This window comes from Capra hircus, chromosome 4 (assembly GCF_001704415.2).
Source record: "Capra hircus breed San Clemente chromosome 4, ASM170441v1, whole genome shotgun sequence".
NCBI lineage: Eukaryota > Metazoa > Chordata > Mammalia > Artiodactyla > Bovidae > Capra > Capra hircus.
In genome coordinates, this window is record NC_030811.1 from 109387747 (window position 1) to 109459835 (window position 72089).

The 72089-nt window shown below is 39.3% G+C and overlaps 2 protein-coding genes across 2 annotated transcripts; one reads left to right on the forward strand and one right to left on the reverse strand.

Annotated features, from left to right (window-relative positions):
• On the reverse strand, positions 5340–30132 carry GNGT1 (G protein subunit gamma transducin 1). The gene is made up of 4 exons (XM_018047530.1): positions 30069–30132; positions 13539–13623; positions 10753–10858; positions 5340–5606 (listed from the first exon to the last, which is right to left on the reverse strand). Exons 2-4 carry the CDS (start codon positions 13544–13546, stop codon positions 5478–5480), a joined length of 243 nt encoding a protein of 80 aa, XP_017903019.1. The 5' UTR covers positions 13547–13623; positions 30069–30132; the 3' UTR covers positions 5340–5477.
• Positions 31659–36574, forward strand: TFPI2 (tissue factor pathway inhibitor 2). Its single transcript, XM_018047420.1, has 5 exons — positions 31659–32052; positions 32327–32509; positions 33726–33905; positions 35012–35182; positions 35550–36574. The coding sequence occupies exons 1-5, from the start codon at positions 31965–31967 to the stop codon at positions 35627–35629; spliced, it is 702 nt and encodes a 233-aa protein (XP_017902909.1). The 5' UTR covers positions 31659–31964; the 3' UTR covers positions 35630–36574.

The following is a 72089-nucleotide window of genomic DNA, read 5'->3' on the forward strand; positions in this document are numbered from 1 at the left end:
TTAATGTGGTTTGAATTAAATAAGCTCAGCACCCAAATTAAATAGGTTGGTTAAGTAAATTAATGTATGCCTGTTCCAAATCATAAAAGTAGGGTTATTTTGGCCTGGAAATTTCTTCCCTGTGAAATCATCTAGTTGCCTGCAGTGATAGTTATAAAACCATAATGGTTCTTTAACTTTTTCCACAGTATTATCAGACTTAAATTAGAGATGAAATGCATATTAGTATACTTAAAAATTCATAGTTTTAATCAAAATCACATGCTAATATCATATTAAGTAAATTGATTACAGTAAAATGAGTTGGGAAATGCTGAAATCTCATGATCACACAGCATTCTGAAAGCTGTTTTGTTGTTGTTTGATTTTAAATGGTAAAATGATGGGTACTTAAAAACAAAAATAAGAGCGGGTAGCTCCCCATTCCTAAGCATGACATTCATGTCCCAGAGAGCAACCATGGTAAGCAATTTCTCATAAATTCTCAAAAACATATTTTACCAAGCAAAGATTTTGAATAGACAAATGTTAAAATCCATTATTAGTTGTATCCAACTGTAGTGTTGATTTTTACTTGTATATATTACTTCTAATAGAAGTTGTTTTGCAAAATAGTATGTGTAGAAACCATTCTTCAGTGAAGATGACAGACATAATCAGAAACAAACCTGTATCAGCCCACTGGCTCCTGACAAATGTTTTAAAGAATCTGACCAAAAAAATTAAAAAAAAATTAACCATGTGGTTAGTTTCAGTTTTAAAGTATAAAAGGGCAAAGGCTATGACATATGTACCTTGACATACAAAGAAAAGAAAAAAGTTCTTTGACTGTTTTTCTAATGTATGCTGTTAAAAATCCATATAAAGAAAAGAAAATATTGAAGTTAGTTGTATTGAAGTTGATTTAATACTAAAGAAAGTGAAGTCACTCAGTCCTGTCCATATCTTTGTGACCCCATGGACTGTAGCCTACCAGGTTCCTTCATCCATGGAATTTTCCAGGCAAGAATACTGGAGTGGGGTGCCATTTCCTTCTCCACAGGATCTTTCCGACCCAGGGATTGAACCCAGATCTCCAGCATTGCAGGCACACGCTTTACCAGCTGAGCCACCAGAGAAGTGATTTAATACTAACTTGAACTCAAAAAAAGCAGGGTTGTTTTGTCTTGCTTTGTAATTTTTATAAGATGTGGATCCTCTCTGCATCTATTTTGTAGGTATAGATTAAACTAGGTTATCTCCCAAATTCTACCCTTCTAAAATTTATAAAGTAAATGGTGACTCTTTAGGTCATTAAAATGATTGTTTCTTTCAGGAAAATATTTACCCACATTTGATGCAGTCTGTTCATTTGATATTGGTTCAATTTATTATAAGAGTCCTCTTCTAAATGAAAAGAATAGGAAATCACAGGATGACCAGGTCTGATACTCCAGTTTTTATTAACAGTTGCTTATGATTCATGGTATCAAAATGATTTATCAGTCTTGTCCATAGAAGACTTTAACTTCCACTGCATTATTAATTTCTACTGCATTTCATTTTCATTACTCAGTTTACTGTTTTCCTTGTGGCAATATATTCTTTGAAGAATTTAGGAAGTTTGAAATTAGCCTTGTTTGGAAATCTGGCTAAAATCAAATCAATACAAATTAAAATAACATTGAGGTTTTTTCTTTTTCTTTTTTTTTTCTGGCTAAAGTTTAAACTCACTTATGTGTACAAAACATAAAAGTTCAAGTATCTCGAAAGACATAGTAAGAGGAAGTTCTGTTGAAGAGCCAAATACTAAGACTCTGGAGCATTTTTTTGTTCATTCCTGTTTAATTCCTTAGTTTTTGTTCATTGCATGGCCCTGAAATAATTTCTGAAAAAAACCCAGAGTCACTCACCACCAGATGTAGCTATGTAGGCTGAGAAACAGTCATGATCTTATTTCCCGCTTCCTGGACCATCTTTCTCTATATTTCCTTCCTATAATTTTTATCTTATTCAAATTTCTGCTGACAATCTGTATTTTAAAGCAACAGGAATTTTTAGTCTCTGGTTGGTTTCATCATTAGATAAGCCAACAGGAATTCTAAATTATCCAATATAAAAAGCACCACCCTTGCCTGCTTTTAGTTGAATTAAACACTTATTACATTAATTAACTGTACAGACAATTTATTAGTTGGTATGGTAGTTTCAAAGATGAACAGAGCTTCTGGCTTGAGAAATTTACAGTATAGCCTTAATACTAAGACAACCATATACATTATAGTAAGAGAAAGCAAGGTTATGTTAAATGACTTAGGAGATATACTCTGGGGATGGAGTGAGAGACAAAGAGTGCTTTTAGTGAGCATAGGAGTAGGATTTATTACCTTTTTCCTATATGTTTATCTCCCATCTAAATGATTTGAAATAGTCACATAAGGATCCATCTTAATCCATTTCACAAAGTTCAGATGTTGAAATTACTTACCTGAAGGTCTCAACTAGAAAGTGGATTAGTCAGGGTTTGGATTTAGAATCATCTGGCTCCCAAATCTATTTCCAGTTGAGAGATGGATGGTAAGGATATTGTTAAAACTATACATGTCAGTAAATGCCAAAGCCAAGACTTTGTTTTTTTTTTTAATCAGAAAAAAAAAGAAAGATATATGGAACATTTAACGAATATTAAATGGCACATGGTAAAAGACTCTAGAGATAGACCACAATTAAACAAATAGATAAAATATGTAGGATGCTAAAAGATAATGGGTGCTATGGAGGAAAATTAGAATAGGAAAGGGAGACGGGCAGTACTGGGTGCGGAGGGGTGTTGGAGAGGGTTTTTATTATTTTCCACAGCGGGGGAGAAAAGCCTCTGCAGAGGTAAAAAAGAGATGAGACTCCTGTAGTCTATCTTGGAATCCCTTAATGTAAAAAGCAAATCATATGACGGGGCTTCCCAGGTCAGTGGTAAAGACTCTGCCTGCCGATGTAGGAGACCCGAGTTCAGTCCCTGAATCAGGAAGATCCCTTGGAGAAGGAAATGGCAACTCACTTCAGTATTCTTGACTGAGAGATCCCATGGACAGAGGAACCTGGCAGGCTGCAGTCCATGGGGTCACAAAAGAGCTGAACACGACTTAAAAAATAAACAACAACGTTATGTAATAGGGAAGAACCTTTTGTATCCTATCAATACAAAAGAGTTAATCTCTAAAGGGATGTTACCTGTGAACTGAAATTATACAAAAAGGCCAGTCTCTGAGAACCCAGCCTCCCAGGTAATGAGCATTTAGGGAAAATACTTTTGTTTAGCTTACAGGAAGCATCCTGACCAGGCCCACCTGCGAACGGCTGCAGGAAGGAAGACATTAACACATCCTCTCCAGAGGCTGACAGGAACCAGGAAATGTTTGACTTTACTCTCTCCGCTTTAGTATAGAAGAAGCCTGAATTCTAACTCAGGCAAGACGCTTCTTTGGGGTACAAGTCCACCATCGTCTTGGTATGCTGGCTTTCTGAATAAAGTTGCTATTCCTTGCCCCAACAACTCATTTCTAGATCACTGGCCAGCTGTGCGGTGAGCAGTATGATACGTGTTAAGAAAAAGGGGCTGGACAAGAGGCAATAGATCTCTGTTGAGCATTTACTCTGGTCAGAGTAGGAGGTCACTGTAGGAGCCAAACCTGAAACAACCTTTGTGTGCGAGGATGCTCAGTCGTGTTCCGACTATTTGTGACCCCATGAACTATAGCCCCCCAGGTTCCTCTGTCTATGGGATTTGCCCGGCGAGAATACTGGAGTGGGTGGCCATTTCTTCCTCTCGGGGATCTTCTTAACCTGTGCCCCTTGTGTCTCCTGCATTGGCAGGTGAATTCTTTACCACTGAGCCACCTGGGAAAGCCCTGGAAACCACCTCTGGATTCCCTTGCAGACCCAAAGGTCTTTTACCTGGCTTTTAAAAGGATGACAATCAATTAGCATTTCTAAGTATTCTGATGTTGATGTATTCAAAAACAGCATTGTAAATGTGAGTTAGCAACAACAACAAAAAAAACCACTAACAACAAAAATAGTTTCCGAGTTGGAGTAAAAATAGTTTTCAGGTTACCATTCGTCATGTGTTACAGAAGCATGGGCAAGTTATCTCTTAGTCATCAGCACAAAGATGGTGAAATTTGTTTTATGAAAACTCAGTAAGATGCCAGGAAGAAACTGATTAGGAAGATAGTGCAGGTGATAGCTATTATTCTATCATCTTTACCCTGCCACAGAAAAAGAGGACTATGCTGGTGAGTCTTCGTGGGGAGGGCAGGGAATAGCATGTATCTGAAAGGATTCTGAATATTTTGTCTAGTTCTGTTTCCAGTAATAATACTGGTTAACACTTACTGAATCTTATTACACGCCAGGTATTATGTTAAATACTGTAGTTAAACTAGTATATTTTGTTGTGGTTGTTCAGTCCCCATGGAGTACAGCACACCAGCTTCTCTGTCCTCCACTATCTCCTGGAGTTTGCTCAAATTTATGTCCATTGAGTTGGTGATGCTATCTAACCGTCTCATCCTCTGCCGCTCCCTTCTCCTCTTGCCTTCAATCTTTCCCAGCACCAGGGTCTTTTCCAATGAGTTGGCTCTTTATATCGGGTGACCAAGGTATTGAAACTTCAGCTTCAGCAACAGTCCTTCTAATGAATATTCAGGGTTGATTTGCTTTAGGATTGACCATAAAGGAAATTCATTATCCCTATTCTACAGTAGAAGAAACTGAGATTTAGAAAGATTATTTATCCAAAGTCAAGTAGGCAGTAAAGTGCCAGAGCCAGACCTTTCCAGTTTCTCATAACCTTTATACATGTGCTGCTTAAATCCACCGTGCTCCACGACCACAGGCTGAACACTTAATCCAGCTGGGATTCTGGGGAAAAGTCATGTTATTGCTGACAAGAACAATTGGTAATAATGTAGAAAGAGGTTATGTTAAAACCATTGCTTCTGAGTAGGAGTTCAGAAAGGGACACAAAAACCATAGCAACAACAACAAACATCTTCATAGCACGCATTCTGTGAATATAGGTCTTCCACGACTCAAAAGAATAGACTTCCTAATCACCCAAGAAGAGAAGGGTTGAGGAAAAAATAGGTGTAACCAGGAAATTTCTAGGTGAAATATTAAGGAGGTTGAAAGGGTAAAGGAGAAACATAAAACATTTACTATATGCTGGCATCCAGAATAATATAAACTCATTATAAAACATATTATTGTTAACTAAAGGGATCAATCAATATTTGTTGCCAATTATGTGTTAAACCCTGTGGTAAGTACTTAAGAAAACCATAGACTCACACATTATCATGTTCCAAATTTTATTAACCACTTATATTTATAATTTTAAAATGTATGTATATGCTTAACCATATTATTACATATGACCAAACATTAGTACGTCATTAAAGCTCAAGATATTCCACGGGATTTAAAAAAAGAAAAAATTCTTATGAAATCACACAGCCTCCTTTGAGCTCCTTGAAGGGATTTTTGTCCTCTGGGATACCCTTTACTAATGGATCCTCCCCAGATCTTTCTTCAACATAATCCCTGAATTCTTCACAACATTTGGACACCTTAAAGGAAAAAAGAAAGAGATAATTCATTTGGTTTAATGGAGAATACTTCAGAATCCAAGAATGCATTTATAATAACCATTTGTGTGTGTGTGTTCTATCTTTTTAATGTGATTCTGCTTTCTGCCAACACACTCATACTTTGTATGAAAGAAGAAACATTGACATAGCGGCTCCCTCCTCTGTCCTTGTAGATATCTTGGAGCAAAGGCTAATCAGCTGGCCAAACTCCAGCTAAGGGTTCTCAGCAGATACTGCCTCCAGCCCTTTAAAGGAGACAGGATCCAGGGATCAGAACACAGCTGACAACGCAAGTCAAGAATGTTACCAGAGTAAGCATTGATTAAATGCTTTTCCTCATTCCAAACATGTGACCTGTGAAGGTGGAAGGGAATGAATAATTGTTGAATTCCAGGCTTATCACCACTCCTGGATTCTCAGAAGGATACACTTTGTAATTTTATTTTAAGCTTGTCTAATGATGGATCATGATTGTGAACTTGAAGGTAAGCTCCAAAGGGACCTCTGGCTGACTTGTTCACATGTATCACAGGCATCTAGAACAGAACCTATTTATTTGTGTGTGTGTATATGTGTGCTCAGTCATGGCTGACTCTTTGCAACCCCATGGACTGTAGCCTGCTGGGCTCCTCTGACCATAGAATTTTCCAGGCAAGAATACTGGAGTGGGTCGCCACTTCCTACTCCAGGGGATCTTCCTTCCCCGACGTCTCCTGCGTTGGCAGTCGGTTCACTATGCCACCTGGGAAGACCCTTACATTTTACTGGTGTTCAGTAAAAAAATAATGGCTGAACCAAATCATTTGTTTTGTTTATGAGCTTGCTCCTTGGTCATCTGCACCATTATAGTAATGACTTCGTGAAAAATCAGGCTTTAGTATTTTAATTAATGGACTCAGTCAAAGTCTGTTAACGTACCATATATCATACTGTTTAGAGAGGGGCAAAGTTATATACATGTGTAAATATAAGTGTGTGCATTGTGTATATGTATACATATGCATATACACACACGGGACCACGTTATTCATTCCTTTTAATTGTCACCTTGTTATGTTTTCACCTAATACATCATCATGACATTAACACAAGGCTGTTTTAGTTTTGGCAGTCCATGAAGTAACCATTCTGGAAGTTATCTAAGGAATTTATTGTTTTGTTTTAATAAAATCTTCATGCCATTTTTTTCATGGAAGTTCTAAGCAACATCGGACAGAAGACTTAAAACTACTGATAACTCTGCAAATTCATTATCTGCATATTAGAACAAATCATTTCTAACTGGGGGCGGGGCACTGGTCAGGTGGCTCCTTCCTAGGACGATACTTGGAGTTTATGCACACATTTGAACAATATCAATTTGAAATATGCAGTGATTTAGAATCACTTTTTTTTTCTCTTCAAAATTCAAACTTGAGATTTAGATTCACTTTTTCCCCTTCTTCCAAACACCAGCTCTTTGGGCCCCCACCAGATGTCAGCAGTAGGAATCAGTGAGGGTTAGTTCTGACAGTGTCTGGTTAGGATCTGAGGATGCTGAGGAGCAGTGATTACCTACAATCCTATGTGAGGGTATGCGGCTCAAAACTCTATTATAAGTATATACAGTTTAATACAAGTTTACACAGCACGGTGGAAAGAACAGGGACACTGGATTCAGGGGATTCCAGGTTTGATTTTGGCTCTGCTCATTTACCAGCTGTGTCCTTGTTTAAAACAGTTTATCTAAGGTTTAGCTACTTCATCTACGAAATAGAAGGAACACAGGTTGCATTAAATACCTGGCATAGATAGAGAAGCAAATGGTAGCTGTTAACTACAAAGACTGCCTTTTGTTTTTGCTTATTATATTCACTTAAAGTCATCCCAAATCTTTTTAGAAATTGGTTGCCAAGAGTTGTCTTAGTTTGACAATGCTGCTGTTTAGTCACTAGGTCCTGTCTGATTCCATGTGACCCCATGGACTATAAGCTGCCAGGCTCCCCTGTCCATGGGATTCCCCAGGCAGGAACACTGGAGTGGGTTGCCATTTCCTCCTCCAGGGAGTCTCACAATGCTACCACCTTGATAGCAAGGTTGAGGCATATTATGGATCAGTCTGGTTCATAGATATCAATAATAATTTTTAAAGTAATAATAATTACCTATTGCTACTATTCCCATTTTATAGAAGAAGAAACTGGCATAGGTAAGTTAGCTAACTTAAGTGAATGTTACACAGAAAAAGTCGTGGAGCCGGAATCTGAGTCAGATATGGTTCCGGAGGAGACCTGCTTAACTATACTATGACGGACACTATGCCATCCTATGTCAGAGTTCTGGGTTCAGGCCTGGAAAGTTCTGAGTGTGTGTGTGTGTGTGTGTGTGTGTGTGTGTGTGTGTGTGTGTGTAGTTTTGGCAGTCTGATACTAAATTAAATTGACTTCCAAGAGCAAAGACACATTATGCAATAGGAAAGGGAACCAGAAAGCCTGACGAAATGGGGATGTATGTGATGCCTATCCGAAACAATAATTCCCAGGTGAACATGCCAGAGTGAACAGTAAAATTGAAGATGACCAAACTACATATAAAATAATCCTGGCTATATAAATAACAAAATGGCTTTTGGATGTTTCAAATATAAAAGAAAAAATCATTAACTCCTTCATCTCAAAAGTTTATTTTCCATAAAGATAAGGATTTTAACTTTTTTGGTGTATGTTCCAAGCTTTTGTGCTGTTTAAAGATTTAATTTTTATCTTTACAACAAAGTATGTTTGGCTGGTATGGAAAGGGCAACTGGGAAGTTTGAGACAATTATAAACATAAAAGAAGCCAAAATTCCAACTTTTAGTGGGAGTGAGAGTTTTGAGCAAAGTTTGAAGATAACACTAACTCATTTTTCACTTTGGCCTGATAAAACAAGTTTTTTTTAAGAAACATGAAATATACTCCTATGACTTGTGGAGGAGTTTTTGTCCTACTGATGTTCCTAAAACAAAGAGATCTGAAATACATATCTACATTTTCCAAGCGCCAGTCACCGTTTGGTGGAAAGCTTTATTTTTTTGCCATTTCTGCTCCTTTTAATGGGAGAGGACTTCGGGTAACGGTTTTTAATGTCTGACAAATGTTTGTAGGAGAAACCAGCGAGTTCTTGTGCCTGACCTCATTTTTATTTTCAAAGAGGGAATAGAATGTACTCATTCATTACTGGCCATGACAATGCTGGAGGGGATGACGTCTTGGCTAACAGTATTTGAACAATATCAAATAAAGAGAAACATCAATTTAGCAAAGTGAAAACAAAATGCCTATATGCATTGCTTTACTTTATTGCTTAGCTAAAAAATATGATGTTTCATATTCTTCATTTTATTTTTCTCTCTCCACCCCCTTTAAAAAAATAATCTATAAAAATATTTTCAGTTTAGTGGCCATACAAAAACAAAAATAGGCCAAGGGCTAGATTTGGCTTATGGAACATAGTTTTCCAGGCTGTTAATTTTAACTCTAAATCAAAAGATAATCATGATTATTAATTTTCTTAATTTCTGATGAATTTTATCTGAAAAACTTATTTTCAACTGTACTGAGCTTCTCCAATTAGTGATGTGAAAGAGGAAAAATAATTTTCCCTCTACACTTCTAGGTTCTTAACTGAGATTACTCTGTAATAAGAAAGGCAGATTAACAGGAGAAAAACAAGTTTAAAAACATGTATACCCTCTGTATACAAGGGAGAAGCTCTGGAAAACTGAGGAGCTTCCTGAATTAGTTCAAGTCACCACCTTAAATACTACTACAATGAAAGACAAAAGAAGATGGTGGGTGTGGATGACAGGGGTGTGGACAGCCAGTTATGAGCTTAAGATAATGATCAGACCCTTACCCTAAAAAATCCCTGGAGGCTCATATGCTGAAGAATCTGCTTGCAATGCAGGAGACTTGCATTCAATCCCTGGGTTGGGAGGATCCCCTGGAGAAGGGAATGGCTACCCACCCCCTCCAGTATTCTCGCCTGGAAAGTCCCATGGACGGAGGAACCTGGCAGGCTATATAGTCCATGGGGTCTCATAGAGTTGGACACAACTAAGCAACTAACACTTTTCTTTACCTTAAAATAATTCGTGACAGCCTATCCCTGAAGGACAAATATTTCCCTTTCTTATGTCAGAATACAATCTCTTGGCTACGCCCTTATAAGCCCCTGACTTTCTCTTCCCTGGAACAGTCTTCAAGTTTTACCCAAATCTGTCTCCTGAACTGTAATATCTAAGAGCCCCAAATAAACATTTTTCATTAAAAAAAAAGGATAAAAGAAAAGCACAATGTCAAAAAAAAAAAAAAGGAATAAAAACAAACGACAGGCCCAAATGGAGTCACGTGTGCTAAGCCCCACATCAGAACAAACCAAAACTTAATATCTAATTTAACTGCAGTTTCAACGTTTCCCAAGAGGAAACCTAACACCCCGGAATTTCCCAGTCTGCATGAGAGACCTCCTGCTCTTCCCCCAAAGGAAGTTGCTCCTGCCTGAAATAATTCTTCCTTTGTCCATGACTTCCTTGTCCTGCCCCTCTGTCCCTATAAAAACCTCCCATTTTGCACAGCTCCTTGGTGAGCCTTTCTACTTGCTAGATGGGATGCTGCTCAATCCATGAATTATTTAGTAAGGCCAGTTATATCTTCAAATTTACTCAGTTACATTTTGTTTTTTAACAACAGTAAACAAGGGGATGGTGGTTAAGCAGATTTAAATCCTTGTGTTCCCCACTGATAAGAGTTTCTAGAGACTTAAGAGAATGACTCTTAAGTCCTCCTCCTGATACAGAGGAGGGAGTGCTTGTATGCATGCTAAGTCGCTTCAGTCATGTCCGACTCTTCTCAACCCTATGGACCAAAGTGCACCAGGCTCCCCTGTCCATGGGATTCTCCAGGCAAGAATCCTGGAGTGGGTTGCCATTTCCTTCTCCAGGGGATCTTCCTGACCCAGGGATTGAACTCACATCTCTTAGGTCTCCTGCATTGCAGGCAGGTTCTTTACCACTAGTGCCACCTGGGAAGCCCGATAGAGAAAGAGACAGCCTTACCAATGGAGATTTCCCTTACAAATAAAACTCAAAAGAGGACAGCAGTTTACCATCATTCTTTCCAGCGTCACTTCTTTCTTGAGCTGGTCGACTTCCATCTTCAATTTGTCCTTTTCTGTCAGGTCCTCAATGTTGATCACTGGCATCTTCTGCCTGCTGAAAAAGTAGAAAGTTTTATACACCTGAATTGTCAGACTCACTTCAAGTTAATGTAAACCAAACCTTCCTTCAGCTCTGAACTTACTAAGCGAACTGTTTAACTTCCTTTGATAACCAATTTCTCTTGAATGCTCTCCAAACAATACTAGCCTATGCACTAGCCCTGAGATTTTAAAGCTTTCTTATAATCTTCACTAATATGATTAAGTATTTAACTCTAAACACCTGCTACTAGGTTTGTGGAGAGAGGTCAGTTTACTCAGTATATTATCTTAAATATCCAGTGCTGCTCCTTTTCCCTATTTCTTGGCACAGTGTATAAACTTGAGGTTCCAACCCTCATCTCCAACTCCAAAACCCTCCATTATATGATTTATGCCATTTATGTTAGTTTGAGGTCACTGAGGACTGCCCATTAATTCTCTAAATCACTAGAGAATTTAATCTGATATTAACAGAGAGACATACAAAAAAGTATCATTATAAGTCCCTTATAAATAATGGATTGACATATAAACCAATAGAATGAAAATACACCAACAAATAATCTTGCTAATTAGGAACAAACTAGCATATTACTTAGATTATACCTAGAATTTTTTTTCTTTTTGTATATTACTGTCACAATGAATTAGACAGCAATGATGAGCAAATGCAGCAGGTTAAAGGGGACGTGGTGAGTCTGATCTCCCAATGTATATTATAAAAGAATTAGGGCAGTAGCAATACCTTCTTCTTCTTAATTAGATCAGTGGGCAGTGGGAAAGATGGCGTAGTATTTTAGTGATTCCCTTATGAAACTGCCTGGACAATATTTCATTGTATCCAAGTGGCATCATGCTTTGTGATCTGTCCTCTTCGGTCTTGTCTTTCCTTTCGTGTCTCTAATCCAACTTCTATGATGACATATTTTGATGAAAGTTAGATACGCTCGGGTCATATGCTCTTTTGGAAAAGAGCTTAAAGTCATACACATACATAAAAATATGCTGCTAATCATATGTTAGCAATTAATTTATATAGTATTTTCATTTCCAAAACATTTGAGGAAATATTATTTTCCTTCTTAGTTTTATAATACTCTGTTCTTCTCTGAGTAAAAAAGAGATAGTTTAGCCTGTTTTCAGGGATAAATGCCTACTGATGCCACCAGAGAGGTAGAACATGGACATGCGCGTGTGTGTGTTAATCACTCAGTCATTGTCTGACTTTTTGCAACCTCAGGTACTGTAGTCTGTTAGGCTCCTCTGTTCATGGAATTCTCCAGGCAAGAATAATGGAGTGGGTAGCCATTCCCTTCTCCAGGGGATCTTCCTGACCCAGGGATCCAACCTCAGTCTTCTGCACTGCAGGCAGATTCTTTAAAATCTGAGCCACCAGAGAAGCCCCTCCAATGGATACCCAAAGCCAGTATTTCCTACACTTTTAACTTTCATTTTGCATTTTTTTTTCTTTTCTACGAATCCCACTGTGCAATTGTGGTTTGGTATTTGAAAGCCCATTCTCAATTTTATTCTTACCTTCCTTCTCACCTCCTTTAGACTACCTGCAAAAATTCACAAGCACATCTGTTTCTCCTGATCGTTCTTATTTGTTGACATTGTCCTTTGCACAACTTTTCCCCATCTTGGAGAATGTTTTCCACTTGGCAACAGCTTTGAAGAATCACTTTAGGAACTTGTTGAAACAGAAGCCCAACTTAAGAGGTTTCGATTTAGGGCAGGGCTTTCTCTATTGCGGAGAAGGCTTACCATATATTGGCAATAAAATGATCATCCACCAGCACTTGCTAGCTGTGTGGTCCTGATCAAGTTCTATAATCTCTCTGTGACTCATTTTACTAGGAAATAGGAGCAGTGATAGTATCTACATTGCAAATTTCTTTGCTTGAGAAGAATAAAGATTGTATAACACTTGGGGCATGGAGCAAGCACTCAGTACATGATAGCTGATGTGACTCACTTACTCTGTACCTCTAGACTTTCACATTGTGCTGTTATACTGGTCACTTGCTGATACGTGGCTTTAAAAGTGCTCTTAATGGATATCACGAGGACACGATTTAGGTCCTGTAATACCACATGTAGTAAATGCTGTTGGTGCCCTTTCCAGACTCTTCTTTCTCTTTCCAGGGTGGGTTATTTATCCCTCTAGAAGCTGTGGGTATTGACAGACACCTTTGCTTATGTTTTCCCTTGGCTGATGAAAACCTTCAACTGATAATATCTGGCAGGTTATGACAACTGGCCCGTGAATGTTCTGTAGGAAACGGTTGCCTGAAGTGGGGTTCTGATAGTCCAGACCACTGTCTCTGGGCTGAAAAGCCTTGATATAACTGAGCTGAGAGCCTTCCTGAGCATCCCATGGGTTCAGGATGAAGCTAGACTTCTGAAACTACATCTTTTCCTACCTTCTCCTCCTTCATCCTGCTTTCCTCATCAGAGATCTCTCCTGAGAATTCACCCTCAATAAATCACCTGGAAAAGGGTCTCTGTCTTAGGATCTGCTTCTGAGACACACTGAGACACAATAGATTATAAGAACCTTTACAACAGCACCCATATCTTTTATAACATATGTCCTTACCACTGTGTATTGTTTTGTATATTGTTCAGATACAGAAGAGGATCACGAAGGACTGATAAAGCCACTTGCAGCCTACGTCAGAAATATTTACCTCGACATCGAGAAAAGTGCAAGATGTTGTAGAGGAGCAGAAATAATTTTCTCTCTACCCTTCTAGGTTCTCGGCTGAGACCATCCTGTAATAAAAGATTAATAGAAGAAAAATGAACAGAAGTTTAGTAACATATATACCTCCTGTATACATGGGAGAGACCCAGAAAAACTGAGTAACTTCCCCAAATGGCCCAAGCCACCACCTTAAACACTGCTTCCTGCTAAAGACAGAAGAAGATGCTATGGAGGGGGAGGAGGAGTCAGTTATGGGAGGTATTCAGGCAAAGCACAGTCAGCAAGGCCTATGAGATATAAGTTGCTGTCTTCTCCATTGATAAGAGTTTTTAGAGATCTAGACTCATCCTCTTCTTTCTGGTACAGAGAGGGAGACACCATTACAGAGAGTTCTCTTAGAAATATAAATGTCTCTTAGAAAAGAATAACTTCTGCTTGGTTTTCATGGCTTCTCCTATGTCTGCTGTTTCTTAAAAATAATCAGCTCAAAATACCCCGTATGCCAGAGAGACGTATTATGAGCTGGCATCTTATTCTCCCTTCCAGTACCTAACTTGACATTATTAACACATGATTTCTTAACTCTAAAGTGCTCTGATTCACCATATTTAATAACAATTTAAGCAAAACACACTTCATTTGATGTCAATCTTAGAAAGTGAATCTTCGACAATGTGAGAATGCTTGCCAAATTTGATACCACAGGTCTTGTATGGAAAAATTCAAAGAGTGAAGATCAAAACTCTGACCACCCTCAAGGACACCTAGATACACAGTGAAGCGCAGCCTATATTATCTGCATGGAGATATATATATATATATATATTTATATACACAGATATATATATATATAGATCTCTCTCTCTCTCTCTCTCTCTCTCTCTCTCTCTCCATGCTCACAGTTGTATTGAAGTCAAAGATTTAAAAGCATTTAGATATAATATCATAGAATTACTTTTTAAAAAGTTTTATTGGAGTACAGTTGATTTGCAATGTTAGTTTCAGGTGTACAGCAAAGTGAATCAGTTGTATACATATACATACTCACTCTTTTTTTTAATATTCCTTTCCCATATAGGTCATTACAGAGTACTGAGTAGAGTTCCATGTGCTATACAGCAAGGTTTCTATTATCTATTTTTTCATAGTAGTGTAATTTTCAACACCATCTCCCAATTTATTCCCCCCAGCTTATCCCCTGGTAACCACAAGTTCGTTTTCTATATCTATAAATCTACTTCTGTTTTGCAAATAAGTTCATTTGTACCTTTTTTTTAAATTCCATAAATAAGCAATGTCATATGATATTTGTCTTTCTGTGTCTGATTTACTTCACTCAGTATCACAATCTCTAGGTCCATCCATGTTACTGAAAAGGGGCATTATCTCATTCTTTTTTATGGCTGAGTAATATCCCTTACATATATGTACCACACATCTTTTTTATCCATTCCTGTTTTGATAGCCTTAGGGGGCTTCATGTGCGGCTATTGTAAATAGTGCTGCAGTGACCACTGGGCTGTATATCTTTTGGAATTCTGGTTTTCTCCAGGTATATGCCTGGGAATAGGACTGCTGGATCTTACGGAAGTTCTATTTTTAGTTTTTTTAGAAACCTGTTCTCCATAGAGGCTGTACGGATTTACATTCCCACCATCCGTGTAGGTGAGCTCCCTCTTCTCCATAGCCTCTCCAGCGTTGTAGATTTTTTTGATGATGGCCATTCTGAGCAGTGTGAAGTGATACCTCATTGTAGTTTCGATTTTCATTTCTCTAAAAACTAGTGATGTTGAGCATCTTTTCATGTGCTTTTGGCCATCTTATCATCTCATTACTATTTATTCCATTTGCAGATGAGGCAAAGGGGATCCAGAGAACAGACGTGCCCCAAATCACACTGTTGGTAAGAGCAGAGCTGGGGTTATAACACAAGTGTTTGTTTTCTGGTCTGGGATGATTTCCATTCTAGCAAACTACTCCCAGTTACGCTCTTCAAACCAGTTTAAAAGACTGGATTTGCTTTTCTTTCATGGACTCCATTCCTCTGGAACTGTTTAGAGAAAGAGAGCACAGAGTTGACAACCAGGGGCACTAGGCGCCTCCATGCCCAGTTTTCCATTGCCTAGGCCATATACTCTAAACTTTGAGGTTTGGGCCACCCTCCATGGAAAGTCCTAAGAGGTGCTAGATCAGACCGCTGGAACTGCTACCAAGTATCCCCACCCCAACCTTCACCAGAGTATAAAGAGAGGGCTGAAGACTCATAGAACAACAAGCCAGGGTGGCAGGTACAGCTAACTCAGGGAAGGCAGATACTCCCATCAGGTAGAAGATACATCGCCTTTTACCTCTTCCTCCACCCTGCGCTACCATCAGAGGAGTTAAGGTCCAAAAAAGCCAAGAGGAGTAGAGGCTGGGGAGAAAGAGCACTGGTTCTCAGGGGGAGCAAGAGTGCCCCCTAGGGGGCCTTTTAAACGGCCAGATTGTTTGCGTTTTCACTGGGTTTGTAGGTATGGGTGAAGGATGTTGAGGACAGAACTGTGTAGAGTAGCTTGTTGTTGTTTTAGCCGCTAAGCCATGTCTGACCCTTATGTGGCCCTATAGGCTGTAGCCCGCCAGCCTCCTCTGTCCGTGGGATTCCCCAGGGAGGAATACTGGAGTGGGTTTCCATGCCCTCTTCCAGGAGCTCTTCCCAACCCAGGGATCAATCTAGCATCTCCTGCATTGGAAGACGGATTTTTTTTTTTCACCACTGAGCCATTGGGCTTCCCAATAGAATAGAGTAGCTTCAGTTCAGTTCAGTTCAGTTGCTCAGTCGTGTCTGACTCTTTGCGACCCCATGGACTGCAGCTTGCCAGGCCTCCCTGTCCATCGCCAGCTCCCGGAGTTTATTCAAACTTACGTCCATTGAGTCAGTGATGCTATCTAACCATCTCATCCTCTGTCGCCCCCTTCTCCTCCCACCTCCCTGGTGCTTCTTTCCCAGCACCAGGGTCTTTTCAAATGAGTAAGTTCTTCACATCAGGTGGCCAAAATATCAGAGTTTCAGCTTCAGCATCAGTCTTTCCAATGAATATTCAGACTGATTTCCTTTAGGATGGACGGGTTGGATCTCCTTGCTGTCCAAGGGACTCTCAAGAGTCTTCTCCAACAACACAGTTCAAATGCATCAATTCTTTGGCACTCAGCTTTCTTTATAGTCCAACTCTCACATCCATACATGACCACTAGAAAAACCATAGCCTTGACTAGACAGACCTTTGTTGACAAAGTAATGTCTCTGCTTTTTATCTCTAGTTTGGTCATAACTTTCCTTCCATGGAGGAACTTTTAATCTCATGGTTGCAGTCACCATCTGCAGTGATTTGGGAGCCCCCGAAAATAAAGTCTTGGACTGGGCTGGCTCCTCCCGGCCACCGCCCCTGGCCTTGGGTGCGGGGTGGCTCCTCTCGGCCTTTCCTTCAGCCTGACACTCTCGGCTGCTGCCCCTGACCTCGGACATGGGATAACTCCTCTTGGCCACCACCATTCGGGCATGAGGTCCTCCCAGCTTCTGCCCCTGACCTCAGACATGGGGTAGCTCCTCTTGGCCGTGTTTAGTGAGCCGGTTGCAGCAAGAAATGCAAAAAAACCAAACTGGCTATCTGGGGAGGCCTTACAAATAGCTGTGAAAAGAAGAGAAGTGAAAAGCAAAGGAGAAAAGGAAAGATATAAGCATCTGAATGCAGAGTTCCAAAGAATAGCAAGAAGAGTTAAGAAAGCCTTCTTCAGTGATCAATGAAAAGAAATAGAGGAAAATAACAGAATGGGAAAGACTAGAGATCTCTTCAAGAAGATTAGAGATACCAAGGGAACATTTCATGCAAAGATGGGCTCGATAAAGGACAGAAATGGTAGGGACCTAACAGAAGCAGAAGATATTAAGAAGAGGTGGCAAGAATACACAGAAGAACTGTACAAAAAAGAGCTTCATGACCCAGATAATCACAATGGTGTGATCACTCATCTAGAGCCAGACATCCTGGAATGTGAAGTCAAATGGGCCTTAGAAAGCATCACTATGAACAAACCTAGTGGAGGTGACGGAATTCCAGTTGAGCTGTTTCAAATCCTGGAAGATGATGCTGTGAAAGTGCTGCACTCAGTAGGCCAGCAAATTTGGAAAACTCAGCAGTGGCCACAGGACTGGAAAAGGTCAGTTTTCATTCCAATCCAAAAGAAAGGCCATGCCAAAGAATGCTCAAACTACCACACAATTGCACTCATCTCACATGCTAGTAAAGTAATGCTCAACATTCTCCAAGAAACCAAAGAACTAAAGAGCCTCTTGATGCAAGTGAAAGAGGAGAGTGAAAAAGTTGGCTTAAAACTCAGCATTCAGAAAACTAAGATCATGGCATCCTGTTTCATCACTTCATAGCAAATGGATGGAGAAACAGTGGAAATAGTGACAGACTTTATTTTTCAGTTCAGTTCACTTCAGTCGCTCAGTCGTGTTGGACTCCTTGCAACCCCATGAACTGTAGCATGCCAGGCCTCCCTGTCCATCACCATCTCCCAGAGTTCACTCAAACTCACATCCATTGAGTCAGTGATGCCATCTAGCCATCTCGTCCTCTGTCGTCCCCTTCTCCTCCTGCCCCCAATCCTTCCCAGCATCAGAGTCTTTTCCAATGAGTCACCTCTTCACATGAGGTGGCCAAAGTACTGGAGCTTCAGCTTTAGCATCCTTCCTTCCAAAGAAATCCCAGGGCTGATCTTCAGAATGCACTGGTCGGACCTCCTTGCAGTCCAAGGGACTCTCAAGAGTCTTCTCCAACACCACTGTTCAAAAGCATCAATTCTTCGGCGCTCAGACTTCTTCACAGTCCAACTCTCATATCCATACATGACCACTGGGAAAACCATAGCCTTGACTAGATGGACCTTTCTTGGCAAAGTAATGTCTCTGCTTTTGAATAGGCTATCTAGGTTGGTCATAACTTTTCTTCCAAGGAGTAAGCGTCTTTTAATTTCATGGCTGCAATCACCATCTGCAGTGATTTTGGAGCACCCCAAAATAAAGTCTGACACTGTTTCCACTGTTTCCCCATCTATTTCCCATGAAGTGATGGGACTGGATGCCATGATCTTCGTTTTCTGAATGTTGAGCTTTAAGCCAACTTTTTCGCTCTCCTCTTTCACTTTCATCAAGAGGCTTTTTAGCTCCTCTTCACTTTCTGCCATAAGGGTGGTGTCATCTGCATATCTGAGGTTATTGATATTTCTCCCAGCAATCTTGATTCCAGCTTGTGCTTCTTCCAGTCCTGCGTTTCTCATGATGTCCTCTGCATATGTTAAATAAGCAGGGTGACAATATACAGCCTTGACACACTCCTTTCCCAACTGGGAACCAGTCTGTTGTTCCAGGTCCAGTTCTGACTGTTGCTTCCTGACCTGCATACAGATTTCTCAAGAGACAGGTTAAGCGGTCTGGTATTCCCATCTCTTGAAGAATTTTCCATAGTTTTCAATAGAGTAGCTTAGAGTCTCACTAATATCTTTCAGAATTTCCATAGGTTTCTTGAAATTTTATTTAGAATTAAAGGAAGATTCCTTGTTGTAGGAAATGGCAACCGATTCCAGTAATCTTTCCTGGAGAATCTCATGGACTGAGGAACCTGGTGGGCTGCAGTTCATGGGGTCGTAAAGAAGTCTGCCATGACCTAGTGACTAAACAACAACAAGGACAGTGTAAAGTTAGAAGGCTACTTGTCTTATGTTTACTTTTAAATGTTATAGATTAGAGTATTTTGAAGAAAACTCGACTAATAAAACAGTTAACTTATAAGGACTATATTGGAGAAAATTACTACAATTAATTTTTTAAAGTCCTTTGTTTTGTACAGAGAATCAATCACAGATTCTTTGAAACAGAAATGCTGTTAGGACACTTCAAATATGTTGATTCATAGACATTCAGCTTGACACATTTTTCGGACACAAATCCACTCTGTTAGGTACAATAAACTTGTAATCATGGGTATAAACTTTCTGTTCTCGTACTTTTCTTTTTCGTCTTGACATTATACTTGGGACTATTAACGAATAATAGCTTACATTTTATTCATTTGTTCAATAAATATTTACTGAGTTCTATTATATGCCATATAGTATTCCGGATTCTTGAATGTAGAGCAGAGAAAAAAAAAATTGGAACACTTACATTCTCATGAGGGAGACAAATAATAAACAAGATTTAAGAAATTAAATGTAGCAATATATTGTGAAAAGTGTTAAGGGGAAAAATGTAACACAGAAGGAAAAGGAAATGTCAAGAGAAGTTATTTCAGTCATTGAGAGAGTGGCCAGGGCAGGCTTCTCTGAGACAGTGCTATTTGAATGAAGACCCAAAGGAGCGACGGCGTGTCTAAGAGAACACTGCATGTATCTAAGAGAAGGCGGTTCCAGGGATCAGTAAGAGCAAGGGTAGCAGTGAACCAGTACGAAAGTGATGAGTCAGGTGAGTGTGGGATGAGAATAGCATGTGCTATCAGGAATTGCAGGGGTCTTTCAGGCCATTGTAAAGACTCCGGCTTCATTATGAGTGACAGGGAACATGGGAGGGTTTTGAGTAATAGAGTGATATTATCTGTCATATGTTTTAGCATCATGATTCTGGCAGCTCTTTTGGGGTTAGACCATAGAGGGCAAGGGGAGAGGCAGAGATGAGGCAGTTTTGGTAATTAAGGTGAGACATGATGGTGACTAAAATCAGAGTAATAGTTGTGGAGGTGGGGACACGTGATGAGATTCTATATATTTTGAAAGTAAAAATAATAGGACATGCTGAGAGATCAGATATAGGAATGAAAAGAAAGAAAAAGTCAAGGTAACTCCAATGATTTGAGTCTGAACAACTGAAAAATGAATCTGCTGTTAAGTTGGTGCAAAAAGTAACAGCGGTTTTGGACCCTGAATTTTAAATCTTTATAACTAAGCTCAAACACATCTTTATTAATCAAAGTAGGAACAATGATAATCAGCACATTTTTGCCAATGAGAAATCAGTTTGTATATTCCTGTAGCAAAAAAATATATATATATATATAACCTGTGCTTCAGGATTTGACGAACTCTTGGAAATCATTTTCTGCCTCCTGCTGGTCTGGTCATGGGAGCATTTTCCCTGCAAATTGTTGTCAAGACGCTTGAAGCAGTGGTTGGTTGGCAAGAGGTCAGGTGAATATGGCAGATGAGGCAAAACTTCGTAGCCCAATTCATTCAATTTTTAAAGCACTGGCTGTGTGACATGTGGTTGAGTATTGCTGTGGAGACGAACTGGGCATTTTCTGTTGACCAATGTCAGCTGCAAGGCTGCAGGCACCGCAGTTTTCGGTGCATTCCATCGGTTTGCTAGTGTACTTCTCAAATGCAATGGTTTCACAGGGATTCAGAAAGCTATAGAGCATCAGAGAAGCAGCAGACCACCAGCGACCATGACCCTTTTCTGGTGCAACTCTGCCTTTGGAGCTTCTGCTCCAACCACTGAGCTGGTTGTCACATAAAATCCCATTCTCATCACATGCCACAATCTGATTGAGAAATGGTTAATTGTTGTTGCATATAATAAGAGAAGATGACACTTAAAAATGATGATTTTTTTTTTTTTGAAATGCAGTCAGTTCACGAGACACCTACTTATCCAGTTTTTTCACCTTTCCGATTTGCTTCAAATGCCAAATGACCATAGAATAGTCGGTGCTGAGTTCTTGGGCAACTTCTCGTATAGTTTGAAGAGGATCAAGCTTTAATGATGCTCTCAGTTGGTCATTGTCAACTTCCAGTGGCCGGTCACTGTGCTCCTCATCTTCAGCGCGCTGGTCTCCTTTACAAAATGTCTTGAACCGCCACTGTACTGTACGTTCATTAGCAGTTCCCAGACCAAAGGCATTGTTGATGTTTTGAGTTGTCTCTGCTGCTTTAGGACCCATTTTTAACTCAAATAAGAAAATCACTCAAGTTTGCTTTTTGTCTAACATCATTTTTCCACAGTCTAAAATACATATAAAATAAACAGCAATAATTCATTAGCAAAAACCATAAAGAAAGAAATGTTCATTAAAATGATGTATTAACATGACCCACATTATTTAAGAATGTATTCCTATATCAAGTGGCAAAGTTCAACAATGCAAAACTGCAATTACTTTTACACCAACTTAATATTTCCTGAGATGGGGAAGACTTGAGAAGGGGAATCCCATGTTTAAAATGCTTGTTACACATTCATTTGAATAGGCAGTCTGGAGTTTAGGGGAAAGGCCAGCGCTTAGGAGAGAGCCAGGAAAAAACAGAAAAGAGAAGAGAACAAAGGATTAACCTGAACCCTCTAACATGAGGAGATGAAATGAAATTAATAAAGGAAAATGAGCTTGTTGTGATGAGGATTAATTAGTTAATAACTTCTGAGCATTTACTATGTGTCAGACACTGTGTTGAACACCCACAGGTATCCCTTTATATCTACTCTTTTTCCTCTTTCTACATGGGCCAGTAAAATGATAGCTACTAACAAGCATTTATTTATTCAGCAAATATTTATTAACTACCAGGGACCAGGTGCTCTTGATTGCTAGGTGCGGAAGCAGCAAACAAAATCAACTTTCTTATCTCTTACTGTGTCTACACTACATCCTTCCATAAATCATTCTTTTTCTGTTGAGAGTTTTTTCCTATCACATAAAAGATAGTTTGTGTTTTCTTCCATCTAATCAAGTTGATCACACATTTTATCATATTTGGTTTTTCAAAGCCAGTTGCTTTTGTATTTGTGGCTATTTTTATTACACGGATTGCATACCAATCTCTTTCAACCTGTAGCTAAGCACGAGTGAGTCTAGACATTCAAATAGATTCTATGACAACTCACTTTCTTCCCCAGGGCAGCTCTGGTTCTCTGTTTCTACTGAGCAAGTTGGGTTTTTAAGACACTTGAAAAGAAGTAGGAGAGTGGTAATAATAAAAAATTGTTTATTCCCCAGATATCTATGAGATCTTACTTTCCAGGTCTTACTAAATCAACTAAGGAGGGAAAAACCAAAAGAATATAGTATGATGAAGACTGAAAAAAGGCATTTCGAGAATGATGAAGGATTTGAAATTGTTAGCTACTGCTGAAAGGTTAGACAAAATATAGTTGGGAAAATGTGGTCTCTGGTGACCTTAGGGCCAGCTGCTTTGTCATAAGTATTGGGAGGTCCAGTAGGGTGTAGCAACGGGATGGGCTGCCCTTGACAAGAAGAGCATTTTTTCTTCCTCTTCTCAGTGTGAAAGCTTCTTGAATGGAATGTGGGAAAAAAGGGGAGATGAGGAAGTGGACGCAGATAGTGAAGATAACATTTCTGAGAAGTTCTGCTGGGAAAGGGAGTGGCGAAGTCAGGTCCTAATAGGAAAGGGCCATAGAGTCAAATATGAACTGCAAGTCTGGGATGAAAAAAAATCAGAGATAGAGCACTCCAAATGGAAACTTACAACCTGGGTGTTGTGCTGAAGGATGAGAAAGGGGTCAGAGCTGATGTCACAGAGGGGTGAGTGAAGCCCTTGAGAAAGCAAGAGAAGAAAGGACCCAGAGAAGCGGCTAAGGGGTTGACCTCTGGACCAGGGCATGTCCTCTATTATAAGAGAAAGGAAGCTAGAGAATACGGGACAGTCTGTTGACCAGTAGGAACAACTCCCTCTTCTCTGACTCGTTCAGTATATCCAGTCCAGACTAGTACTCAGTTCTCTTCTAATACAACATTTCAGTTCAGCTCATTCCTCTCACTAACAGTCAATAAGAGGGAAAAAAAAAACAAAACAAAACGTGAGTGCTAGGAGATGTATGTGAAATGAAAGTCACTCAGTCATGTCTTGCCTGGAGAATCCCATGGACGGAGGAGCCTGGTGGGCTGCAGTCCATGAGGTCGCAAAGAGTTGGACACACTGAGTGACTTCACTTTCACTTTTCACTTTCATGCATTGGAGAAGGAAATGGCAACCCACTCCAGTGTTCTTGCCTGGAGAATCCTGGGGACGGGGGAGCCTGGTGGGGTGCCGTCTATGGGGTCGCACAGAGTCGGACATGACTGAAGCGACTTAGCAGCAGCAGCAGCAGCAGCAGCAGCAGTCATGTCTGACTCTTTGCGACTCCGTGGACTATACAGTCCATGGAATTCTCCAGGCCAGAATACTGGAGTGGGTATTCCTGCTCCAGGGGATCTTCCCAACCCAGGGATCAAACCCAGGTCTCCCACATTGCAAGCCCCTTTCAAACTGCAGCTCGCATCTCCTTCTGCCCCCAAATGGCAGGTTGTCCCTTCTTTGTAACTTAATATACAAAACTTTTCTACATAAAGCTACAGCAAATGAACGTTTGAATGGCTTATTATGACACATTAGTAAATAATGTATAACCAACATGGGATTTGGGCTAGAGTATAAAAATAACAAGACTTTCTCATGAAAGTGTATCTTTATACTTGAAAGGTCAAGACCCATTACTCTCTGCTAAATATAACCCTGAAAATAAGGTCTTTAGCGATTAACTCTCCCAATCCTCTTATCTGATTACCGACTTCGGCAGATGTTTCTCTAGGGAGCATTAGAGCAGTGCATTTAAATTGCACTTCTCTGCTAGTTCTCAATTATAACTTCATACTTGAGGAGAAAGGAAAGCTGAGATAGAGCTGCCCAGGTACTGAACTAGGGCCACGAGCACATGTTCTATTAAATGAGTCTGACTTTAGTCCCCATGAACATGGGAGAAAAGGATGTGGGCACAGTGAGGCCAGGGGAACCAGAAACCAGACCGCTTGTGCTGCCCGTATGTGCAGTTTTGGCCGAGTCACATATCTATCGAAAGCTTCAGCTTCCTCATTTGCAGCGTGGGGAGAAAAAAGTATCTTCCTCAAGTGGTTATTGTGGGGGCATTTAACGAGCTAATGGGTGCAAAGTACAATGCAAACTCTGAACAAACATTTATCGAGGATCCCACGTGGTATACAAGAGTTCAGGGAAATTTTGCCTTCCTTCCCTCATTCTTAACCTGCCACTCTTTCTAGTGGATTGGTAACCTCAGCTAGAATTCCGGATAGATGGTAAAGCTGCACAATGCTAAAAACTTGGGTAAAATAATTCAAAATCTGTCCCAACCTTCTTGGTGCCCTACACAGTTAAATGTCCAGCAACCTGAATGAGAAAAAAGATGGTCTGCATCCCGAGTTAGGCATGACATTTGATGGAACATACATTTAGGAAGAAGAGAAAGGAGGGTTCTGAAATCCTGCCTTCTTGAGGAGGGTAATGCTTTGCTATAACCCCAGCTCCTAAAAGAACCAACCAAAGCAACTAGCTGATGAAGAAAAGAGCCTGTGTCCCACAGACACAGAAGATGCAATATGAGATATATTGACCTGGATTGGTTTTTATTGTGAATTGAGCTCTTGCTTAAGTTTTGATTTTTTCCTCCATGGTCCCATAGAACCTCGTACAGATTTTTAATATTGTACTAAGAACACTATATCGCAGCTGGGTCACAAAGTGTTTATCTGTCTACCCTATTTTGTCATGAGATACCTAGTGTGTTTATCATCTTTGTATCCCAAATGTACACAAAGGCACAAAATTGCACACACTGTAAATGTTTAATCTGCTTATTTTTAAAATAGGTGAATGAAAGAATGACCACGGTAAAAGACACACAATATACTTCATTATCTTGTTCTGCTTAGGGAGAAGGAGAATAATAAAATTAGGCATAGGGAACATCTCATGCTTTTAAGTGACTCCACCTTATTATGTAACAATGATAAATGCAGTCTGTGTCCGACAGGGGGTGCAATAGAGCAAACATTTCCTCCATGGCCCAATCCACCAGAAGAATGTCTAACTGGTGAAGGAACAGTCTAAACTTTCACAAAACTCTCCTGACTACTGACTCACTCAGAAGAGATTAGCTGCCCTTTTCTGCAGATGTGCAAACTCGTTGTTAGTGCCAGCTGGACTCATTTCAGATTTTATTTTAACAGGGCTAAACTAATGAGCAGCAACAACTTTCTTTATTGATGAGTTATCAGTGGAACTTGGAGAAGGAAATGGCAACCCACTCCAGTGTTCTTGCCTGGAGAATCCCAGGGACGGAGGAGCCTGGTGGGCTGCCGTCTATGGGGTTGCACAGAGTCGGACACAACTGAAGCGATTTAGCAGCAGCAGCAATGTAACTCCTTAAGTGGTGATGTTATGTTATCATATGCATCCCCAAATCACTGGGTTAAATTAATTCTCCTCATTCACTCAAAAGTTAGACAGGCCACCACTCCCTTGGGTATCTGACAGAGAGGAAGACCATCTGCCTCAATCCCTTCCTTAAATTCATGGTCACCTTTGAAGTCTGTAGGGCTCTCAGAGGCTAGAACAGAATGCTCAGGACTTGGGAATTCTAGAAGCAACTGTGTTCCAAAACAACTTCACATCCACTTGTTATGACGCCAAGGTCGGGGAGGGTGTGGAAAAGAACAGAGGCAAGGATCTGACATACAAAATGCTGCTCCCGAACTCACAGGAGTGTATGTGTGCTCCCATTCTGGTATTTACATGAACACTAAATACTCTACGGGCTTCCCTGGGGGCTCAGATGGTAAAGAATCTGCCTGCAAAGCAGGAGACCTGGTCGATCCCCGGGTTTGGAAGATCCCCTGCAGGAGGTCATGGCAACCCACTCCAGTGTTCTGGACAGAGGATCAGACCATGGGGTTGCAAAGAGTTGGACATGACTGAGAAATGAAGCAGCAAATACTCTAAGGTCCTGACACAGTGGAAAGAGCCTCGGTCTGGCTATGTCAGCAAGAATCCAGGGCTGATTAAGTATCAGGAATGTGGGTTCTAGGCTCAGCTCTGCCAACAACGAAGGCAAGTGAACATGACCAGCCATTTTATCTTTCTAGGCCTCAACTCGTAAAGGTAAAATAACAATGCTGGGACAGATGGTATTGACAGTTCTTTTCAGCATTCATTCTACAAGAATGGGGACTTCAAAGGTTTCTCAATGGTAAAGAACCTACCTGCAATGCAGGAGACCTGAGTTCGATCCCTGGGTCAGGAAGATCCCCTGGAGGAGGGCATGGCAACCCACTCCAGGATTCTTGCCTGGAGAATCCTATGGACAGAAGAGCCTGGTGGGCTCCAGTCCATAGGACTGTATTTGTCAGCTCAGTTGAGTTGGACATGACTGAGCATTCATACACACACTATAAGAATGTAAGAATTCCATGCCTTATTTTACAGATCTCTAAGCTATTTTGAGCCTCTGTCTTTAGCTGCACCATTAGAGCTGTTGCTTGGTCTGGCAAAGACAAGTCAATCTGGGTGACTGTTTTTCCCAGTTCCCTCCAGCCTTGCATTTCCTGTTGACTCGGATAAAGGAATTCTGTTCCTCAGCTGTGCTGTGCTAATCTTTTGGCCTAGACACAGGTTTAAGGAGATAGAAGTACTATGACATCCGTATGGAGGTCGATTGTAGTGGTCACATAACTCCTTTCCACATGGTCCTAAAAATAAATTCAGCAATGTAAAGTAGTCCCAGGAATTTTAGCTTCCTCTTATATTGGAAAAGATCTTTTTTTCAGGGATATAGAAATACTCAAGGGTTTTGCAACTGAGGGGTAATGCTCTTCCTGATCACCTGGATTGACAATTTCACACTCCTAACTCCCGCACGTGTTCAGTTGTCCTTCCCTGTCCCTGCGCAGTGGTCACAGAGCTGTTAGAGACACGCTGTATTTGGGACAGAGCAACGGAGGAAACTGGACTTCTCAGGTGGCTCAGCAGTAAAGAATCCACCTGCCAATGCTGGAGATGCAGAGGTGTGGGTGCGATCCCTGGGTCAGGAAGACCCCCTGGAGAAGGAAATGGCAACCCACTGTAGTATCCCTGGCTGGGAAATCCCATGGACAACAGAGGAGCCTGGAGGGCTACTGTCCATGGGGTTGCAAAAGAGTAGGACACAACTGAGAGACTGAAAAACAACAAGGGAGGAAATGGGCATGTCTAGAGCACCTCTGTGCACAGACTGCAGCCTGCGTCCATAGCCTCTGTACCTCAAAGGGCTGAGAGGTCTGGTCTTGCCCTCGTGCCCCTCCATCTCTTACACAGCAGGCCGGAGGGCAGTGAGTGCCTGCTGGGGCTGAGAGAGCCCTGAAGCTCACCTCCCCAGAAGAGCTCCTCACAAAGCAATATCTGACAGTGTGACACCTTCTGAAGTGGAGAGGTGACCTCTGAGCTCAGCCAAAGAGGAAATCTGATGGGAGCAAAGTCATGGGCTGCAGCGCTGCAGGCTCAATCGCGGTGCTCTGCTTCTCAATTGTGGTTCGCGCTCCATCTTAAAATGCTGTGCCAAGGCTTTCAGTGGGGACTGGGACATGGGGTGACTCTAGTGGATTCCGTGCCTGTGTGTGAGGAGCTGAAGCGCATCTCTCTGAGTTGCTAGGTGCTTTCCTTTTAATTCTCACATGTGTGTGTGTGTGCGTGTGTGTCTGTGTGTGTGTGTTAGTCGCTTAATCGTGTCTGACTCTGAAACCTCATGGACCATAGGCCACTAGGTCCTCTGTCCATGGGATTCTCCAGGCAAGAATACTGGAGTGGTTGCCATGCCCTCCTCCAGGGGATTTTCCAGACCTGGGACTAATCCCTTAAGAACTGTGTATTTTGTCAATTCTAAGACACTCCTTTTCTCTTATACTATCTCTGAAGTTGGAACGCATCTTATATTCAGCATGTGTGTGTATGTGCTTAGTCGCAACCCCATGGACTGTAGCTCGCCAGGCTCCTCAGTCCATGTGATTTCCCAGGCAAGAATACTGGAATGGGTAGCCATTCCCTTCTGCGGGGGATCTTCCCAATGCAGGGATCGAACTTGGGTCTCCTACTTGAAGGCAGATTCTTTACTGTCTGAGTCATATCCTCACAGCACACTTATAAGGGACAGTTAGTATATCCATTTCACAGGTAAGAAAACTGAGGCTCTAAGAGTTTACGTAATTTTTCCAAAGAAGGAAGAAAGAAAATCCAGGTACCCTCCAACTCCTAAGTCTGCTTTCCCACTGCACCGTGAAATTCCCCAAAATAATCTGCCCTAATTTAAAATATTACTCTTTCTATTAATACATGAAGCAAAAAGTGATCACAAATTGCTAGCAGCTGAGAACAAAGAACAGAATTGACAATAGTCAATGCTGAATGGTAATTATGTCTCAGTCTCAATCCTTGAATCTGTTTTTAGTCCATTTGGGAGACATATTTAAACAGATTCAGAAGAATGGAAATAGTTTACCTTTGAAGTTGAATTAACTTTTCTTCTCAACATTGTTGTTGTTGTTCAGCCACTCAGTCATGTCTGACTCTTTGTGACCCCAAGGACTGCAGCAAGCCAGGCTTCCCTGGCCTTCACCATCTCCCAGAGCTTGCTCAAACTCATGTCCACTGAGTTAGTGATGCCATCCAACCTTCTCATCCTCTGTCATCCCCTTCTTCTCCTGCCTTCAATTTTTCCCCAATTAGGGCCTTTTCTAACGAGTCGGCTTTTCCCATCAGGTGGCCAAAGTATTGGACCTTCAGCTTTAGCATCAGTCTTTCCAATGATATTCAGGACTGATTTCTTTTAGAATTTACTGGTTTGATCTCCCTGCAGGCCAAGGGACTCTCAAGAGTCTTCTCCAACACTACAGTTCAAAAGCATCAATTTTTCGGTGCTCAGTATTCTTTATGGTCCAACTCTCACATCCATACATGACCACAGGAAAAAACCATATGGACCTTTATCAGCAAAGTACTGTCTCTGCTTCTTAATACTCTGTCTAGGTTTGTCATAGCTTTACTTCCAAGGAGCAAGCATCTTTTAATTTCATGGCTGCAGTCACCATCTGCAGTGATTTTGGAGCCCAAGAAAATAGTCTGTCACTGTTTCCATTGCTTCCCCATCTATTTGCCATGAAGTGATTATCTCAACATGATCCTGGCTAAATGTCTGGTGAAATTTCCCTCCCCTATTAGTATTTGGGAGGTATTGGGAAGATCTAATCTGATTCTCAGAGGAGTATATCTTTCCAAAACCAACTGGCTGCCTCAGTGTTTGACTTGCTGGAGCTAGCTCACATTGGCTCTGGTGAACGCGACTGTATTCATCCATTCCCAACTCTGGTGGTTTGGAATCAGCCATAACTGGGAGCATTTACGCCATGGAAATCAGTAAAATATTCAACCCAACACACCCCTCCCCCATTTCATTTTTCCTTCCTGGCAAACTGGTTGTTCAACCTTTATCCTTATAATCCTGTCACTCTTAACCACAGATATCCAGCAATCTGACAGTAAAAGAGACACAGAATATTTCCAGACCAGGCTAGTTTTCCTAGGAATATAGTCCTTTGCCATGACACCAGGAAAACTGAAAACTGGCCCTAGGCATTATATGTGGAAATATCCCAGATTACTAACTCACCTTGAGCAGAGAGATTTTCCGAAACTGGAAAGAACTCTTGTAAACTCCCTTCAGTATCTTCAGAAGAAGCCAGGAATAGTTACTTTCTTAAGAATATTAAATAGAGCAAGAGGAAAAGGTGGAGGAAGGAAAGACACAGTCATCAAGAGAGCCCATTAAAATATTCTCCAAAAATAGCCTTCACATTTCATATAAAATCCCAGTGTAGATCATTTGTTTTGTATAAACCAAAGACTAGGCTCACACTATTATGTCAAAGTACCAATGAATGGTAATAGACAAACTGACCCTGAGAAATGTATGGAAAGCAGCTGATTTGGTCAAAGCTTCAGGACCTACTCGCCACATCCCCCAAGGCTACTGCTCTTTGGATTTTCCTGTTCCGGGTCCAAAAACACAGTTATGACTCAAACACACGGCTGATAGGGGTGGAGAGTCATTTTGGAAAACTGATTGGCAGTTTCTAACATTTTAAAATATTTTATTAGAGAGTAATAAACGTTGTTTGCATCCACAAAGCAGCTTTATTCACAGCAGTAGCCCCACACTAGAAATAATACAAATGTCCAGTAAGAGGACATTCACTGTATACTCATACATTGCAAGACTACTCAACATTTACAAGGAACACACCCTAAGACAGCAAGTGAGTGTGTGTGTTAGTCGCTCAGTCGTGTCCGACTCTTTGGGATCCCATGGACTGTGACTCGCCAGGCTCCTCTGTCCGGGTACTGGAGTGGGTTGCCGTTCCCTTCTCTAGGGGATCTTCCCAATCCAGGGATTGAACCTGGATCTCCCACATTGCAGGCAGATCCTTTACCATTTGAGCCACGAGGGAAAGCCCCTACAGTAGCATAAGTGTGTCTTAAAACCAGTAAAGTGAAGTACAAAACAGAACAGATTTTATGAATCTGTTTGCATGAGATTTAGAACAGGGAAATCCAATTTATGCTGATCAGAAGAGCTATTGTCCCTGGCCTCGGGTTGAAGGATGGACTGGGAAAGGGTATAAGAGAATGTTCTGGGGTAATGACAATGTTCTATTTCTGGATTGGAGTGGTGATTACCAAGGTATATATAATTGTCAAAATTGATCCAACTATACACTTAGACATATTATGAGCCCATGAAATGTAAATTAGACCTCTACTGAAATATGTGGTTGAAAGTGTTAGTTGCTCAGATTGAAGCCTGCCAGGCTCCTTTGTCCACGGAATTCTCCAGGCAAGAATAGAGTGGGTTGCTATTCCCTCCTCCAAGGGATCTTCCCTACCCAGGGATTGAACCTGGGACTCCTCACTGCAGGGAGATTCTTTACCATCTGAGCCGCCAGGGAAGCCCATATCTATGTCTAAAGGTAAATAGATACGCATATGCTTACATTTCTAATCTAATTAAAGGATCTAATGTAATAAGCCCCGCTTCCTTGGGCCCTAGGAGTTTCACACTTTCTACCCGCCAAAGACACGGACTTTGTGCTTTCAAAGTGTGGATTCAGGCCTCTGCGTGATGCTGCAAGTTGGAACCTTGTGCAATCACACCCAGGTCATTTCCCTCAAGCCTGTCGACTTCCCATCTCTGACACAATGCTTCATCTGGGTCATCCCGAAGAGCCACGGGAGAAAGTTTGCGGCCAGGTTCAGCTTGGCGGGGAATTCCTCTCCCCCGCACACACTTTCCAGCGCAGGGAGGCGGCAGGGTCACAGAGCTCACGGGGCATGAATCAGCCTCCCCTCCAGGCTCCACGAAGGCGCGCTCCGCCCTGTCCCGTCTCTGAGGGCCGCTAACCCTACAAAAGCAGCGGCACCCACCGCGCTGGAATCCAGACCGCTTGGAGGTTGGACGCTGTGCACCCTCCTCCCCTCCTCTCGCCGGCACCGTCTGAATCCGGACACCATGGACTCGGTTCGCTCCCTCTGGCTGATGCTTCTGTCGCTGCTCCTCGTGGGAACTGCGCTGGGTGATGCCCCGCAGGCGCCGCCAGGTACCCCACCAACCCGCGCTCAGGGGACCCCTTTTCGCCCTGGCCAGGCGGCAGGGGTTCCGCGGACCCCTGCACCGACTCTCTGCGCCCTCCTTCCCCCTAATTCCTGTCGTGCACCGCAAGTTTACACTTTCTGTCTCCGTAAGGCCCTTCTGCTGGGCTGGGAAGCTGCTGGGACAAACTCCCCACCCCCACCACCCCGGGGGAAGCCCTCCCTCCACCGAGATGCGGCTGACCTCCTCCTCTGCCTCTGGTTCTCCTACCCCTCCTGTAGGAAATAACGCGGAGATCTGCCTCCTGCCCCTGGACGACGGGCCCTGCCGGGCACGGATCCCCAGTTACTACTACGACAGGTACACGCAGAGCTGCCGCGAATTCATGTACGGAGGCTGCGAGGGCAATGCCAACAATTTTGAAACTTTGGAGGCCTGCAACGAAGCATGCTGGAAGATTGAGAGTAAGTGCTCGCTCCCACTCCCAGAACTCCAGTACTGCGGCAGAGAAGGGCTCAGTGGGAAATGAGCTTATTTTTCACATCCCATTTTCTATAGTAAGTTTCATCCTTGATTTTCTCCGATACTAAGTTAGGCTTATTGCTTTTCAGTTGACTAAAAGTGATCATGAAACTTCCAACGACAAACATTTCCTGTCCCTTAACTGGCATTTATCATAATTCAGTGTGTGTGCAGACTCCGGAAAGATTTCACCTAAGGCATAAGGATGCAAGAGTGTCATGTATTAGGTGCAACATAAGTGCCTGTCTGTATTTATCATTAGTTCTAAACCTATGGTTTTTATGCCTCCTTGAGAGGGCATTTTCCTCTTGTCCACTGTGTAGCGATCTGAAATACTTTCAGTGGATTTTGTTATTAACGTCTGAATTTAGCTAATTATAACCTTATTTTTGTCCCTTGATACCCAAAGAGATCTTGGGTTGGTATAGAGATATAAAAAATAGAGAGATTCACAATGCTGTTTGCAATTTTATTTTAATTATGTTTACTGTCTCTGTGAAGGCCTGTAATAGAACACGGGGCTCAGCTGTTAAAGGAACTGAGCCAGGGAAAAATGTGTACTCCTATGAATAAGTTTGATTAATTTCATACATTGAAACAATCAGAACACTCTGAGAGAAGAATCTTTCCAGTAAGCATGAAAAATTTATCATAGCTGAATCAGGTCTGGAGACACTGTTAAAAAAATCAAAAGCTGAATAGAGTTGTCTCTCAGTGTCTGTGGTGACTGGTTCCAAGACCCCAACTCTCTGATGCCAAAATCCACAGCATTTGCATATAACCTGTGCATACTCTCCCTTATACTTTAATTTATCTTTAGATTCCCTACCAGCAGAGGACAAATTCAAGCTTTGTTTTTTTGTGTGTTTTTTTTATTTTAATGAACTTTCAGGAATTATTTTTTCCTGAATATTTTCTCTCTGGGTTGGTTGCATCTGCGGAATGCTGGACCCAAGGATACAAAATCTTGTTGTTGCTGGACTAATGGGCAATCTTTTGGGCGTTTACTAGCCCAGCACTAAATATCATGCCTCCCTCCCCCATCACCACTCTACCCCTGGCCACCACCAGTGGCTTCTGAAAATACAGTTAAGTTTTAAAGGAAGAGTAAGAAGGCTGATTTTTGACTAACATTGTTTCATGCCCTCGTTTTCCTAGAAGTTCCCAAAATTTGCCGGTTAAAAGTGAATAAGAAGGAGTGTGGGGAGCTCAGAGAACAGTATTTCTTCAATCTAAGTTCTATGACCTGTGAAAAGTTCATATCTGGCGGGTGTCACAGCAATGAGAACCGGTTCCCAGATAAAGCTTCGTGTATGGACTTCTGTGCACCAAAGAGAGGTAAATACTCTCTTTGTGGTGTCTGTACTTCATTTCTTTATTTAGACTTTAGGGTGAAAACATTAATAATTGATATGAAATTAAGCTGGTTTGCATGAATTTGTGAGAGTGCGAGCTAGAAGTTTAATAACTTGCCAAGTTCTCAGGGCTGGAAAGTGACGAAGCTCTGATTCAAGCTTTTACTTCCTCTTCCGCATTGTTTCTTTAGAACTATTTATCATCTATTTAACTTGCACATAAAAAAAAAAAAAACTACAGTGTTCATTGATGAATCACATGTATGAAATCAGGTATATATATGAGATAGTGTGAGACAGAGAGAGACTTAAGCTGGTGAAACCTGAAGTTTTCTAAACTTTTTCATTAGATTTCTGTGTTCTTTAGTAATTACATATTGTAGCACAAATTGATCTCTCCTCCCCATGTTTTACCTACATAGCCCATGCAATCCCTAAAATGATGGGTTACTTGGGTAGTGGGCAGTGTTTGTAGAGACAGTCCAGGCATTTTCCGTAGGCACAGCAGAGACATGTACACATAGATAAGTTCAACAAACAAGGAAAATTTGCTTCGGCGGTCTCTGATAAACCTCTGTAGCTATACTGTGTTGAGTATGCAAAATCTTGAATTAATGAGGAGTTGCTTGTTGCTGGTGTTCTCTTAAATTGTTTACGTAAATGTAAGTGTTCCAGTGGCTACCTGGGAATTAGATATATGTATTCTTGATTAATAATGGAAGGAGAGCTGATAGAAACATTGAAATTAAAACTACCAACACAAAAGAGTGTGCCAAAGCATGTCACATATTTCTCTTGAAACATAGCTCATTTTTACCTGACCATACATGATTTGGGGGTTTAATTTCTTTACACATTCAAATGATACAAGGATATAGCTTGAAATTCTATCTACTCCATAAGAATTTATAATGAACAAACTATGTGATTGAAATGTAAGGCACACTTTTTAAATGGCTTAGTATAACATTTTGGATTCAGCAAGAAGCTTCTATGGGATTAGATGTTTTTTCACTTACTTCAGTAATCAGCACAGCTTATTATTTCCAGTATTACTGCATTTCTAATTTTCTTTTCTTTTCCATTAAGCTCCAGCATTTTGCTACAGCCCAAAAGATGAGGGGCTGTGTTCTGCTAATGTCACTCGCTATTATTTTAACCCAAGACACAAAGCCTGTGAGGCCTTCACCTATACTGGCTGTGGAGGGAATGACAATAATTTTGTCAACTTGAAGGACTGCAAACGTACCTGTGTAAAAGGTAACGTTTTGGGTTTTTTTCTTATTCAGTTTTTAAACTAACTTTATACATAATTCATAAACAAAATTATTTTATGTACCATTTTACTAATAGCATATAGTCATTTCTAGACTACTTCTACGTACATAGCACTTCAGTACTGATCAGTTTTGTCTAAATGCTTACACAGGCTAACTACATAGGCAGTAGCTGTGTCCTGATATTTTAAAGGTAGAATGTTATTAACTTAGTGGATAGTGAGTAAACCTGACTTTATACTCGTTAAAAGTAAGACGAGGTGGGTTTGTAAGCATGTCAGAAACGGTGATTTACAATGAGTCTACACACTGGGGACATATGATGTTTATTTTTATTTTGTTGATCTTAGCCTTGAAGAAGGAAAAGAACAAGAAGATGCCAAGACTTCTCTTTGCCAATAGAAGACTGAAAATTAAGAAGCAGTTTTAACCAGCTTCTTCTTTTTTTTTTCTGGATGTCATCTTGTGAATGTCCTTATGGTTATATCTGAAGGACAACATGGTAACACAGGCAAGCCAACCATTAGTGATTTATCCACCGGTTCTTTCATGTTACATTTTTTATTTGTGTATTTTTTAATACATAAGTAGCTGCTATTCAAATGTGAATCTATTGTTTTAAATATGCTATTCAACTACTTGTTTATGAGGTTAAATTCTTGCTGTGCATAAGATATAAAAGCAAATATGACTCACTCAGTTCTTGGGGTTGCTCTCCCTGATTACAGAAGATGATTGTGACTGAAAAACATGAGACAATATAATCATATTTTTTAACATATAGGATCATAAAAAGGACCAGCAAATATATTTAATTTTGTATTTAAAAATTAGATTATAGTTTAGGCCCAAGGAGACAAATTTGAAGATTTACCAATACTTCAAAAAATGTTACAAATGCTATTATGTAGATCCTGCTAACTTACTTCAATTTCTGTTGTGTCATTTAAAAGATAATAAAGTAACGTTTTTGACTGAATTAAAAAGCTGGTACATTAATTATATCAGAAATGTTCTCCTCGGAGGGGGAAAATTCTCTCTGTTCATCTATCCATCCATCCCCACTCAGCATATGTTGTTAAAATTTTTGTACTGTATTTATATTATATCAGAGACAATGCAGACGTTTAATAATTTAAATTTCACTAATAAAATATTGCTGATAAATATGAGCATTTCATTTAAACAGTTTTTTTCTTTCTCTGTAACAACAAGATCTTCTTTTAAATTCCTACATTTTCTTGGCAAGAGTAATATTTAAAAGTATGCCCCTGATCTGGCAAAAGTATAAGTACGTTTGTGCTTTTCTTGAACAATCTTTCTTTTAAAAATGTATCCCAAAGGTATGACAACAACAATAAAAAAATGAAAATGCTACATGCTGTGGTTGATGGATTATTTGGAATAAAACCGAAAACTGGAAACAAATGAGACACTTATCATTAGGGGGTTGGTTGAAGAAATTATGAATGAAAAGTGAGCAAATTATTTATATGTGAATATCATCTGATCCTCAGAATACATTTAATAAAACAGGGTCTAGAACAATGTGACCAAATACACATTCACAAATAATAGAAGATGCAAAGATATTATATTAAAAATGGTTACCTATAAGATGAAGGAAGATGTGAATGTACCTTACTATATAGTTTTGATCTTGGACCATGTAAATTTTTGTGTCATTTAAAACCAAAATTAAATTTAAAAAATAGAAAGCATTTTTCTAAGATTGGAAGCCAACCAAAACAATTGAACCTAAATAAATATTGAATAATGGCATAAGTGTGAAAAGGGTATATGACTATTCTCAGTGACTTTCAAAACTAGTAATTGGACTATGTATCTTTTGGAAAATATAATCCAAGAGTCAAATAAATTCTGAAAATGCATTTTGTAGTGTTATTTTGAACCTATTATATATAGAATATTATATATTCTATAAAAATGTGTCTCCCACCCTTTCATTGCAAAGTCTTTGGATCAATGACAATCCAGCAGTAGTAGGTACAGCTACTGTCCAGATTATAGTCAGTAAAAGAAACCAGAGGTCTTGAGAATAATCGCTGAGTGTAGGTCTGAGACAAGAAATCTGAAAGATGAACCTGGGCCATTTCATTAAATAAAGTAAGGAAACTATGAAAGCCTAATGAGTCCTATCACAAGAATAGGAGAGTACCATTAGGGAATGAGGCAATATGAGCGTCGAAACAAATATTGACCACAATATGGGTAAGTATATAAATATGAATATAACATGATTAATCGTCACACACACACACACACACACACACACACACACACACACGCACCTCCTTGGTGACTCTTGAAGCTTGCTAGAGCACTATCTCACTACTTTGAAAACTAATGAATTAAGAGAAATAATAAAGGACTTATTCTTTTTTATTTAGTCTTAAAAACTAAATAGTGTATGAGAGAAAGTTACTCACAGAGGAATCCCACCTAATACACGCAATAAAATGTTAGAAGATACCCCTGGTGAGAGTGTGCATCTGGGTAATGATTATCCGTGCATGCTGAAACCAGGGCATGGAAGATTGATGGAGAACAGTTCCATGGAGCAATGAGACTAATGGATAATTTTAACCTTACTAAAAGTGTGCCAACACACATCATTCACTTCTGGATATGAGGTAACAAGAAATGGACACCCCATCCAATGAAGTGATCTTGCAGACAGAAGGAGAGAAAAAAATAAGCCTAAAGTTAAGCCAGTCTCTAGATCATTGTAGACCTATCACTGTACTGCCAGATTATAAGGCACACTTGGGGATAAAGGAGCAAGTTCTAAGGGCCCAGGGAAAGTCAACCAGCCAAATCCATAATACTGGACACCCTACAAGACAAACATCCTAGTTTCTCCAACAAACCAAAGACATTTTTAAGAGGAGGAAAAAGAGGAGGAGGCTTTTATAGAGTATGAGAGGTAACAACAACAAAAAGCTTGTCATTAAAAGTTTTCAGTTGAGTAAGGCCTATATTTAGGACTTTTTTGGTGGTTTCTGAGAATGATTACAACAGAAGGATCTTGTCTGTGTTCTGGAATTGTTGACTGAGTGATACAGAGTCTTTGTGGCGGACTTGGGGAGTTCCAAGCACTACAGGGAAAACTTGATTTGCTATTCGTCACCTTTAACCCAGGTTCATGGACGTGACCTGGCTTACAGCTGCAGTTGTCTATTCAGCAAGGGTCAAAAGTGGACTTTTATACAACTGTTCTAATACTCCAAACCTCTGCAATTTTAATTCAATGAAGTAACAAATAAAGCTGTTGTAGGGCGTTCTGCAGTCGAAGGGAAATTCCTTCTTGCCACAATCAGCTTGAAGACAAGTCACTACTGTGGTTTCACCAGACAGACTGATTAAAAGAAATGTCCCAGTCTGTGACATGAAAAAGGAATGGGCTAGCTTTTAATATCACATTCACTTACTGAAAAAAGTTATTATGGACTACCACCCGTGTATACATATTGTACACGTTCACTTATAGAAACTGCACCTGGAGCCTTCCAGAGGATTGAATCACAGTACCTCCAAAGTGTTAGTCACTCAGTTGTGTCCAACTCTTTGTGACCCCATGGACTGTAGCCCGCCAGGCTCCTCTGTCCACCGATTGGGACATAGGTAGCCATTCCCTGTTCCAGGAGATCTTTCTGACCCAGGGATAAAAACTGGATCTCTTGGATTTTAGGCAGATTCTTTACCTACAATCTGCACCACCAGGGAAGTCCCAGTATCTCCAAGTGTACATGCTATTTCTGCCAAAAGTCTTGTAGACAGTTAGGCAATGATGTTTTTCAGTGAGGGACTGTCCTTTGGCATGGCCTTCCTTATATTGTAACAGTGCTTGTAGAAGCTTGTCTTTACAAGTGTCGTGTTCCTAAAAAATATATATATTGGTTTTTGGATAAAAATACAAAAAAATAGAAAAGTGAAAACTGCAAACTTTAAATATTCTTTGCCTATATATTGTTATAAATGTAGAGATGAAGGCAAGCAAATGTGGAAATCAAAATCATCTAAGGTTATTTCTTCTCCCTTCCCTTCCATATTCAATTGGTTGCCAAGCGTATCTACTCAATCCTGTTCTGTGTTGTGTGTTCTCAATCGAGTCTGACTCTTTGCAGTCCCATGGACTGTAGCCTGCCAGGCTCCTCGGTTCATGGGATTCTCCAGGCAAGAATATTGGAGTGGGTTGCCATTTCCTACTCCAGGGGATCCTCCCAACCCAGTGATTGAACCCATGTCTCCTGTGTCTCCTACATTGGCAGGTGGAGTTTTTACTAGTACCACCAGGGAAGAACATGCCTATTTTAAGCCTCCTTATTCCAGGAAAATTAAAACATTTTCCCAAGTTTCCTCCCTGCCTACGTCTGCTCCATATCCAATCATTCACACCGATGCCCAAGAAATATTTATTAAAAACTCTTATCAGTTTACTCTTCTGCTTAAAACTCTTTTAATGATTTTCTGTTGAATCTTCATGTTACTGTCCAAGCCCCTGTGTGTCATTTAAGACTTCTTACAAGTAGACCATAGTATTCTCTTCCAGATTGATCTACCCCATTCCACCATCATCTGTAACCCACAGTTCAGCTGCGCTAGATTATATTCAGTTTCTAAAGCATGTCATACTGCCCTATTTTTGTATAATATGGTTATCAAATTTTGTGCATTAGAACCATCTGGGCAGCCAGGTACTTACGCAGACTTCTAAGCCCCATGTCCAAGTGTTTTGATTTAGTGGTTTCAGTTGACACTCAAAAGATGTACATTAAAAACACTGACTCCAAATGATTAGGATGAATACTTAAATCACGCATTGAGGAACACTTGGCAAGTTGAATTTTCTTGTTGGCACAGAATTCCTTGACCCCCCTCAAGCAAGTTTAACCATTTGTCCCTTGGGCTTTGCTATGCCTGATACAACTCCCAGACACACTAATACAGTATTTATTTTCCTAGGAGTTTTATTGTTAGAGTGTTTGGGTTTTTCAAGCAAAATTAAGAGGATTTTCTTTCATTTTAAAATATATTATTATACTCATTGTACACTATATAGAAAATAAAAGAAAAATATAAGGAAATATAAGCAATCTAGTATTTCACCATCAAGTGATTAACAATGTTTGTCTCCTTGAGGTGGAAATAACTTAGTCAAGAGGTATGAGCATTTTTACGCTCTTAGTATATACTAACAAATTGCATTACAAAGTTAAATCAATTTATCCCCACCTAAGAATCTAAGAATGCATACAAATGCCCAACAAATGGGTTTAAAATAAACAGGAAAATCAGTTATAATTAAGTGGTATGTAATCGTTATTGGATTATTAGGTATCTAATAACAGACTATTTTGGTCATGATCAGTATTTTGGTCATCCAATTTAAAAAACATGATAGGAGTTTGCCAAATTTGTTTCAGTTGCTTTTTCTGTTTTCAGAAATGAAATGTTGCAAACAGAACTTAAGACTCAAATGCTAACAGTCAACTCACTGGAGAAGTCCCTGATGCTGGGAAAGACTGAGGGCAGCAGGAGAAGAAGGTATCAGAGGATGAGATGGCTGGACGCCATCAATGATGCAATGGACATGAACTTGGGCAAACTCTGGGAGATGGTGAAGCACAGGGAGGCCTCATGTGCTGCAGTCCATGGGGTTACAAAGAGTCGGACATGACTGGACAACTGAACAGCAACAGCAACAGATTATTAGACTAGCTTCCTTGCTGGCTCTGAAGGTAAAGAATCTACCTGAAATGAAGGAGACCCAGGTTCGATCCCTAGGTCAGGAAGATCTCCTGAAGAAGGGAACGGCTACCCACTCCAGTGTTCTTGTCTAAAGAAGCCCATGGACAGAGGAGTCCGGCAGGCTAGAGTTCATGGCATCACAAAGAGTCAGACACAGTTGAAGGACTAACACTTAATCATTATTTTAGTTGGTATTTCCAGGATTATTACTAAATGTTGCACTTAAAATTATTTATTTCCTTTCACTAAAGGTTATATTTTCCTTTAAACTTAGCTTATAATGTTAACATAAAAAAGAACACTGCAAATTCAGTCACTTTTATCCCCTGCATATTTGAGTAACTTATAGGCGACCAAGTCTTACACCCCAGAGGCAAAGAAAGCAATTGTTTTGTTCACAGTATGAATGAGGAAATACAAAGTTTGGCTCAAAAAAAAAAAAAAAGTGCTACTATGTTTATAATTTAAATTTTAATCATGAATTGCTTCAAACGTATAAAAAATTACAGAAAACAGTATAACTGCCCCAATTTAAAAAGCATGATAGGAGTTTGCCAAATTTGTTTCAGTTGCTTTTTCTGTTTTCAGAAATGAAATGTTGCAAACAGAACTTAAGACTCAAATGCTCCTCTGTCATCCTGTCTCTCCCTCACTCTCTTAAAAAGTAACTGATCTCCTAATACTGGAGTATGTGCATATTTTAACACTTGTATTATGAATATATTCACCCACAGCAATATGAAGTACTGCTATACGTGTCTTACAATTATTTATATGGGGTCACATGGTGTGTATCCATTGTCATGATGCATTGCTACCACTAGGTTGTGAAAGTGAAAGTGTCAGTCACTCAGTCATGTCCAACTCTTTGCAACCCCATGCACTGTAGCCCACCAGGCTTCTCTGTCCATGGAATTCTCCAGGCGAGAACACTGGAGTGGGTTGCCATTTCCTCCTCCAGGGGATCTTCTTGACCTGGGCATTGAACCTGCATCTCCTGCACTGCAGGCAGATTCTTACTGTCTGATCCACCAGGAAAGCCCATCATGTTTTAGGTATAGTCTATAAATCCACATTGTTTCATGCAGAACTGCTTCATTTATTCTGACTTTGCAATGTTATCCCAGTACATGAATATAGTACAGTATATTCATTCATTTCCCTATTGGTGGATATTTCCAAATTTTTGCTTTTATAAACAATATAATCACAAATGTTTATATACACATCTCATTGTACACATATGTGGACCTGGAAATGGGGTTGCTAGTTAAAGACATGTCGATATTAATACCATTAAGCAGCAATGTATACAAATTTCTATTTCTTCAAGTTTTTGACAAAACTGAGCAATGTCCAAGTCTTTAATTTGTTGCCATTCATATAACTGAGACATTGTACCTCACTGTTGTTTAATATTATTCTCCTGATTAATGATGATGTTGAAAATCAGTTTTTACTATTTTGTTGGCCATTGTCATTTCCTCTTCTATAAGTTGTCTATTTGTATTCCTTCCACTTTTCCATTTGACTCTGTATTAATGATTTGTGTATTTTTATGTATTCTGGGTAAGAATCCTTTGCTAGTTACATGATTTACAGATATTTTCTTCCAATTTGAGGAAGATGTTATTTTGATTTTCCTCTGCAAGTTGAATTGTGATGCCATATTATTTCATGATGTCATTAAGCAGGGTTCACTTAGCATTTTCTCAACTCCTAAATTGATTATGTGACATCCTTACAAGTAAACAGGGTGTATGGTATTTGTGCCAAAGCCCAGTAGATATTTCCTCAAAACACAGTAACATTTTGAACAAAGCAATAAGAAAAGTTCTATGTACTATAATAATTAATATACAGAATATAAAAAGAAGCAATACTGGAAAAATTATGGGTAAGAGTTTCTCCTAACTAAAAACATATGACTATATATTCAAGAATCTCTACATACTCCAAACAGGATAAATCCAAAGATAAATACCACTGGCCACATCTTAGCCAGACTTCTGAAAATTAAAATCAAATTCATTTACCTAGAAAAAACAGAGATAATATCCCCAAATGAGCATCAAAAAAACTGGTGACTGATACATCAACAGAAACCGTGAAAGTCAGAAAACGACAGACTAACATTTTAAAGTGCTAAGCAAACAAAACCTGCAAACCAGTAATTGTATACCCAGCAAAAATGTCCGTAAAAATCGAAGCATAAATGAAGATGTTTACATATAAACAAGATCCAAGAGAACTTGTCAGCAGATTTGTACTACAGAAACATTAATGGGAATTCTGAAGAAAAATGATCCCAGATGGAAGCATGTAAGTGCAAAATGAAACAAATGAGAGCACTAGAAAATACGTGTGAAAAACTATAAATGAATATTTTGTTTAAAAGTATTGAGTATTATATCTTATGCATTTAAAACATATAGGTTTTAGATACGTGGAATTAATAGCATCAAAGGTAGGAGTGTTGGTTAATGGAATTAAATCCTTTCCAGGTTTTTGTATACTTTGCGGAATATGACAATTTACTAGCTAGAATACATGTAGTAATCTAAGAGAAAGAATAACAAAATATATAGAGCTAAAGAGTAAAGAGAGGAAAAGATAGACTAATTGGAAAAATGGAATATTTAATCCAAAGGAAATCAACAAAAAAGGAAATGAAGAACCTAAAGATGGGACAATTAGAAAACAATGGCAAGATAGTTGACTTAAACCCAACTATATAAGTAACATTATTAAATGTAAATTGGCAAAACACTCCAATTAAAGGAAGAAATGGTCATATTGAATTAAAAAACAAAATTCAAGATCCAACTCAATACTGTTTATAAAATACATGCTTTATATACACATCATAAACATCTGAAATATCTAAAAATAAAAATAGAAAGGTATACCAAATAAACACTAACTATAATAAAATACTTTATTAATCTCAGACAAAGACTTTGAGACAAGGAGAAGTCAAAACAAAAAGGGACTTTCACAGCAATAAAAGGGTCAATTTAATCAATAATAATTATAAATGTCTACATGTTTAATATAAAAGTTAATACATGAAAGAACAATTGAGATAATTAAAAGGAGAAATAGACATATCTATAATTATAGCATATAATTTGATATTTAAATACATTTCCTTCATAAAAGAAAAAGTAGGAAAAATTAATGAAATAGGAAATTTAAACAACAAAATACTATACCTAACACATTCAGAATAAATATCGGTTTTAAGACTATGTGGACTATTTACCAAATAGACTTGCTGATCCATAGGTAAGTCTCAAAATACTCCAAATAACTGAAATCGCATAGAATATATTTCCTGATTACAAAATGAAACTAGACATTTATAACAGAAAGATAGTTGGAAAACCTCTGAGTGGAAATTCAGTTCAGTTCAGTCGTTCAGTCGTGTCCGACTTTTTGTGACCCCATCGACTGCAGCATGCCAGGCTTCCCTGCCCATCGCCAACTCCGAGTTTACTCAAACTTATGTCCATTGAGTCAGTGATGCCATCCAACCAACTCATTCTCTGTTGCCCCCTTCTCTTCCCACCTTCAATCTTTCCCAGCATTGGGGTCTTTTCAAATAAGTCAGTTCTTTGCATCAGGTGGCCAAAATACGAGTTTCAGCTTCAGCATCAGTCCTTCCAATGAATATTCGGGACTGATCTCCTTTAGAATGGATGGGTTGGATTTCCTTGCTGTCCAAGGGACTCTCAAGAGTCTTCTCCAACACCACAGTTCTAAAGCATCAATTCTTTGGTGCTCAGCTTTCTTTATAGTCCAACTCTCACATCCATACATGACTACTGGAAAAAACCATAGCTTTGACTAGACAGACTTTTGTTGGCAAAGTAATATCTCTGCTTTTGAATATGCTATCTAGGTTGGTCATAACTTTTCTTCCAAGGAGTAAGCATCTTTTAATTTCATGGTTGCAGTCACCATCTGCAGTGATTTTGGAGCCCCCCCCCAAAATAAAATCTCTCACTGTTTCCACTGTTTCCCCATCTATTTGCCATGGAGTGATGGGACTGGATGCCATGGTCTTAGTTTTCTGAATGTTGAGCTTTAAGCTAACTTTTTCATGCTCCTCTTTCACTTTCATCAAGAGGCTCTTTAGTTCTTCTTCACTTTCTGCCAAAAGGGTGGTGTCATCTGCATATCTGAGGTTATTGATATTTCTCCCGGCAATCTTGATTCCAGCTTGTGTTTCTTCCAGCCCAGCGTTTCTCATGATGTACTCCGCATATAAGTTAAATAAGCAGGGTGACAACATACTGCCTTGACATACTCCTTTTCCTATTTGGAACTAGTCTGTTGTCCCAGGTCCAGTTCTAACTGTTGCTTCCTGACCTGCATACAGATTTCTCAAGAGGCAGGTTAGGTGGTCTGGTATTCCCATCTCTTTAAGAATTTTTCACATTTAATTTGTAAATTAAACACATACTATTACATAGAAGAATATATTTCAGCTAAATGTAAATAAAAATCTGACATATCAAAAATCAGGATGTGAGTTAAAATAGTGATTAAAGGAAAATTTATAGCTCTGAATTAGTAATAAAAAGGAAGAAATAAGGCTTCCCTGGTGGCTCAGTGTTAACAAAACCACCTGCCAATGCAGGAAACATGGGTTAGATCCTTGATCCATGAAGATCCCACATGCCGTAGAACAAATAATAGTGTGTCACAACTATTGAGCCTGTGCTGTAGAGACCAGGAGCCACAACTACTGAGGCCTGGGCATTCTGGAGCCAAGCCCATGCTCCACAACCAGGGATGTCACTGCAATGAGACACCCGCAGACCACCACTAGACAGTACCCCTTCTCTCTACAACTAGAGAAAACACCACACAGTGATGAAGACCCAGCACAGCCAAAAATAAGCAAATAAGTAAAATTAACTTTTAAAAGAAAGATTTAAAAAGTTCTAATATTCCATTTCAAGAAACCGGAAAACTTAACCATACTAAACACATATTTAAGTACCCCAAAAAGTGTAGAAGTAAGGAAGTAAATAAAATAACAACAATAATGAAAATGTTTAGAAAACTGACACTAACTTCAAGAACATAGTCAAATTTTTTTCTTTGAAAAGATTAATCAAATATTTTGTTAATAGCAAGATTTCAAAGAAAGAAAGAACATAAGTTATTACTATCACCAATAGAAAAGCAGGCAATACTATAAATTATAAAGATGTTAAATATAACATTAATGGATATTATTAACAAATTCATAGCAACAAATTTGGCAACTTAGATGAAACAGGCAAATCCCTTTAAAAATAAAAGTGACAAAATGTGAATAGCTATATAATTTTCGGTGTCTAGAACAAAGTGACAATGAGAAAATCCTTGTTCAAACACTAATTAAGAATTTTAAAATGGTTACAATAAAAGATTAAACCAAGAGCAGAAGCCTTACAAATGCCTGTGACCACATGGGCTGCGTGCCCATTAAGCTGGACCTGTTTCCAAAACTAACATAAAAACAGGAAGACATTCTGAACATTCCCATCTGTCAAAGAAAGTGAAGCCCCAATCCCACTTTAGCACAAAGAAAACTTAAGGCTCAGATGGATACATTGGTCAATTACTCCAAACATTTAAGAAGAAATAATCCCAACTTCCAAAATCTCTTCTAGAAGATAACAAAAAAGAAATAATTCCCATTTTCAAGATAAAAATCATTGGTAAAGTATTGCAAGGAAGAAAAATTATATGTCAAATTCTTCCTTGGGAAAGATGCATAAGACGTGAACAAGCAAGCACAAGGTTAAATCCAGTAATACACAACACATCACGAGCAGCTGACGTATATCCTACTGGTGGTATACAGCAGTTGTAACAAGAAAATCAATCATTGTAATTGATCACATTAGCAAAATAAATGACAACTCACATGATCATTTTAAAAGATGCACAAAAGGCATTTGATAAAATTCAATGTCAATTCATTGCAAAAAGAAACCCAACAAGGTAGGACTAGAAGAGATCCTCCTTCACCTGAAAAAGGGTGCCCACAAAAACCTACAGTTCACATCATAATTAACGTTGAAATCTATGAAATTTAAGCCACATGAAGAGAGGAAGCAAAGCATCAAGGGGAGAGAGTGAAACGGTGGTAGGGCCAATAGATTGGAGTATTTGTTGTTGTTCAGTTGCCAAGTCGCTGACTCTGCTAACCCATGGACTGCAGCACTCCAGGCTTCCTTGCCCTTCACCATCTCCTGGAGTTTGCCCAAGTTCATGTCCATCGAATTGGTGATGTCATCCAAACATCTCATCCTCTGTTGCCCCCTTCTGCTGCCTTCAATCTTTCCCACCATCAGGGTCTTTTCCAATTAGTCAGTACTTCACATCAGATGGCCAAAGTAATTGGCATTTCAGGTTTAGCATCAGTCCTTCCAATGAGTATGCAGGGTTGATTTCCTTTAAGATTGACTGGTTTGATCTCCTTGCTGTCCGATGGACTCTCAAGAGTCTTCTCCAGCACCATAGTTTGAAAGCATCAATTTTTCAGCACTCTGCCCTCTTTGTGATCCAGCTCTGACATCTGTATATGTCTATGGAAAGACCAGTAGTCTTGACTCTATGGATCTTTATCAGCAAAGTGATGTCTTTGCTTTTTAACACACTGTTTGGGTTTGTCAGAGACCGGAGTATATTGCTATTGAAATATATTGCTGATATTTGTTTTCCTCTGTGACTTAGTCTTTTTGCCTGAAACCCCAGAGGATTTTTCTTTAACTTTATAGTCTAATAATTTACTGAGAAATATATAAAAATTGACCAAAATTTAAATATTTTACAGTTGTTTTTCTTCTTGCCAGGCTGCTTACATTATTTATACATGAACATGATTTGCTTTGCCTATTTTAAGCAATTTTTCTTATTTTACTTCAGTATACTGATATATAAGTATATATTTTATATTTTTATCTAGTATTTTCCTTTTGAATAGCTCATGTCTTGGATGTTCTTGGTTTAACAAGAATGAGCATCCTTATGGAGCACTATGAGGGGTTTGAGGGGCTTGGGGAGCTTACCTGAGTTCTTAGTTTAGGAATCCTCTTCTCTGTCGGTGCACAGAATTGCAAAGACTTTATCTGCTGGTGTGTCTTTTACTTCTGTGATTCTTGTACTTTCTATGAGATTCTTGCTTTCCAGCATTTTCTTCCTTTTTCCCATTCACTATTTCTTCCTTATTTCCATTCAAGCCTCCAAAGGATATTTACTTCTTTTAGAGTGCCTCCCTGTCAGCCTGGGCTCCCATGCAGTTCAGTTGCAGTCCATGGGATCGCAGAGTCGGACACAACTGAGCGGCTTCACTTTCATTTTTCCCTTTCGTGCATTGGAGAAGGAAATGGCAACCCACTCCAGTGTTCTTACCTGGAGAATCCCAGGGATGGGGGAGCCTGGTGGGCTGCCGTCTATGGGGTCGCACAGTTGGACACGACTGAAGTGACTTAGCAGCAGCAGCAGCAGCAGGGGGTGCAAGTTCAAACCCTGGCTTGGCAAGATCCCCTGGAGAAGGAAATGACAACCCACTCCAGTATTCTTGCCTGGGAAATCTCACGGACATAGGAGCATGGTGGGCTACCGTCCACGGGGTTGCAAAAGACACGACCTAGCGACTAAAACAGCAACAACACCGCCACTTTAAACTGCGCCTTCCCACGACTGCCACCTTTGGTTCTTCAGTTTCCGTCTTTTCTCCTTCTCAGTCCCCTAATAGTCATGGCATTGATCCACCAGGTCTCAGACTCCAGTTTGGGTAAAACCCTCTTTTCTTTTCTTGGTGTGATATTATCTGTATTTCACTAATTGCAGAAACCCACCACACTCCTCTTTTTTTGGCACAATCTTCATATCCTGTCCTCAGTTACATGTGAACTGAAGTTTGTGTAGTCCCTTTTTCCTAATTTTGCTCTAGATGTGAGTTATGGATGGTTCTTTAATATCTCTATCTTTTATACCTTTTATGGATCCATACATCTTCAGAGGGTATGTGGAGAAATTATTACCTAAGTAACCACTATTATCCTAGGGAAACCTGACATCCCAAACATAGTTTTAAAATGGAAATAATCAAGGTTTAAGAACCATAGATCAATTTTCCTTTTTTAAATCTATCCTGATATTTATGTTCATAACTCTTAATGTGTATAGAATATAAATTACAGTTGACTCTTGGAACAACACACATTTGAACTGCACAGGCCCATTTATATGCAGACTTTTAAAAATAAATATACTACCCATATTTTCATTTTACAGATCTTTGAATTAACTATGTTTGGGGAAAAGTTTCTGTTTGACTAGAGATCACATTATGTGGAATCAAAAGAACTGGGGTTTCAGTTCTGATTCTATCTAACCTTTCTGCTTCCTGCCCTTGGGCTACTCATTTATTAATTCCATTGCTTCTGAGGCAGAGAGAGTAGGACACAGATTTTCGTTTGCACAAAAGCGGGTGCTCCTAATCCCTGAGTTGTTCAAGGGTCAACTCTATATGTTGACACTACCTTCAGAGTCTAAGCACCTTAACCCCACGAATCCATTTATAACTTTATCTTCCTATTATTTGAAGCTAATAGATTCTTCAGTGAAGATGGAAATTTGCAGTGGAGGCCAGCTGTTCCCCTCTGAGACTAAAATGGAGGTTAATCCTATTTTAATTTTATATTTTGCTTTAACAGTTCTTTTGATATTTGATACTGAAGATGTCTGTCTTAACCATCCTCTCCTGAAAGTTTTTCATCTGAATCACAGCACTGTAATTCTCATGACAAATTGATATTCTGCATTGTGTTTTAATCTTTTCAGAAAACTTCTACTTGTAAATTACATTTTGTTTTATATAGAGGTTGTTCAGCTATAATTTTAAACAAGATATTCTCAGTCATTTTTTGTTTCTTGAGCTTATTTGAGCGAGATGAATGATGGTATACCACCAATTTAATTATTACCTGCTAAACAAAACTTCTGTTTTAAATAGTAGTCTACAATCTTAAGCGAGCAACCAAAGCTATTTACAACTTTTTAACAAATATTGCTGTCTATAATAAAATGTTATGTTATAAATCAAACTTTTATATGCAAATGTCACTTCTTGTAACTAATAATCAAGGCTAGCCTTATCTCAAGATTATGAGTTATGCTTCAAGGAGGCAATTACCTTTAAAATCAGGATATTTCTGAATTAGTCATTGGTTTAAACATTTAACTACTAAAGACCAGTATTTGCCCTTCTTAGAAAATAGACAAATGGTTATTTCTTGACTTTCTTTTTTAAAGATTTATATTAATTTTTATAATAATATCACAGCATTTCATTCTTCTTTTTCTTCACTATATTGATACATTTATTTTCCAGGTTAATTTCAAAATCTGTTTTTCAAGCTAAAAATACTCCCATCCCATTAGTTGGGTTTGCATAGTATCTACACTTTCATTTGTGATAGAACCGTCATCTGTAACACAAGAAATCTGTCAGTAACACAAAGTAGGCAGTTAGGGCCATGTATATTTTTATCTCCTTTATATTATAAAATCATAGTATGACTTTTTTTTCCAGATACTATTATCAGGACATAGATAGTCCAGTACAAATCTATGAGAATTCTTGCTTCACTTGAGTAATGGGAGCTAGAAGCCTTCCTCACTTACAAATGAGAGTTCTAGGTATCCAACTTTAGAGTCACGGAGAAGCCGCCTCTCTGTCCATGGCCCCTGTTATCCTTTTATAAAATAGGATGTGCTCTCAGCAATCATCTGCAACTCCACCTGGCTTCTCTGGGCTTTAATGTGGCTTTCTCAGCCACTTGTCCAAATCAACCCGCCCTACAAAGGAATGTAGGCTCAGATTGCCTCTGTATCCTGTTGCCTCATGTTGAAGTCAGGGATACGCCTCTCTGAGGCACATCCAGGCCTTATGGGCTCACTCACAGCCACCTTCTCCTGAGGTATTGTCTGGAGATGCTGAGTCTGAAACGAATAAGATATGTTACAGTGGGGATGTCTGTAATCCCTGTGCCAATAATTCCCCAGGATTCCATGCTCTATTTCTTAAGCCCTATGGAAATAAAAGGCTGACAAAACCCTCTCTTCCTATAATGGAGTTAGGTTAGACAGTCTCAGGATAGCTATGATAAAAGCATGTCTCTCCTTCCTCTCTGGGGATGACAACCCTAAATACCTATGCACTTACTTCAAAGGAGTATTTACCTTTACTCTCTTAAAGATGAAGAAAGGGGCGAGACACATAAGGACCTCCCTGGTAGGGTATTATATCAGAATAACAAAAATCACTCCTCGGTGCTTTATTATTTATATTTAAAGTTTATTTTTCATGTTTTTTTTTTAAGTTTTGTTTTTTTGTGTGTGTAAGCAGAGCATCTTATAATTTCTACATTTAAACTGGTAATTACTGTTAAATAGAAAAGATATGATTTTGGCCTAGTTATTTTTTCTTTTTTAAAAAATGTATGGCCTAGTTATTTTCTGATTAATCAAACAAGAAAACTTACTATCTATTTCAGTTGATTTTTAAGCTGTTCTACAGAGATTCACAAAATTTGCAATAATAATTGTATCTACTTGTTACTAATATCTAAACTCCTTGTTTTTCTTGCCTTGTTGCATTAGCTGAAATCTCCAGAAACAATGATACATAATAGTAAGTAAATATATTTGGTTATTTCTGATCTTTGTCAACATACCCTTTGTGTCTTATAGTTAACTATACATTGATTACAAGTTTGAATCAATATTATTTATCAGATTGATGAAACATAATCATCTTCCTAATTTACTATAAGATTTTTCTTAATGTGAAGAGATCATGGATCAAGTTAGACAGATTTTCAGCAAATAAATATGACATTTTATCTCCCTTGGAATTTGATGTTAATAGACATTAATAGATTAATAGATATCTCAACATGAGCTAGCCTATAAATTTTTAAAAATTTTTATTGCAAGATATTTGCTTTACAGTATTGCTGGTTTCTGCCATACCTCAGCATGAATCGGCTGCATACATACATACATCTCCCTCCCATCTCCCACCCCAACCCCCCCTCTAGGTTGTCACAGAGCACTGGGTTGCCCTCCCCGTGTCGCACAGCGAATCCCCACTGGCTCTCTATGTTACATATGGTAATGTAGATGTTTCCATGCTGCTCTCTCAATTCACCCCACTCTCCCTCCCACACTGTGTCCACAAGTCTGCTCTCTATGTCTGCGTCTCCACTGCTACCCTGCTAATAGGCTCATCACTATTATCTTTCTAGATTCCATAACATGCGTTAATATATGATATCTGTTTTAGGCTCCAGGTTCACCCACCTCATTAGAATGTATTCTTTTTTAAAGCTGAGTAACATTCCACTGTGTATATGTACCACAATTTCTGTATCCATTCATCTGTCGATGGACATCTAGGCTGCTTCCATGTCTTAGCTGTTGTAGAAAGTGCTGCAACAAACACCGGGGGACTTGTGTCTCTTTCAGGTATGGTTTTCTCAGGGTATATGTCCAGTAGTTGGATTGCTGGATCATAGGGTATTTCTATGCTTAGTTTTTCAAGGAATCTCCATACGGCTTTCTATACTGGTTGTAGTCTATAAATTCTTAAAATGAGCCATATATAAACATTAAAACTTTAATAAAGCTCTGAATTCAATTTGATCATTTTAAAGGAATTTTATCTAAAATCTGTAGTTTTTCCCTTTCTAATGCTCCCTCAAATTTTGGTATTAGTATTCTGTTGAACAATAAAAAAAAAAGTGTTGTAAAATATTCTTTCTCTATGCTCTGGGATTTTATAATATTATAAGATTTATTTATTTGTGTTTAAGATGGATTTAATAACTCACGTATTAAACTGTCTAAACCTAGCACTCTTAATGGAAATTCTTTGTCAACCTTTTCCATTTGATTTATAACTTTTGATTTATTCAGGCTTTTTATATCTTCCTGGGTTGATTTTAGCAATCAATCTTTTCCTTTAAAGTAATTTGATGGAAGCTTAAAAATTTTAGCAATAAAATTTACATCAAATTTTTAAAGACAAAATTTTCATTAATTTTTTCCTTGTTTACAGCTTCACTAGACTTTTACATAAACAAATATTAAATTAAACATGATTCTGCCATTTGTATGTATTCTAATAATTTTTGCTTTTATCTTTATTAATTCCACCATATCTTTTAATAAATGTGTAAAGTTTCTTTTCTTACTTGAAATTTTTTACATTAAAGATTTTAAATACAGTAAGAAATGAATTATAAAAGTAGACATCTGTGGTTAAATTCAAATAAATTTGTGCAAAAAAAAAAAAGAAACAGTAACACTAGTTTTAGGGGAGGAGGTTAAAATATGATAGAACTAAACTGAAAGATTATGTTTAAGTGAAAAGTAAATTGATTAGAATGTAAGTAGTCCAAGAACATAAATGTATTTACTGATATGTGATTTAGGTTAAAGAGAAAAGATAAAATTAGAAACATAATCATTTCAAATAAGGACAAGAAAGGGGCAAAAGAGAGTCAAAGAGTCCAAAGTCAGGACAAATAGAAAGCAGTACAATATCAGTGTTAGGAATAAATATAACAGTAACTACATTAAATGCACACGGAAGAAATTCTAAAGACAATTTTCCTGGAATAAACAATCAATTGCAGATCTCTGTTGTTCAGCAGAGACAAATCTAAAACATAAATAGACAAAAGGTAGTATATATTAATATAAGGTAAGAATTCAATCCAATATTCACAATTAAAAAATCAATTCACCAGAAAGATGTAACTATTCTGTTTCCGTGCCTCTAAGAACAAATCATTTATTTATCTATCTTGCTACAGCAAACCTGAAAAACTTTACCGAATTACAAGGCTAAATGAACAAATATACTATTAATATAGAGAATATAGAACACTGCCCCAAACTGCAGAATTCATATTTTCCTACAGTAGGGGTGAGCACACTTGATCTGTAGAGCGAGATGGTAAATATTTTAGCCTTTGCAGGACACAGTGTCTGCCACGACTTCTCAACTCCACCACGTAGTTTAAAAGCAGCCATGTTGTTGTTTGGTCGCTAAGTCCCATCTCTTTGTGACCTCATGGATTGTAGCCCGGCAGGCTCCTCTGTCCATGAAATTTCCCAGGCAGCAGTACTGGAATGGGTTGCCCTTTCCTTCTCCAGGGGATCTTTCCAACCCAGGGATCAAACCTGAGTCTTGTGTTTCCTGCATTGGCAGGTGTAGTCTTTCCACTGAGCCATCTAGAATACTTAGAAAAGCCGCTGTAAACGATGCATGAACACACAGGTGTGGCTGTGTTCTAATAAAACTTTATTAACAAAGGTACCTAGCTGGTTTAGCCTGTAGACCATAGTTTGCTAATCCTTGTTCTTAAGTACATGTTGAACATTAATGAAAATTACCACCTAACCATGAAACAAGACTCAATCAATTTCAAGGTACTGCTATCACATAAGCCACATTCTTTGAAAATAGTACAGATAACTTAGTAGCCATAAAACAGTTAGCTAGAAAATAACTTGTGTTTGGAAATTTAGAAAAACACTATGGGTGTTTTTCTAAAGAAAAATAATTGGAAAGAAAATAACTGGAAGTCAGAAAATATTTGGAACTGAATAATGATGAAAATATTACATAAAACTCGCAGAGAGGAGCTAAGAAGTTGTTAGAGAAAAATCGGTGGCATTTAACACATGTATTAGAAAATCTGAAAGGTTTAAACTAATGAGTTGAATGACCTAGGTAAAAATCGAGATTAAAAAGCTTGGATAATCAAATAAGACTCACATGAATAAGAGATCAAGCTTTATTAAGGATGCAAATAGTCAAAGAGCATAGTCAAATCACCGAGAGAGGTGCAGGACCTTTAGTTGGGCATTCTCTAGTTTTTTTCCCCTACCCCAGATATTCTCTGGCTCAGAGCACTCACAGCAAAGGCACTGTTTAGGTCATAAACCATCTCTGCTTTATACTCAGATGCTTATAGCTTACATGATATTTTTCATGGAGTCAACTCCTACAAATCCATAGATTTCGGGTTTCTTTACTGTAAGTGATTCTAAGTAACCAGGCACACCCTGATAAAAGCCTTTCATAGATAATGCCTACAAAACCACTCGGTTTGTTTACTGTGAAGCCTGTCATCAGTATGTTTCCAAGGAGATTAGACCAGGATATCTGCCTTCACTCTTTTCCACCAACGTTTCCTCCCCTGACTAGCAGAGTAGATACGATGCAGACTTTTTTACTTAATCATTTATTTTGCAAGAAACTATGAGTCAGAACAATGAAATGAAGCTCATAACAAAACAAAGCCCCCAAACAGAGTATGACAGAAGAATTAAGGCGGTTGAGGCAAAGAGAGAATGGACAGACACCCAAAACCCAACTGAATGCCGAGGAACTGGAATTATTACTAAAACTGATAGGCTTCTGGAAAGATTAACAAAATGAAAACAAAGAAAAACGTCAAAAGGCTAGATGCGAATAGAGATTACAGGGATATTAAGAGCAGTTTTGCCACAATTTCTATGACAACAAATCAGAAATCTTAAATGGACACCGTCCTAGAGGAGAACTTGCCAAGTAAGTGATCACAGAGAGAAGTGAGCAAAGGACTGTGGGGTGCTATGAATGCTGACAACTGTAGACTAATTAGGAAAGAAAAGGTGGGAGTAAGTCTAGCAGAATAGAGTGTTTTTGTTGCATGCTCAATGTAGAAATGAAACACCTAAGATAAATCAGGATGCAAAAAAAAAAAAGAGAGAGAGAGAGAGAGAGAGAGAGAGAGGGATTTCCAGGTGGTGCTAGTGGTAAAAACTCACTTGCCAGTGTAGGACACATAAAAGACGCAGGCTCAATCCCCGAGTCGGGAAGATCCCCTGAAGGAGGAAATGGCAACCCACCCCAGCATTTTTTTAAAAATTATTATTTTAATTGAAGGAGAATTGCTTTACGATATTGGTTTGATTTCTGCCATACATCAACATGAATTAGCCATAGGTATACATATGTCCCCTCCCTCCCACCTCCCACCCTTTCTCACCCCTCTAGGTTGTTATGCCCCAGCATTTCTGCCTGGAAAATTCCATGGATAGAGGAACACACAAAGAGAAGATGGAAAACAGAATCATCTGTGACACCTGGGAGTCAAAGGATATCATTTACAGCTGAGAAGTCAAGCAGCAGGACTAGTAACACATTCACAAATACAAACACCAAGATCAACTGTTGACTAAAGCTGTGCAGTTCAACCATCAGTGGAAGGCACAACATCAGTGAGCTTTATGGTAGCTCTCAGAGAGGACTGATACACAGGGGCTAAGGTTTCCCCGGTGACTCAGCCTGCAAGGCAGGAGACATAGGAGACACAGGTTTGATTCCTGGGTCCAGGAAGATCCCCTGCAGAAGGAAATGGCAACCCACTCCAGTATCCTTGCCTGGAAAATCCCATGGACAGAAGAGCCTGGCGGGCTACAGTCCATGGGGTCGCAAAGAGCTGAACATGACTGAAGTGACTGAGCGTGCACCCACACAGGTAGGGGCTAGAGAAAGGAGGAACAGAGCATTTTATACAAGTAGAATTGTCAGATAGCCGCTAGAAACGAAATAAACTTCAGAACTATCCGACAGTTGGGATGAAAAACACAGAAAACAGAACATTTAGTAAAATACACATATTTTAAAAAATAGAGATTTCCAGTTTCTAGTCACTAACATAGAACTTGAAAGTTATTCTGTCCTTACAACAAGATAAAAGCTGAACAAACTAAAAATTAACAACTCCAGATAACTGAGGTCATAGGGTAAGTGGCCACCTTGAAAACTAAAGAGAAGGGTGAATTCAGAAATCCCAGAGGTCCAGCAGCAGAAGCCCATTGCTCACACCACCAACTGATAGGGACGCTTAAATAAAAACTGACCACTTGCTGGAGACTGAGCATGGGCTAGTTCAAGAGAGTAAAGACACCTGGCAACTCAACCTTACAGAGTTAAAAACAGTCTTACCACGTGATCCCCAGTTCACACTCCAACGTAGTTACATAGTGAGTTGAAAACTTAGATCCACACAAAAACCTCCACACAAATCGTCTTCGCAATTTACATTTGCTAAAAATCTGAAATAACCAGGATGCCTTTCAGTAGGTGAATGGATAAACAAAATACCATTCCTTTCACTGAATGGAATATTATTAACAATGAAAAGCCATCAAGCCACCAAAAGACACGAAGGAAACCCAAATGCATGTTGCTAAGTAAAAATCACCAGTTTAGAAAAGCTACGCCTCATATGATTCTAATTAAATGACATTCTGGAAGAGATGCCACTATAGAGACAACAAAGAGATCAGTGGTTGCCAGCAATTTGAGGAGAGATGGGGAGGGATACATAGGCACAGTGGATTTTTAGGACAAAGAAACTATTTTACATGATACTTTTATGGTGGATACCTGACATTATGAATAAGGTAAAACCCACAGAATGCACAACACAAAGAGTGACCCTAAACCAGACTATGGGCTTTATTTAATTATAATGTGCCAATATTATTTCATGAATTATAACAATTACATCACACTAATGCACACCATTAGTAATGGGGAAATTGTGAGCAAAAGAGGGGCAAACATGGGAACTCTGTACTGTGTGCTCAATTTTTCTGCAAAACCAAATCTTCTCTAAAATATAGTCTATTAATTAAAAAACAGAATAAATAAGGTAACACTATGAAAGGATCCAAACACACCTGTCACACCCGTGACAGTAATTTGATTTAAATCACATGGAAAAGAAAAGATTCGATCACAAAGGAAAACCTCCTTCCGTACTATATACAACAGACAAACCTAAAAGTAATCTGATTCAGTTCTAATGAGGTGGATGAAACTGGAGTCTATTATACAGAGTGAAGTAGTCAGAACGAAAAACACCATTACAGTATATTAACGCATATGTATGGAATTTAGAAAGATGGTAACGATGACCCTGTATGCAAGGCAGCAAAAGAGACACAGATATAAAGAACAGAGTTTTGGACTCTGTGGGAGAAGGCGAGGGTGGGATGATCTGAGAGCACAGCAGTGAAACACGTCTATTATCATATGTGAAATAAATGACCAGTCCAAGTTCAATGCATGAAACAGGGCACGCAAAGCCAGTGCGCTGGGCAAACCCAGAGGGATGGGGTGGGGAGGGAGGTGGGAGGGGCTTTCGGGACACAGGGAAACATGTACACCCACGGCTGACTCATGTCAATGTATGGTGAAAAAACACCCCAGTATTGTAAAGTAATCAGCCTCCAATTAAAACAAATAAATTAATTTTAAAAAATAAATGAAAAGAAAAATAAATAAATAAAATCTGATTCAAAGTCAAAAATAAAAGAAGTCAAGGCAAGTAAAAAGTAATAGATAGCATGCTTAGAGATACAATAGAAGAAATGGTTATAAACTAGGCTTAAAGAAGACAAAGAAGGACATAATATTAATATTATGTTAAGAGATATGACAATGAAAAGATAGCAGCTATGAATATTTATGCATTTATGACAGAATCAGCATTCATGCAGCTGGAATTATAAGAGATGTTGAAGGGACCAGTCAGTTATACATGTGAAGTCAGCAAAGTGTACAAATAGCTCTTTACTTCCATTCCAGTCTTCTTCAGGACTACCTAAATGGTTTTTTCCAGGTGACAGATCTGAAGGCTTACAGGGTTTTGAGACTATCTTTATACTTCGGTGGCTGAGAAGAATCTGCCTGCAATGTGGGAGACCTGGGTTTGATTCCGGGGCCAGGAGATCCCCTGGGGAAGGAATGCCCACCCACTCCAGCATTCCTGCCTGGGAAATCCCATGGACAGAGGCGCCTGGCGCGTTATAGCCCATGAAGTTGCAGAGTCGGACACTAATGAGAAAGTAACACTTACATAAAGAATGTAATTTACAAATCCCAAATTAGGTGACAAAGTACTTATTTTGAATGAGAAAAGAAATACCAGTGAAATATTTGAGCCTGAGTGATACAAATTTCATTTTTTTCCTGAAGTCTCTAGGAAAACTCTCTATACATGTGCTTCTTGATTGCACCCTGGCTCTCCTACCCACAAACACTCTGTAACTCCCAACAAACAACACCCACTAGTCACAGGGGGAAAGCCCTTGGATTTTATTCTCCACCAGTAAATCTTTCTCTGTACCATGACTATTATTCTCTAGTGCTCACAAGCGCATAGCATGTGGGGGTTCCAGAGCACCTCTGTGAGCCCCAAGCTTCTCACAACAATGAATGCCTCCATTCTTGACTCCCAAAGACAAAAACGTTTCTCTTTGGAAACTCCTCCCTTTATAGTCTAATTGCTTTAAACCCTTGTTTAAACCCTTCTAGCCTTGGCCTTCAGTTCCAGTTTGCAGTCACTGAGTTTCTGAATAGAATCTTAAGGTAGAGGTGGACGGTGGACTTTGGGGCTAATACCGTTAAAGAGCTGCTAGGGAAAATGGGTCCAAACAGTGAAGTAGGTAGAAAATATTGGTCTTAGTTCTTCTTTGTATTAAGCTTCATCTCCTCTTAACCTATGTCCTAAATAAGACTATACTTTCTATCTGGAGTTGTAAAAAAACGAAAAAGGCAAAACTTTACTCCCCTACTTCTATTATACGATAGTTTCCAAGAAGATGAAAAATAACCAATTTTCACACTCTTATGTCTTTATTCATCTCATATCTTGAGAAGTAGAGTATATCTTGAATACATTTTTTCAGGAAGGTTACATCAATGGTATATTTTCTGAAGAATTTTTGAGTGTCTTCCTTTGTTTTCACATATGAGGAAGAACATGTCTAGAGAAACCTGTATGTAGATCAGGAAGCAACAGTTAGAACTGGACATGGAACAACAGACTGGTTCCAAATAGGAAAAGGAGTATGTCAAGGCTGTATATTGTCACCCTGCTTATTTAACTTATATGCAGAGTACATCATGAGAAATGCTGGGCCGGAGGAAGCACAAGCTGGAATCAAGATTGCTGGGAGAAATATCAATAACCTCAGATATGCAGATGACACCACCCTTATAGCAGAAAGTGAAGAGGAACTGAAGAGCCACTTGATGAAAGAGAAAGAGGAGAGTGAAAAAGTTGGCTTAAAACTCAACATTCAGAAAACTAAGATCATGGCATCCGGTCCCATCACTTCATGGGAAATAGACGGAGAAACAGTGGAAACAGTGGCTGACTTTATTTTTCTGGGCTCCAAAATCAGTGCAGATGGTGATTGTGGCCATGAAATTAAAAGATGCTTACTCCTTGGGAGGAAAGTTATGACCAACCTAGACAGCATATTCAAAAGCAGAGACATTACTTTGCCAACAAAGGTCTGTCTGGTCAAGGCTATGGTTTTTCCAGTGGTCATGTATGAATGTGAGATTTGGACTATAAAGAAAGCTGAGTGCCGAAGAATTGATGCTTTTGAACTGTGGTGTTGGAAAAGACTCTTGAGAGTCCCTTGGACTGCAAGGAGATCCAACCAGTCCATCCTAAAGGAGATCAGTCCTGGCTGTTCATTGGAAGGACTGATGTTGAAGCTGAAACTCCAATACTTTGGCTACCTGATGTGAAGAACTGACTCATTTTCAAAGACCCTGATGCTGGGAAAGATTGAGTGCAGGAGGAGAAGGGGACAACAGAGGATGAGATGGTTGGATGGCATCACCGACTCGATGGCATGGGTTTGGGTGGACTCCACAAGTTGGTGATGGACAGGGAGGCCTGGTGTGCTGCAGTTCATGGGGTCGCAGAGAGTCGGACACGACTGAGAGACTGAACTGAACTGATTGTCATTTAGTGTCTAGGAGAAGAATTCTATGCTCAGCTCTATTCTTTAATATTGTAACAATCTATGAACCTTTCCTACCCACATACTCAGAAAAGCTTTCTGTCATAAGCATAGCTAGAATTCTACCATGCTATTTTTTTTTTTTTTTGCTTATCTATTTACCTCTCTCTCTCTCTCTCTTACATTGTGGAAAAGCTTACATAAGCTTTTCCTCCTCTTTATTCATTTTATTCCATCAGTTTCAATCCCACACTTTCTGTCCTTCCTCTAATGTTCACCAAAATTCTGGTACTTCATTTTTCATTCTCTTACAAATTTTTTCTTGCCTTTTACCCCTCTCTTCTAATTAGATTCTTTCCATCATAGCCTGTGCAGCCTCTTGGATTTCTTCTTTCTTGTAAAGGCTTTATACTGGCACTCTGTTATATAAAATGTTTTCCCTGCAGTAAAACAGTTTGCTTTTCCTTTGAGTCTTTTAAGGACATGTTCATTTAATATAAATTTACAGTGTAGTTTCATAGGTCCCATGCTAATTTTATACCTTATGCCTCTTTATAGGAGAAGAAATCAATTCAGCCCATGAAGAAGGTATGTGTAGACTTCCTTTGACAGTATTAGTCACTGCCACTCTCTTTTTTGCCCATGCCAGACGGCAGGTGGGATCTTAGTTTCCTGCCCAGGGATCACAGCTGCACTGCCTGCACTGGAAGTACAGAGTCTCAGCCACTGGACCACCAGGGAAGTCCCCCCACCACTCTCTGTGATGCCCAGATCTCTACCTTAGAACTGCAGCTGGAGATGGATCTATGTGAGCTTCCCAGGCAGTGCTGGTGGTAAAGAACCCACCTGCCAATTCGGAAGATTAAAGAGACATGGGTTCGATCCCTGGGTAGGCAAGATCCCCGGGAGAAGGGCATGGTAACCCACTTCAGTATTCTTGTCTGGAAAATTCCACGGACAGAGGAGCCTGGCGGGCTACAGTCCATGGGATCATAAAGAGTCAGACACGCCTGGGAATGCACACGCCCGCCTGGATCTATGTACAGTGAGCAATCACCAGAGTTCAGCAGATAATAAACGGACCCAGGTTTCCTAATTCTTATGTCCTCATTTCCAGATGCTTCCTGAGATACTGAACTGGGATAAATCAAAGACAATACAGAAAGCCTCACGCTATGGCTCCTCTTGCAGGTTTGCCAATAGCATTCATTTGGGAAGCCGTAACTCCTGAGATGCAGTGTTCAATAGCTCTTCCGCCTTCTCCATTGCTTTCTCATTGTTTACTGCTGCTGCTAAGTCGCTTCAGTCGTGTCCGACTCTGTGCGACGCCATGGACGGCAGCCCACCAGGCTCCGCCGTCCCTGGGATTCTCCAGGCAAGAACACTGGAGTGGGTTGCCATTTCCTTCTCCAGTGCATGAAAGTGAAAGTGAAGTCGCTCAGTCGTGTCCGACTCTTCGCGACCCCATGGACTGCAGCCTACCAGGCTCCTCCGTCCATGGGATTTTCCAGGCAAGAGTACTGGAGTGGGGTGCCATTTACTAGGGAGTCACAAATTCTAATTGGCTACATAGAGGAAGAGCGCTGCTGATGAGGGATTGTGGTTCTCTCCTTCCAAGGTGGCCCCGAGGCCCCCCTGCTGTGTGATGTGCACCTCTTGTGTGGTCCTTTCCCACACTGGATCAGGGTTGGTCTCTGAGATCAACAGCATTCAACCAATACCGCGGGATGTAGCTCCTAGGATTCTAAACGCTTCCATCTGGAGTATTCTCTCAGTCTCTTTCTCCTTTCTCTTTTCTGATTATTTGTTCTGGGAGAGGCCAGTTTCCACATCTTGCAGACAGTCAGGTAGCTCGTGGAAAGAACCATTTGGTGAGGAATAGTAGGCTCAGATGGTAAAGAATCTGCTTGCAGTGCAGGAGACCCCAGTTCAATCCCTGGGTCGGGAAGATCCCCTGAGAAGGGATAGGCTACCCACTCCTGTACTCTTGAACTTCCCTTGTGGCTCAGCTGGTAAAGAATCTGTGTGCAGTGTGGGAGACCTAGGTTCAATCCTTGGGTTGGGAAGATCCCTGGGAGAAGGAAAAGGCTACCCACTCCAGTATTCTGGCCTGGAGAATTCCATGGACTGTATAGTCACGGGGTCACAAAGAGTCGGACACAGCTGAGCCACTTTCACTTCCAAAGGAGTTTTCATTCAAAAAAGTTTTTTCTTCTAGCATGGCTGCCTAAGTAGGCAGGAGTTTTTCAATCTAGTTCTTTTAGTATCACAATTAGTACAGATTGCTCTCAGACATTGATAACAGATTTTCTAACAATTTTGGTTTATAGTACCAATAAGGGTTCCTTTATTTCTCTACACCTTCATAGGTATTTCTGTAATTATTGGGGGAAATCTATAACAGGATTTATTTAACCAATTCAGTTTTGAATGAGCATTTCTGTAAGATTAATGATATATGATCTCAATTATTTTAAATTTATTTATGTTCATTTTATGGGTCAGGATATGGTATCTTGGTTAATGTTCCCCAACTACAATGGTCGGTTTTTCTATTGCTATGTCAGCTCCATCAGTTTTTGCTACATTTATTTCGAGAATTTTGTTTGGTGTGTATGTTTGGTGTCATTTTGTGTTTCTGGTAGATTGATCCTTTTATCATTATGTAAGGTCATTTTTTCTTTTCTGTAATTTCTCTTTTTCTGAAGTTCATTTTACTCGACATGAAACTTATCCTTATTTTTTTTAATTCATGGTTAAGTGGTATAACTTTTCCACCCTTTTACTTTCAATCTACCTATGTCATTAAATTTAAAGTGTAAGATTCTTATCAACAGTTTATGGTTGGGTCATGTTTTCTTTACCCACTCTGCCCTTTGCTCAGTGTATTTATTTAGACTATTTCAGTTCAGTTCAGTTTAGTCGCTCAGTCGTGTCCGACTCTGTGCGACCCCATGAATTGCAGCACACCAGGCCTCCCTGTCCATCACCAACTCCCGGAGTTCACTCAGACTCACGTCCATCGAGTCCGTGATGCCATCCAGCCATCTCATCCTCGGTCGTCCCCTTCTCCTCCTGCCCCCAGTCCCTCCCAGCATCAGAGTCTTTTCCAAGGAGTCAACTCTTCGCATGAGGTGGTCAAAGTACTGGAGTTTCAGCTTTAGCATCATTCCCTCCACAGAACACCCAGGGCTGATCTCCTTCAGAATGGACTGGTTGGATCTCCTTGCAGTCCAAGGGACTCTCAAGAGTCTTCCCCAATACCACAGTTCAAAAGGATCAATTCTTCGGCGCTCAGCCTTCTTCACAGTCCAACTCTCACATCCATACATGACCACAGGAAAAACCACAGCCTTGACTATTTACATTTATGGTAATTATTGATATGCTACAGCCAATTTGCCAGTTTGTTTTCTGTTTCTTTCTTTTTTTGATCCTTTACTTCTCTTTTCTGGCTTCTTGTAGGATATTTCAGCACAGTTTTAGGATTTCATCTCAATTTATTTAAGGTCTGCTGAGTAGAGAGAAGCATGAAGAAATGAATCTATGGCATCGTATTTGGGTTGTTACTCTCATCTGTATACTCTTGCTTTCTTGACGGACTACTCTTGACATGGTATCTGATATAGTCAGCACCTAGTCTAGTCGAAACTATACTTTTTATTTACTCAGAAAATGTGCAGTGTTGTGCTCTTCTTTTCGTAGGGGTGCCCACAAGGCATATTATAAGACAAAAGAGTAGTTCAGTTGTAGGCAATACATTGACTATTACTTGGTCAGAAATAAAGGCTATTGCTCTATCAGTGGGGGAAGTTTCCTAAATCAATCAGATTAGATTCATCTAAAAATCTTGATGGATTGATATGTATTATATTATACAATGAGCAGTAAGAAAAATCAGTGATAGAGATCATGAAGGCAGAAACAGCAAGGAAGAGAAGAGAGATAATGGCAAAAGCCCATCTGCAGAGTTGCCTAGAAGCCTAAACATCTATATGTCTTCATACAATAAGCACCCACCCTTTGTCTCTACAGTGTGGTTTGACTAAGTGTTCCTGTCATTAACACTATAAAACTGCCAAAATAATGCACTGTATCTAGAAGCTCCAATGAGATATGACTTCCAAATATTAACTTAGTCTTTTATCTTGATCTTTGTCCCCATTCTAGATTGTGGGACATCCTCAGGAATGGGAGGTTACAATAGAAAATTGGGAAAAGGGTTTTGTAATTTCACAAGCCTGGATGCTGAGATAACTCAGAACTTTTTTTTTTTTTAAATAAAAAGAAATGTGGTAAGGCTGAGCTAGACTTCCTGCTCATAGAGGAAATACAAGACTTAAGATAGCCTTGTGTGTCATGGGTAATCATCATGACTCCAATGTGTACAAGCATGGAACCAAAATGTGAAGAACAGAGCAAAACCTGGCAACACACACATTTTTCTGGTCAAAACTAATTATATGATCCAAACTAGATACAAGGAAGCTAGCAAATTCTAGTTTCTGGCCAGCAGTGTCCCAACAACTCTATGGAAAGGGAGAATAAATTTGTAGTGGCACTGTACGTGGGTTCTGCTACAGCTAGGTTGTAAAGTGTTCATAGCAACTTTGCAAGATAATTACAATTTGTTTTCTGAGAGGTGGTAATAATTTGTACAATACTAGCGGTGTAGGAGTTCCTGTTGCTCCATATCTTAGCCTACACTTGATGTTGTCCAAGTTAACTCATTGAATAATTATATAGCTCACCCGTTTGTAAAGCTGTTTTTAAAAAAACTTGGATTCCTAGAAGGCATTTCTTTAGCTGTTTTATGATGAGCAAATGAATAACAAATAAAATAATTTATTAAGTTCAGGCCAGTAGTGCCCAGACTTTATTCTCCATTGCCCAGTCATCTTTGCTGAGGGTTTCAGTAATTACAAATGTATTTGGTGAAAGCTTTTTCATTGTTTCTCTTTTTTTGCCCCTAAAGATTCAAATATTTAGCACAGTGCCTTGTAAACTATTGGCAATTAATAACTATTCTTTGAGTGAATGAATAAATTAATTTCTGGGAAGCAACTTGATTTCAAAGCTTCATAATATGCTTATATTATAGCTCCCTCTATTTAAGGTTGGACTCTTTGGTCTGTTAAAAGGACTTGAAAATTACCAATGAGGGTGGGGAGGGAGGTAGCAAGACTTGATGGTATAAATGGCCAAATTTTCCTTCCTTGGGAATGAAAAACAAAGTCAGTTTGTGTCCGACTGTGATGCTTCTTGCTTAGTCACCCTAATTATTTATTTTGAGCAAGAAATAACTAGCATAGCTTCCTCCATCTACCATGTTTCCATTCTTACGTGGAGATTAATCACTACCTGGACCACAGAGGCTTGTACAAACAGCACTTGTTCACTGTGAAACTTATAAATCAAATACTGCAAACATTCTCCCTTCCTCAGGAAAGTCAGGAGCAGGAAATGCTAAATTCATGGCAAAGTGACATGCCCTTCAACCACATAAAGTGAAAGAGTAGATCAGTTTAAAATCTACGGGCCTTGTATTGGTTTTAGAATGTAGAGAAGAAAGGAGCTGAAGAAATGCAAGTTAGCATGCAGCAATGGTTACTTTTGGCCTTTCTTTATTAAGGGTTTTCCTAGGCTATGAATGAAAGTGAGAGCAGAAGTGACTCAGTCATGTCCCACTCTTTGTGACCCTGTCAACTATACAGTCCATGGAATTCTCCAGGCAAGAATACCGGAGTGGATAACCGTCCCCTTCTCCAGGGGATCTTCCCAACCCAGGGACTGAACCCAAGTCTCCCACATTGCAGGTGGATTCTTTACCAGCTAAGCCACCAGGTAAGCCCAAGAATACTGGAGTGGGTGGCCTATCCCTTCTCCAGGAAATCTGCCCGACCCAGGAATCGAATTGGGTCTCCTGCATTGCAGGTGGATTCTTTACTGGCTGAGCTACAATGGAAGCCCAGGCTATGAACAGCAGATTACAAATAAATACTTTGATTTTCTACAGAACTTGCAAAACTACACTTGTGTGCATGCTCAGTCACTTAATCATGTCTGACTCTTTGCTTCCCCGTAGGCTGTAGCTTGCCAGGCTCCTCTGTCCATGGGATTTTCCCAGGCAAGAAACTGGAGTCGGTTGCCATTTCCTTCTCCAGGGGATCTTCCCACCCCAGGGACTGAACCCACGTCTCTTGCATCCCCTGCATTGGCAGGTGGCTCTTTCCACTTAGCCACCTGAGAAGCCCCAAACTACCCTTATTGGGGAAAAAGTCAACTTTGTTCCTTCAGAATAATCTCACATTTCTTTTCATGTTAGAAAAAGAGGGGAAAAGTAAGTTTTCCTTCTTTGTAATGCCAAGCATAATTAAAGAGAGCCATGTGGATTACTCAATGCTGAGATTCATACTCCCTAGTGCATAAATCACCTTTTGCAGGGAAGTGAGTTGTGCACTGTTTAATGATGTGGCTGCGTAATTGCCTCAGATCAGTTTGCTCAGCTTGCAAGGCCAAGGGGTTACACATCAAGAAACTCAGTTTTATTCCTTTGCAAAACAGATCTTTGGCTTGAGATGGGGAGGGCTGAAGGGGAGTGGTGGATATATTCACTTTCCCAGGAGAAGGGCAGGGAGAGGTCACAATCAAGGACATTTGAAGGCAGAGTGAGGAGTTCTGTTTCAAGAAGACTTGGGGACAAGATTCCACAGTGTTCTGGCATTGGTGACTGTGAACACACGGAGTCTGGAGTCCATGTATTCCCCCCCATCAAATATGATATTTCCTTTGCTTCTAAGGAATTTTAATTGTTACAACTCTCTATTTCTTGGGAACATTGGCCTGACACCATCGTTTAGTTAAGATTCTCTTTCCTCATCCCACATTTCAATGTGAAAAAGGAATTTTATTGACCTTTATTGGTAACACAGATGCTAAATTGCTAAATGTCCCAAATCTTGATAGATTTAACTTAAATCACTTCTCCTGTTGGTTTGAACTTTGAGTCTGTCAAGCTATTGATTTGTTTTTGTCAGCATGAATTTTAAATATCACCTAATGTTGTTCACCCGAACTTTTTACCAGAGAAGTGCCCTTTTTCTCATTATTTCCTCTTCCCATGAACTTGTATTTCAGAAGTATTTTCAATCAGCAAGCCACACTTGTTAGACAGTATCTTGCATTGCCTTATAACATAGACATATAATTTTTTTACATCATAGACAATAATTCGTAAGCACACACTTACTTCTTTTGACTAAGTGATATAATGCAGGCATCTCAATGGAGACATAGTAAGTAAAAGAGCTGGAATACAATGGTTTCCTTCATAACAACATCTATTTCATTAGAAACATTTTTGAGACTGAGTTTAAATAAAAAGACATCACTAACAGGGTCAATCATTTATGCTGATTTCTAGAAAAGAAAATTAGCCATATGACACAGTCACAAAAATATTTTATGGTGACATAACATTGAATGTATTTAATTTTTAAGTCAGAAGTAAATTTCACAGAATATTAAATATTTGTCATTGTTTAGTCTCTTAGTCATGTCCAACTCTTTGCAACCCTATGGACTGTAGTTTGCAGACTCCTCTGTCCATGGGATTTCCCAGGTAAGAATACTGGAATGGGTTGCCATTTCCTTCTCTAGGGGGGTCTTCCTGACCCAGGGATCTAACCCACTTCTCTTGTGTCTCTTGTATTGGGAGGCAGACTCTTTACCACTGAGCCACCAGGGAAACTCCTATTAAATATTTAAAAGCATCTAAATATCCTCAACATCATTGTGTCCTCAAATTCTTCATTTCCTGACGTGTCAGTTGTTTCAGCTCTCATGGATCTGCCTTGGTTCAAAAAAAATTCTGCCTGTTTAGTGGTGATTGGAATGCAGGTAATCCTCACATATTTTCATTTATAAAGACTGCACTTATTCTTTATTGTAGTTTAGTGAAATTATAAAGTTTACATTTGTACTCCTTCATAAAATTTCTACAGTGTCCCTGCGGGTTTCCAGATACCACTTCTCCTGGCCTTGTGGTCCCTTATCTGTAGATTTCTCTCTTTATTCCTCTTCCAGTCTCCATCGGAATTTATCCTTTCCATTACTGGCATGACACAAGCGCACTTCGATTTTATGTCCCTCAGTAGAATGTGAACTTTCTGATGGTAAAAGTTTCATCTTTATCTTCAGTTTTCTCCAAGAGCAGAAAATGTAGTTAGTATTATTATTTCTACTTCACTCTCCTAAAATTGCTTATGGAAAAGATCTGCTGATTTTCTAACTGTCATACGTAATATTTAAGCTTTTACTTTACTTGCCATATCCTCAGCTGTGACAGGTTGCCTCCTTATTTTTTACGTTCTCCCTCTCCTTGTGTTTGGAAGATTGCTCTATCCAGGTTTCCTTCCATTTGTCTTGACTCTGCTTAACTGGGTCCGCTGCCCTGAACTAGTGAGGATTCTAGCCTCACCACTTTTTTTTTCTGATTATTTTTTCCTCTTTCCCCAAATAAACTGATTTATTTCATTCTTTCTGTGTATTTTAGCTGACTGGGACTTCTTGCTTTTTTGTCTATCAAACTTTGTTTTCTTAATATATATATTTTATTGATATATAGTTGACTCCCTTGACTCAGATAGTAAAGAATCTGCCTGCAATGCAAGAGACCTGGGTTTGATCCCCAGGTCATGAAAATCCTCTGGAGAAGGGAATGGTTACCCACTCCAGTATTTTTGCCTGAAGAATTCTATAGACAGAGGAGCCTGGTGAGCTACAGTCCAAGGGGTTGCAAAGAGTCAGACATGACTGAGCAACTAACAAATAGCTGACTTACAAAGTTTCAGGCGCACAGCAAGGTGATATACAAAAGCTTTTCTAGTCCAGCTGCTTTTAAACATGGCTGCTCATTAGAAATATATCTGGTCTCAGGTCTCAGTGTTAGTCACTCAGTCATATCTGACTCTTTGGAACCCCATGGGCTGTAGCTTGCCAGGCTCCTCCATCCCTGGGATTCTCCAGGCAGGAATACTGGAGGGGTAGCCATTCCCTTCTCCAGGGGATCTTTCCAACCCAAGGATCAAACCTGGGTCTTCTGCATTGCAGGCAGATTCTTTATTGTCTGAGCCACCGGGGAATTTGTATTTTTCAAAAGATTCCAAGATAGTTCTGATATGCATCTGTCAAACTCTTACTTCAGTCTTTTAAGATCCAGATGGCTGTCAGTTCCTCTTAATGAGGCTTGAAAGCCCAACTCAGGAACTGCCTCTTCTGTGAACTCTTGATCTTTCCATATAGAGCAAATCAATCCTTATTCTGTAAGACTGCTGATTTATATGCATATTTCCATTATTGCTCCTATTATACTATTAACATATCACCTTTTCCCCGTGAGTCTGTGAGCTTGTTGTTGTTGTCATTTAGTCACTAAGTCAGGTCTGACTCTTTGCAACCGTTTGGACTGTAGCCCGCCAGGCTCCTCTGTCAATGGGATTTCCCAGGTAAGAATACTGGAGTGGGTTGCCATTTCCTTCTCCAGGGGATCTTCCCGACCCGGGGATCAAACCTACGCCTCTTGCATTGGCAGGCAGATTCTTTACCACTGAATCACCAGGAACACCCCATACTCTATGAGCTACTAGAGGGAAAAGTTTGTGTCTCATCTATCTTTGTATATCCAGTGTCTAACACAATGCATCATATATGGTACATTCTCTTCAATAGCTGTATGTGGTATGATTGAGGGGGTACATGAAAAAATAAGCAAATGAAAAAGTAAATGCTACCTAACTATTGATTCCAACTATTTTAGTCACCACAGCCATTTTATACAGTTATAGAAAGTAAGGAATTGGAACATTCCAGATGTATATAAGTGGTAAATTTGGCCTTAAAACCATTCGTCATATCTTTTTCCATAGTATATAAACTCCTGTAAACTAAGCAAAGTCCTCCCTTCATTCCTACCAATTTTATAATTCACATTTTCTAATAGCCTTTAGAAAGGTTCCATTGACAAACCCACCATGTTCCCATTTTATGCACTATCTTGACTTATGGTTTGTCTGTATGACATTTAAGAACTTTTAAATATTTGAATTCATTGAGCCACAAACAATCTGAGTAGGAAATAAAAGAAATACCAAACAAGAGACTACTTCCTTTTCAGAAATAAAAGAATACATTTATCACTTGTTAATACAATCAAGTTCTCAACATTTAGGGAAAAAAAAGTGCATTTACTGCCAATGGTTACAAACTTTATGATAAATAATTATTGTGTTTAATGATACATTTGAGATAATTTCTTAATAAGTCCTTTGAAAATCTCTGGTGAAATTTGGAATTATTATACTAAGACTTAATGAAATTAACTGGTCTTTTAATATTGTGCCAGCCATTTTAAAGAAATAACCTGACACTTTCATTTAAACCACACTAAAAATAGCAACGCTGACAGAAAAGATTAATCTTTGGAATATACTATCTCATATATTTGTTGATCAACCACTGCCAGTAATTTAGCTTTAGGAAAATAAGTAATTTGAAGTAATGGAGTTTTCTCTCTTGACACGTTAGATTTTGAACATCTTTTGGAAAAAAATCTTTTATGTAACCTCAGATTCTATGGTTACATAAAATCTTTTTTTGATTATGTTTACTTGACTAAACAAGAGAAAATAAACTGGTTTTCTTATTATGTCATTATCTCGAGTAAATCATGTGAATGCCAATAAACTCTCTAAGTTCATTGAAAGCAAGAAGGATTATATTGCAACATGCAAATAAATAATTGACCATGATTGCTCCTTATTTTTAAGCATATCCTCGCATGTAATTGGCTCCTTTTCCTTAAAAAGATCCAAAAAGGTGCTGCATAACTTCATATCTAAGATGAAAATGTAAATTCCTGAAGCTGATTTTCACAGCATGTCAAAGATATGGTAGCATCATTATTTTATTGAATGGGAAAAATGAAATGGGCGGGAGGAAATTTTTCCTGTATTTCCTTCCCTGAATGTGCTTTAAAACCAAACTTATAAAGGAAAGAAATTAAAGTCCAACTGCTATTTCTGGCAGTACTGGGAAAGCAAAGGGTGACAGCCACAGAAAAGAAATAACAAAATTATAATAACTAAGTGGTTACTTTATGGCAAAGTGCAAGAAAATCTCTAGAAATAACTCAAACAAGTAAATGAATTTTCTTT

Excerpts from the sequence above, each read along its gene's own strand:
- TFPI2 (XM_018047420.1), top strand. The coding sequence starts at position 31,965 with ATGGACTCGGTTCGCTCCCTCTGGCTGATGCTTCTGTCGCTGCTCCTC. Across the intron at positions 32,510-33,725 it reads AGCATGCTGGAAGATTGAGA|AAGTTCCCAAAATTTGCCGG; the intron begins GTAAGTGCTCGC and ends TCGTTTTCCTAG. Across the intron at positions 33,906-35,011 it reads CTTCTGTGCACCAAAGAGAG|CTCCAGCATTTTGCTACAGC; the intron begins GTAAATACTCTC and ends TTTTCCATTAAG.
- GNGT1 (XM_018047530.1), bottom strand. Across the intron at positions 5,607-10,752 it reads TGACGCTGGAAAGAATGATG|GTGTCCAAATGTTGTGAAGA; the intron begins GTAAACTGCTGT and ends TTTTCCTTTAAG.